The sequence below is a fragment of the Oncorhynchus clarkii genome, chromosome 17, assembly GCF_045791955.1.
Source record: "Oncorhynchus clarkii lewisi isolate Uvic-CL-2024 chromosome 17, UVic_Ocla_1.0, whole genome shotgun sequence".
NCBI classification, from domain to species: Eukaryota; Metazoa; Chordata; class Actinopteri; order Salmoniformes; family Salmonidae; genus Oncorhynchus; species Oncorhynchus clarkii.
This window is the reverse complement of record NC_092163.1, coordinates 6,597,247-6,665,487: the sequence shown is the minus strand read 5'-3', so window position 1 is coordinate 6,665,487 and position 68,241 is coordinate 6,597,247. Positions and strand designations below refer to the sequence as shown.

At 41.2% G+C, this 68,241-nt stretch overlaps 1 protein-coding gene across 3 annotated transcripts; it reads right to left on the bottom strand.

The window, feature by feature from the left end:
* Window positions 1-17,744: 17,744 nt before the first annotated feature.
* Window positions 17,745-64,265, bottom strand: LOC139370090 (zinc finger protein ZFP2-like). Of its 3 annotated transcripts, none has more exons than XM_071109406.1 (4): window positions 63,818-64,265; window positions 63,277-63,374; window positions 26,344-26,491; window positions 17,745-19,721 (listed from the first exon to the last, which is right to left on the bottom strand). In XM_071109406.1, exons 1-4 carry the CDS (start codon window positions 64,032-64,034, stop codon window positions 18,535-18,537), a joined length of 1,650 nt encoding a protein of 549 aa, XP_070965507.1. In that variant the 5' UTR covers window positions 64,035-64,265; the 3' UTR covers window positions 17,745-18,534. The 3 variants fall into 3 exon arrangements, with proteins under 3 accessions (XP_070965507.1, XP_070965506.1, XP_070965508.1); XM_071109405.1 differs by lacking the exons at window positions 63,277-63,374; window positions 63,818-64,265 and adding exons at window positions 26,649-26,746; window positions 27,200-27,647; XM_071109407.1 differs by lacking the exons at window positions 17,745-19,721; window positions 26,344-26,491 and adding exons at window positions 54,612-56,334; window positions 62,972-63,119.
* Window positions 64,266-68,241: the final 3,976 nt, after the last annotated feature.

Sequence of the window (68,241 nt, the reverse complement as noted above, 5' to 3'; positions counted from 1 at the left end):
TCATCAGACCAGGTAAATTACTTGTACTATACTCTGTTTGTATTGACTACTTTGATCTCAAGGCGCGAGCAAACTATTGACTGGTATATCTTAAAGAATTGTGTTGTACACTGGAATCTCACACCTTATAAAAAGAATAAGTGAACAAGTTTGTGTACGAGAGGACTTCACCACCTCAACAGCGCGAGGCGTGGAGAACTCTTGATAGCGACAACGTTCCATCTTTGGTGCGTCAGTAACAATCGCAGTTCGGCAAGATTGGAAAAGCCCAGAAATAGTTAAAGCCTCGTAGTAGCCAAGAGTCGATAAAAAGGAATCAATATCTAAACAGTAGGCAGTAAAAACCATAGGACATTCAGACTACATAAGAAGATTATAGTCGTATAAACAGCAAAGGCTGCACAAATATTACTACTCTTATAGAGACCAGGGGAAGGACCAGGGGAAGGACCAGGGGAATAGAGCTTCAAGGTAAATATTACTACTCTTATAGAGACCAGGGGAATAGAGCTTCAAGGTAAATATTCCTACTCTTATAGAGACCAGTGGAAGGACCAAGGGAATAGAGCTTCAAGGTGAATATTACTACTCTTATAGAGACCAGGGGAAGGACCAGGGGAATAGAGCTTCAAGGTAAATATTACTACTCTTATAGAGACCAGTGGAAGGACCAAGGGAATAGAGCTTCAAGGTAAATATTACTACTCTTATAGAGACCAGGGGAATAGAGCTTCAAGGTAAATATTACTACTCTTATAGAGACCAGGGGAAGGACCAGGGGAATAGAGCTTCAAGGTAAATATTACTACTCTTATAGAGACCAGTGGAAGGACCAAGGGAATAGAGCTTCAAGGTAAATATTACTACTCTTATAGAGACCAGGGGAATAGAGCTTCAAGGTAAATATTACTACTCTTATAGAGACCAGTGGAAGGACCAAGGGAATAGAGCTTCAAGGTGAATATTACTACTCTTATAGAGACCAGTGGAAGGACCAAGGGAATAGAGCTTCAAGGTAAATATTACTACTCTTATAGAGACCAGTGGAAGGACCAGGGGAATAGAGCTTCAAGGTAAATATTACTACTCTTATAGAGACCAGGGGAATAGAGCTTCAAGGTAAATATTACTACTCTTATAGAGACCAGGGGAAGGACCAGGGGAATAGAGCTTCAAGGTAAATATTACTACTCTTATAGAGACCAGGGGAAGGACCAAGGGAATAGAGCTTCAAGGTCAATATTACTACTCTTATAGAGACCAGGGGAAGGACCAAGGGAATAGAGCTTCAAGGTAAATATTACTACTCTTATAGAGACCAAGGGAATAGAGCTTCAAGGTAAATATTACTACTCTTATAGAGAGCAGGGGAATAGAGCTTCAAGGTAAATATTACTACTCTTATAGAGACCAGGGGAATAGAGCTTCAAGGTAAATATTACTACTCTTATAGAGACCAGGGGAATAGAGCTTCAAGGTAAATATTACTACTCTTATAGAGACCAAGGGAATAGAGCTTCAAGGTAAATATTACTACTCTTATAGAGACCAGGGGAAGGACCAGGGGAATAGAGCTTCAAGGTCAATATTACTACTCTTATAGAGACCAGTGGAAGGACCAAGGGAATAGAGCTTCAAGGTAAATATTACTACTCTTATAGAGACCAGGGGAATAGAGCTTCAAGGTAAATATTACTACTCTTATAGAGACCAGGGGAATAGAGCTTCAAGGTAAATATTACTACTCTTATAGAGACCAGGGGAAGGACCAAGGGAATAGAGCTTCAAGGTAAATATTACTACTCTTATAGAGACCAGGGGAAGGACCAGGGGAATAGAGCTTCAAGGTAAATATTACTACTCTTATAGAGACCAGGGGAAGGACCAAGGGAATAGAGCTTCAAGGTAAATATTACTACTCTTATAGAGACCAGGGGAATAGAGCTTCAAGGTAAATATTACTACTCTTATAGAGACCAGGGGAATAGAGCTTCAAGGTAAATATTACTACTCTTATAGAGACCAGGGGAAGGACCAAGGGAATAGAGCTTCAAGGTAAATATTACTACTCTTATAGAGACCAGGGGAAGGACCAGGGGAATAGAGCTTCAAGGTAAATATTACTACTCTTATAGAGACCAGGGGAAGGACCAAGGGAATAGAGCTTCAAGGTAAATATTACTACTCTTATAGAGACCAGGGGAATAGAGCTTCAAGGTAAATATTACTACTCTTATAGAGACCAGGGGAATAGAGCTTCAAGGTAAATATTACTACTCTTATAGAGACCAGGGGAAGGACCAAGGGAATAGAGCTTCAAGGTAAATATATGGGTGTTTGCTTTGCTTAAATAGTCATAAAGAAGTGTGTTAAGCTTTTTACCTTTGCAAATATGACTTGGCATAGCATAGCGCATTGAGGATTGATTGAGCATTATTGATGTATTAGGAAACTGTAGAACCATTGAATTGTAATAATGTGTATAAGACAAAAAACAGACTGACTTAATAAAAGCTTGAAACTTTGACAACTAGGCCAGATTAACGATCTGGAGAGCAAACGCCTTTGACACTCTCACTGAACAGAAAGTGACCCTGGTTATAGGTTAAAGCGATTGCACTAAAGAATATTTCATTGTGTGGACAATAATATATCTTTGGAAAAGTCAAATACATATAGTTTCCCAGTGACTACTAGCTGACGAGCATAATAACTAACAGAAGATGAGTTATTAGGTATTGATATATAAGAGAAGAGAAGACCCAAGGTAAGGGAGTATAGGAAGAGTCTATAAACATAAAGTACTCATCTATCCAAGGCCCCATACCCGACCGGCAAATAAGGGAGTGACAACGTGAACGAAGGTACAAACCCAACTCACGCGAAGGGCCATTACGAATACATAGAAGAGTTGGTAGGGCCGCACGGCAAGGCCCTTGTTACACCGAAGTGACAAAAATCCTAAAGTACTCTGCCCAGCCAGAGGACGGGATAGAGGCCTATGCTGCAGACGACGGGCAAAAGTCAGCACCGTGACACTTCTCCCTGTGTGTATTCTCTCATTAAACTTCCTAACATATTCAAACTCTTTCCACAATGGGAGCAGTGGTAAGGCTTCTCCCCTGTGTGTATTCGGTCACAATCTTTCAGGCTTCCTAACCGGCTAAAACTCTTTCCACAATGGGATCCCTGTTAGTGACCATTTATCCTTTGCCAAGATAATCCATCCACCTGACAGGTGTGGCATATCAAGAAGCTGATTAAACAGCATTATCATTACACAGGTGCACCTTGTGCTGGGGACAATAAAAGGCCACAAAAATGTGCTGTTTTGTCACAACACAACACCACAGATGTCACATAGGGAGCGGGCAATTGGCATGCTGACTGCAGGAATGTCCACTGGAGTGTTTGCCAGGGGATTTAATGTACAGCACCAGTCAAAAGATTGGACACGCATACTCATTCAAGGGTTTTTCTTTATTTTACTCTTTTCTACATTGTAGAATAATAGTGAAGGCATCGTAACTATGTAATAACACGCTAAATCATGTAGTAACTAAAAAAAAGTGTTAAAAAAATCAAAATACATTTTAGATTCTTCAAAATTGCCACCCTTTGCCTTGATGACAGCTTTGCACACTCTTGGCTTTCTCTCAACCAGCTTCACCTGGAATCCTTTTCCAACAGTCTTGTTGGAGTTCCAATACATGCTGATGTTGGCCACTTTTCCTAACCTCGGTCCAATTCATCCCAAACCATCACATTTTGATCGACATCGGGTGATTGTGGAGGCCAGGTCATCTGATGCAGCACTCCATCACTCTCCTTCTTGGTCAAACAGCCCTTACACAGCCTGGAGGTGTGTTGGGTCATTGTCCTGTTGAAAAACAAATGATAGTCCCTGTTACGAATCCCTTTTGGCCCGACAGTCTAGGGGGGATGGTAGTGAGACCCGTAACATAACTCATGTAAATTATAATAGTGACAAAGTAAAAGTGAACGAAATAACCACGACAACTGAAATAATACCGTCAAACTCTGGGTTTATTTGATAAACACACGGTAATGGGGGGAGCAGGAAAAGGGGCTGAGCTGGACCCAAGGAAAGAAACAATAAATATGCAAAAACACCCCTAAGCTAGACTAGCCTACTTTAACAGCAGCTAACTAACTAACCAAAAATACAGTGGGTGGTCCGCCCAGTTCTAACTAGTGTGTTTAACAAAGTTTACCTACGGGTAGTGTATGCCCATGGGCGACTTGTCTTGGTTTCCCCTTTTCCCACCAGCAACAAACACCATAACCAAAACAATACTCACAGGTGATGACAAAGTGCTATGGAGGTGCTCAAACAAAAGAGAGGTTAATTAATACACAGAGAGCGAGTGAAACACAGAGATCTACCAACATGGGATTTACAAAGAGATTGAGCTAGAAATCTATATAGAACAGAGATCTACCAACATGGCATTACAAAGAGATTGAGCTCCTGAGCAAACAAATGATGGGGTTTTTAAACCATGGGGAAGGAACTGTGATAGGGTAGGAAACAGGAGGAGGTGTGTCTGATTGATGATTGATTGTTGACTGATTGGGGAGTGATGATGTTCACCTGTGAGGGGAGACAGAGAGAAAAGAAACACACACAGGATACACACACACACAGGATAATGGTATCCGTAACAGTCCCACTAAGCCCAAAACAGATGGATATCGCTGCAGAATGCTGTGGTAGCCATGCTGGTTAAGTGTGCCATTAACTTGAAATAAAATCACTGACAGTGTCAACAGCAAAGCACCATCACACCTCCTCCTCCATGCTTCACGGTGGGAACCACACGTGGAGATGAACCTACTCTGCATCTCATAAAGTCATGGCAGTTGGAACCAAAAATCTCAAATTTGGACTCAATAGACCAAAGGACAGATATCTACCGGTCTAATGTCCATTGCTCGTGTTTCCTGGCCCAAGCAAGTCTCTTATTCTTAGTGGTGACCCTTTAGAAGTGGTTTCTTGGCAGCAATTCGACCATGAAGGACTGATTCACGCAGTCTCCTCTGAACAGCTGATTTTTAGATGTGTCTCTTACTTGAACTCTGTGAAACATTTATTTGGGCTGCAATTTCTGAGGCTGGTAACTCTAATGAACGTATCCTCTGCAGCAGAAGTAACTCTGGGTCTTCCTTTCCTTTGGCGGTCATCAGAGCGCTTGATGGTTTTGCACATGAAGAAACGGATCGACTTACTTCATGTCTTAAAGTAATGATGGACTGTTGTTTCTCTTTGCTTATTTGAGCTGTTCTTGCCCTAATATTAAATTAATATTTTTAACAAATAGGGCTATCTTCTGTATACCACCCTTACCTTGTCACATTACAACCGATTGGCTCAAACGCATTAAGAACGAAAGAAGGACTACTATCCTACTGCCCCACCATTTATTGGGCATTCTCCTGTCCTACGTCCTTGTGTTCAGAGGCCTACATCTGTCCTATGTCCTACTGTTCAACCGTCTACATCCTTACCTCCTGTGTGGTTTATCTCATGTCTTCTCAGGTTACCTAACTCCTTAAAACTCTTGTCACACTGGGAGCAGTGGTAAGGCTTCACCCCTGTGTGTATTCTCTCGTGTGTTTTCAGGTTACATAACTGGGCAAAACTTTTTCCACACTGGGAGCAGTGGTAAGGCTTCTCCCCTGTGTGTATTCTCTCATGTCTTTTCAGGCCACTTAAGTGGTTACAACCCTTTCCACACTGGGAGCAGTGGTACGGCTTTTCTCCCGTATGCATTGTCTCATGTATTTTCAGGCCCCCTAACCTTGTAAACCTCTTTGCACACTGTGAGCAGTGGTATGGCTTCTCCCATGGGTGTATTCTCTCATGTTGCATCAGGTGTCCTTTCTGGTTAAAACTCCTCCCTGTATGAATTCTCTCATGTTTTTTCAGGTATCCTCTCTGGTTATAGCTCTTTCCACACTGGGAACAGTGGTAAGGCTTCTCCCCTGTGTGTATTCTCTCATGTTGTTTCAGGTATCCTTTGTGGTTAAAATTCTTTCCACACTGGGCACAGTGGTACGGCTTTTCTCCTGTATGTATTCTCTCATGTTGTTTCAGGTCCCGTAACTGTTTAAAACCCTTTCCACAGTGCGAGCAGTGGTGTCGTCTTGTTGGTTTGGACGTCTCTGGCTCTGGTTCCTGGGAGTCTGGTCTTTCTCCTGTCAAAGACAGAGTGTTTATTTAAATAGAGACCTGAATGAAACCTCCACATGATAAAATATCCTTACTACAAGGGTAAATACTAATTAGATCCCTCAATAATCTGAGGCCAGTTTTAACAATCTTGGTGTGATTTTAAAACAAATGTAGCGCTTCCTGGTAATTACTGATATGTTTACACTACTTATTTTATTCATCCTGTTTTACAAGTCAGAACACAAAAAAGAAACAGTTCTCGGACACCCAAGACACAGATGTCGCTGGAATCCACTCGAGCAGGTGGTTCTAAATATATAACTTCCATAGCTGTACGATACAGAATCCGACCTACCAATTTCTTATTTAGACGGTCACAGGTTTTCAAAATGTTGACTATGACTGATGTCATGACATTTTGGGTAAAGTAAAAAATAAGAAGAAATATTTTGGGTAGATGATCCTAAAACTGATAGTAACTATAAATATACTCAGCAAAAAAAGAAACATCCTCTCACTGTCAACTGCGTTTATTTTCAGCAAACTGAACATATGTTCATACAAATATTTACACAAGATTCAACAACAGACAAACTAAACAAGTTTCACAGACATGTGACTAACACAAATGTAATAATGTGTCCCTGAACAAAGGGGGGTTCAAAATCAAAAGTAGCAGTCAGTATCTGGTGTGGCCACCAGCTGCATTAAGTAATGCAGTGCATCTCCTCCTCATGGACTGCACTAGATTTGCCAGTTCTAGCTGTGAGATGTTACACCACTCTTCCACCAAGGCACCTGCAAGTTCCAGGACATTTCTGGGGGGAATGGCTTTAGCCCTCATCCTCCGATCAAACAGGTCCTCAACGTGCTCAATAGAATTGAGATCCGGAATCTTTGCTGGCCATGGCAGAACACTGGTGGCATTCCTGTCTTGCAGGAAATCATGCACAGAACGAGCAGTATGGCTGGTGGCAACAAGCTCACCCCTGGTGAGACAAAACCGCGACTCGTCAGTGAAGAGTACTTTTTAAAATATTTATGTCAGATCACCACCAAATCCAAAAAACACAGCCATTTTTCCCAGCCAAAGATAATCACAAAAGCAGAATTAGAGATAAAATTAATCGCTAACCTTTGATAATCTTCATCAGATGACAGATGACATATGACATCATGTTACACAATACATTTATGTTTTGTTCAATAATATGCATATTTATATCTACAAATCTCGGTTTACATTGACGCCATGTTCAGAAATGCCTCCAAAATATCCAGCGTAATTACAGAGAGACACGCCAGATAACAGAAACACTCATCATAAACTTTGACGAAAGACACATGTTTTACATATAATTAAAGATACACTGGTTCTTAATGCAACCGCTGTGTCAGATTTTAAACGTTACGAAAAAAAAGCATACCATTTAATAATCTGAGACGATGCTCAGAAGTAAATATATTTCTCCGCCATGTTGGAGTCAACAGAAATACGAAATTACATGATAAATATTCCCTTATCTTTGATGATCTTTCATCAGAATGCAGTGCAAGGAATCCTAGTTCCACAATGAATCGTTGTTTTGTTCGATAATATCCATTACTACTGTCCAATTAGCTACTTTTGCTAGCACGTTTAGTTCACATGTTCAAAAGCTGTTGCTGGTCCAGGCGAACTCGGACAAAAACTTCAAAAAGTTATATTCCAGGTCGAATAAACTGGTCAAACTAAGTAGAGAATCAATCTTCAGGATGTTATTATCATATATATCCAATAACGTTCCAACCGGAGCATTATTTTAGTCTACAGAGTAATGGAACACAAGGCGATATAATGACTGGCATTCTGCCAGACCAGGGACTTAAATAGCTGCCATCCGGTCCCACATTACACTAGAGGCTTCATTCCACGTTCTACTGACTGTTGACATCCAGTGGAAGGCGTAGGAAGTGCAAACAGATCCATATCTTATTTGAATAGGCGATGAGTTGAAAATCAACCAGCCCCAGAATTTCCACTTCCTGTTTGGAAGCTTGCCTGCCCTGTGAGTTCTGTTATACTCACAGACATAATTCAAACAGTTTTAGAAACTTCAGAGTGTTTTCTATCAAATAGTAATAATAATATGCATATATTAGCATCTGGGACAGAGTAGGAGGCAGTTCACTATGGGCACGCTATTCATCCAATGTGAAAATGCTGCCCACTATCCCTAAAAGGTCCAGAGAGCCCATAAAAGTTATCGAGATCTTCAATGAGACATTTCAGGGATCTAGCTTGCAGACTTAACATAAAACTTGAGTCATCGGAAAACATCTTTGTTATTAAGCCTTGGATTTCTAATCCTCTAATGGTGTTATTGGATCTGATTTTAATAGCGAGCAATTCGATGGCCATAACGAATGGATATGGTGACAGCGGACACCCTTGTTTACCTCCTCTTGACAATTCAAAACTCTGAGAAGTAGCAGCTATTTACTCATTTACACCTGGGGTTGCGAAACATTATTTTTTACCCATTTTATAAGAGAATGATCCCCTCCCCCAAAAATCCTGGCATTTATAAATACAATCCAGTCTTACTTTATCAAAGGCATTTTCAAAATTTGCAAAAAATACCAGCCCTGGCTTCTTCAATGTTTCATGTTTTCTATTTTTCTAGTAGTTTATCTCCAATGTATCGTCCATGTTAAAAACCTGTCTGATCAGGATGAACAATACCTGGTCAAACCTTTTAAATTCTGAGTACTATGCATTTCGCTAGTATTTTTTGCATCACAACGTTGAAGTTTAAGGGGCCTTCAGTTTTTTTTTATAGATAGATTGGATCTTTATATTTGCCATGTGGGTCTTGTTTTAATAATAGTGAAATCAGACCTTCCAGCTGAGTACCTGACAGACTACCATTTCTATAGGAGGAGTTAAAACAAACTAATAATGGAGCTTTCAGTAAATCAAAAAGGCTTGATATACATCTACCGGTACATCTACCGGTACATCTACCTGTACATCTACCGGTACATCTACCGGTACATCTACCGGTACATCTACCGGTATGCCATCAAGCCCTGTGGTTTTTCCAGACTGAAAGGATTTAATAGCCTCAAAAAGGTATTCCTCTGTAATTTGGCCTTCGCACGATTCTTCTTTTTTGTTGAAAGGATTCCTCATCATTCAGAGGGTGAGGATGAGACAGAATAGAGAACATTTGCTTGAAATATTTAGCGTCGTCTTTTAAAATATAATTTGGAGAATCATAAATGACTAAGACTTTTAGTAAAGAGTTTCGCAGGTTATTTTAGGTTCCGGTGTTGAAGATTCAGGAAGAAGTTGGTGCATTTTCATCCATATTCCACCCAGTTGGCTTTCATTTTTGTAATATTTTACATTAGTTCTGGAATAAGTTCCTCTAGTTCTTTTCCCTCTCATTTTGTATCTCTGTAGTTTTATAGCATCTACCTGTACTATTAGTTAATGTATCTCTGTAGTTTTTATAGCTGTCTACCTGTACTATTAGTTCATGTATCTCTGTAGTTTTATAGCTGTCTACCTGTACTATTAGTTACTGTATCTCTGTAGTTTTTATAGCTGTCTATCTGTACTATTAGTTACTGTATCTCTGTAGTTTTATAGCATCTACCTGTACTATTAGTTCATGTATCTCTGTAGTTTTATAGCATCTACCTGTACTATTAGTTCATGTATCTCTGTAGTTTTTATAGCATCTACCTGTACTATTAGTTCATGTATCTCTGTAGTTTTATAGCATCTACCTGTACTATTAGTTACTGTATCTCTGTAGTTCAACCCCTCCCATCTGTCTCTAAACACCATCTAGTCCCTTCAGCTCCATTCAACCCCTCCCATCTCTTAACACCATCCAGTCCCACCCTTCAGCTCCATTCAACCCCTCCCATCTCTTAACACCATCCAGTCCCTTCAGCTCCATTCAACCCCTCCCATCTGTCTCTAAACACCATCCAGTCCCACCCTTCAGCTCCATTCAACCCCTCCCATCTCTTAACACCATCCAGTCCCTTCAGCTCCATTCAACCCCTCCCATCTGTCTCTAAACACCATCCAGTCCCACCCTTCAGCTCCATTCAACCCCTCCCATCTCTTAACACCATCCAGTCCCTTCAGCTCCATTCAACCCCTCCCATCTCTTAACACCATCCAGTCCCTTCAGCTCCATTCAACCCCTCCCATATCTTAACACCATCCAGTCCCTTCAGCTCCATTCAACCCCTCCCATCTGTCTCTAAACACCATCCAGTCTCACCCTTCAGCTCCATTCAACCCCTCCCATCTGTCTCTAAACACCATCCAGTCTCACCCTTCAGCTCCATTCAACCCCTCCCATCTCCTAACACCATCCAGTCCCTTCAGCTCCATTCAACCCCTCCCATCTGTCTCTTAACACCATCCAGTCCCTTAAGCTCCATTCAACCCCTCCCATCTCTTAACACCATCCAGTCTCACCCTTCAGCTCCACTCAACCCCTCCCATCTCTAAACACCATCCAGTCCCTTCAGCTCCATTCAACCCCTCCCATCTGTCTCTAAACACCATCCAGTCCCTTCAGCTCCATTCAACCCCTCCCATCTCTTAACACCATCCAGTCCCACCCTTCAGCTCCATTCAACCCCTCCCATCTGTCTCTAAACACCATCCAGTCCCTTCAGTTCCATTCAACCCCTCCCATCTCTTAACACCATCCAGTCCCTTCAGCTCCATTCAACCCCTCCCATCTCTTAACACCATCCAGTCCCACCCTTCAGCTCCATTCAACCCCTCCCATCTGTCTCTTAACATCCATATGGGATTTATATTTGCCATATATATTTTAACTGTGCTGTGATGCTTCACAAAAGTACTAAACTTTCCGATTCTCATAGTTTCTACAGATTGTAAATGAAAGATAAACATTTTTGTTTAAATAATGATAATATTATTGATTGAAAAGGACTTTTCAAATCACCCAGTATTGCCGTCTGCAGCGTTAGTTCTGGGTAAATGTTGCAATTCTTCAGCCATTCCTGGACCTGTGACCAAAAACGAGCTACATATGGACAGTACCAAAATAAATGATCTAATGACTGCCTTCTCGCAGCAAAATCTGCAGAGCTGGGAAGATTGTATCCCCATATATAACATTATATTGGTTGCAAGAATTTTGTATAATAATTGAAGCTTTGAATCCGCCGTCATTTTGTGTGTCAATTCATAAACCATGTGCCATGGAATCAGTACAATGAAAATCTCTTGCCAACTATTTTGACATTTATTTGGCACAGCTGTCAGTTGTTTGGTCCTTAAATGGAACTGGTAAACATTTCTATTTATCACAATTTGATCCTTAATGCAGGGCCGACAAGTTCCTGTTCTACAGTCTAGTAAAGACAGGGGGGTTGACTGGGACAGGCAATGTAACATCCAGAATGTTTTTAGGAAAAGGGTTTTGTAAAACATGCACCTTACATCAGATCATCTTGAAACTTTCTCTCTAAAGCGAACTTTCATCAAGGTTTTATATGGTCTATTGGTTTCTCTCTAAAGCGAACTTTCATCAAGGTTGTATATGGTCTATTGGTTTCTCTCTAAAGCTAACTTTCATCAAGGTTTTATATGGTCTATTGGTTTCTCTCTAAAGCTAACTTTCATCAAGGTTTTATATGGTCTATTGGTTTCTCTCTAAAGCGAACTTTCATCAAGGTTTTATATGGTCTATTGGTTTCTCTCTAAAGCTAACTATCATCAAGGTTTTATATGGTCTATTGGTTTCTCTCTAAAGCTAACTTTCATCAAGGTTGTATATGGTCTATTAGTTTCTCTCTAAAGCTAACTTTCATCAAGGTTGTATATGGTCTATTGGTTTCTCTCTAAAGCTAACTTTCATCAAGGTTGTATATGGTCTATTGGTTTCTCTCTAAAACAACTTACATCAAGGTTTTACATGTCAACTAACAGAACTGTCTACTGTGGTGGAAATATACAAGTCTATCTTCCTGTCAACAAACATAACTCTGCTGGTTGTCCAGGTAACAGATACCAGTCTATCTTCCTGTAAACAAACAGAACTCTGCTGGTTATCCTGGTAACAGATACCGGTGGGCAGATCTATTGTATTTGTTCAAACTAAACTACAGCACTTACTTTGATGAGTCAAATCTGATCCTTTCTTCTCTTCTCCTCCTCTCACAGTTCCGCTCAGCCCTGTTGTTTTCCTGCAGTCCACCAGCAGCACAGACAACCTCTTCATACCCAGCAGTAAGGTGCTACCGGGAGAGGCACGACGCGGGGACTCCGGGAGGGAGGAAGGGCTAGCATTGTCCTAGTAACCATAAAGAGGGGACACAGACACATGTCATTATGTGCTTTACAGAAACCCAGCCCAGACCCAGATAGAGCAAGCTGTATGCTAGACCAGACCAAGCTGTACCATCTGGTGTTCTGATCTGGAGAGACTCTTCTCTGCCTCGTCAGCATCAGGATGTTGTTGAGGCTCCCCAGAGGATCCAGGATCGTCATGTCTCTCTCCTGTGTGAATGACAACATCAAACAGACAGTCAACCTATGATCTTCTATTGCGATCATAGGGTCTTACCAGAGCCATTAATATGTCTAAAAAGGGCCTAAATTTATGCCTTTAAAAAAAATACTGTTTGTGATGCAAGTGTAAAAGGGTCGTTCCATGAAATGGTTGGCTTTTACATCCCTTTGATATTTTAAGTAGAAATTATGCACCAGAATTGGATTGTAGAATCCTGTTATACAAGATGAAGTGAGCTTTAATATAGACCACATGGAGAATAAAATACATCTAATTTAAAAAATATATATGTACCAATGGCAGTACTGAACAACATATTCAAGTGTAGAACTTCAGTAGAATCCCCCATTTAAAACCACATTAGTTCAACAATTGCATCGTTTGTGCCCCTGTTTTTAAGACAGTACTCACGGATGGTAATCGGATATTCTGACTCCTCCTCCTTTTTCACTCCTAAAACATCTTCCTCCTCTTTTATTGAGATATCCTCCTCTTCCTCTTTTACTCCAAAAGGTTCTTCCGCTTCTTTCGCTACATTCTCCTCCTTCAATGTTACGGCATCTTCCTCATTTTTGATTCTGAAAGGTTCTTCCTCTTCTTTCACTATATTCTCTTTCTTCAATGTTACGGGATCTTCAACCTTTTTGATTCTGAAAGCTTCTACCTCCTCATTTTCCACTCTGACAACCTCTTTCCCATCTTCCTCTTTCCCTGTAATATCATCCTCTTGTTTCAATGTGATAGCCTCCTTGTCCATTCTGAAAGCTTCTTCCTCTCCTTTCACCAGATCTTTCTCCGTCTAGTTTCGTGACCTCATGCTCCGGGCGATTAGCCTTGTGCAGTATCAAGTTAACACATTCGCTAATTTAAGAAGCAAACTACGTTTAAATTAACAAGTAGATGCGTAAACAGAATTGTGTTCCAAACACTAAGATTAATATACACAAGATTAGACTAAAGAGCTTAAACGCTGCGGATCTATGTTCGCTAGCAAACCACCGCATTGGTTGAAACGGAAGCCTTTTGTCTCTGTTGAAGAAGCCTCCTGTTCCGTCCACTAGATTATACGTCACGCAAGAAGCATCACCTGAAAAACTCACATCGCCATCTGCTGACTGGAGTGGGCAACACAGATCGGAACAAAAATAAAGCAATGTCAAAAGAAGTCATTTAAAAACAACCAGATGTTATGTTCTCTTACTTCTTACAGCCAATACTTTCCTCCAGGGCTGACCTGCCCATTAGGCAGGATTAGGTGACAGATTGACAAGGATATTCCGAGCTAAATGGACCAAGGCTCACCACTAACAACACCTCACATTATTCTGCCCAAAAACAATTTTAAAAAACTTCTCACTCAGCGGCATGTGGGCTATTTAGGTGAGTGGTGGTGTTTCCACATGAAGCAGTGCCCACTTTGCAAAAGGCAACATGGACAGATATGTCTCTACCTGTGTAGAGCACATGCCCCTTTACCCTTCCAGTCTCTAAAGTGCCCTTTTGGGTGGTGGTATAATTTGTATTCATTTTTTCTCATCAGTTATTCTGAACCCACTGCCTGCAAGTCGTTGTTAAATTCAGCTCAGTGATTTGTATTTTCCTTCAACTTTCTGAAGAGGAAACAGCCAGGAAATGCCCCTGTCTGAGTGCATTTGTCTACCACTATGTGTAGCTGTTAGCGATGATGCTAATGATCCACTATGTGTAGCTGTTAGCGATGATGCTAATGATCCACTATGTGTAGCTGTTAGCGATGATGCTAATGACAACCATCTTTTGGTTGATGGAAAAGATTCCCAAAAAACCTTGTCAATTAAATGTTAACTACAAAGTAGTCTGTTCCTACCTGGCAGAATGATATCATGACTATTTGCATTAATCCAGTTGTGATTTGTTCAGCAGACTCTGCAATCACATGTGTGCTACAGAGACACTACAAACCAAGCAAGGCTCTTGCTGGTGCCGCTTGAATTAAAGGGTATCTACACACAAAAATGAAAATGTTTTAGATTTTTCTCAGACTTCAAAAGTGGTCTCCTTTTGTTGTTTTTCTATTAACAATGTCATTTTGAGAGCGAAAAACGGAAAAACGGGGACAAATCAGAAACCTGGAAAAACTAAATGTAGAAAACCGAATTTGACTAAATATATTAAATATTCTATTGATTTTCTCTCATTATGTCACACCAGACTTCGCTTTGGCTCCCCCTCCTGCCCAGCTCAGGCATTCAGTGTTGCCGGCCTTCTAGCTGCTGCCGAACCTACTGCTGTCAAACACCCTTCACTCATCAACTCCGAACTTGTCTCGTCATCATTACACACACCTGGTTCCAATCCCCACTCTATCACTGTATAGATAGATACTCCCTCTGTCATTTGTCTTTAATCGGTCATTGTAAATGTTACTTGTCTTCCTGAGAGGAATCGCTCCTACTATTTCCTGAGTACTTTATGTAGTTCGCCCTGTGCCTTTTTGATAATCAAGATGTATTTTGAGCACAACAGCATTGGGGTTTCGTCCCGCTCTTATCTATGGTGCTGAAATAAATTCAGTAGTTCCAAACCTGCAACTGCATCCTGCCTACTCCTCTCTACACCAGTAACACATTATCTAGGAGAGTGTAGAGCAGTGTTAACCAATCCTGGTCCTCCACTACCCCCAACAGTAACACATTATCTAGGAGAGTGTAGAGCAGTGTTAACCAATCCTGGTCCTCCACTACCCCCAACAGTAACACATTATCTAGGAGAGTGTAGTGCAGTGTTAACCAATCCTGGTCCTCCACTACCCCCAACAGTAACACATTATCTAGGAGAGTGTAGAGCAGTGTTAACCAATCCTGGTCCTCCACTACCCCCAACAGTAACACATTATCTAGGAGAGTGTAGAGCAGTGTTAACCAATCCTGGTCCTCCACTACCCCCAACAGTAACACATTATCTAGGAGAGTGTAGAGCAGTGTTAACCAATCCTGGTCCTCCACTACCCCCAACAGTAACACATTATCTAGGAGAGTGTAGAGCAGTGTTAACCAATCCTGGTCCTCCACTACCCCCAACAGTAACACATTATCTAGGAGAGTGTAGAGCAGTGTTAACCAATCCTGGTCCTCCACTACCCCCAACAGTAACACATTATCTAGGAGAGTGTAGAGCAGTGTTAACCAATCCTGGTCCTCCACTACCCCCAACAGTAACACATTCTCTAGGAGAGTGTAGAGCAGTGTTAACCAATCCTGGTCCTCCACTACCCCCAACAGTAACACATTATCTAGGAGAGTGTAGAGCAGTGTTAACCAATCCTGGTCCTCCACTACCCCCAACAGTAACACATTATCTAGGAGAGTGTAGAGCAGTGTTAACCAATCCTGGTCCTCCACTACCCCCAACAGTAACACATTATCTAGGAGAGTGTAGAGCAGTGTTAACCAATCCTGGTCCTCCACTACCCCCAACAGTAACACATTATCTAGGAGAGTGTAGAGCAGTGTTAACCAATCCTGGTCCTCCACTACCCCCAACAGTTGTGGTGTCAAAGGTCTCTCTTTATGTAGTGTTGTGGTGTCTTAGGTCTCTCTTTATGTAGTGTTGTGGTGTCTTAGGTCTCGCTTTATGTAGTGTTGTGGTGTCTTAGGTCTCTCTTTATGTAGTGTTGTGGTGTCTTAGGTCTCTCTTGTTGTGTGTTTTGTCCTATATTTGTATTTTTTAACACCAGCCCGCCCCTGCAGGAGACCTTTAGTCTACTGGTAGACAGTCATTACAAATAAGAGTTTGTTCTTAACTGACATGCATAGTTAAATAAAGGTTACATTTTAAAAAATCAGTCAGCTAGCTGCTACAGTCCAATATGAATGTTCAATACACACAATAGGTTGGTTATGGAGGTGATGTACCACATTCAAAGTCCTTCAATAAGACCTAAGATGCTAAGATGCAAATATAATATATTTGTGTAAATTATACATAGTTGTGTTCTGTGGTTGTCACTGAGTTGGCTGATATCCCATTTCATGGGGTCACTCCATAGTTAAAGCTGAACAGTGACTATAGAACGTCTACACGCCTTTTAACTTTTGTTCTTGTGCAGACAACAGATGGTGTTTATGGTGGAGAGGACTGTGGACTCAGTGGAGGACATCCCAGCCACTAAATGGCTACTGATCAACCTATAATGTGGAAGTATTGAACATTCATATTGGACAGCCTTACCTATAGAGTAGCACCACCACCCATCAGCCCATTCTCTTCTTGATGTCAAAGCTGCAGTGTATTGTTGCTGTAGGAGTTTATGATTAATAATCCTATTTCAAGACACACTAAGATGTCACCATACTATTCATTTAAAGCCCCTCTGTCAGATATAAATCATCAGAGTGGGAAACCAACTGACATGGAAACAATGGAACAAATGTATCACTATCAGAGGGGTGTATTATGACATCATATAGAACTACTCAGACATTCCAAATATCACTTGATTATCAGAGGGGTGAATTATGACATCATATAGAACTACTCAGACATTCCAAATATCACTTGATTATCAGAGGGGTGAATTATGACATCAGATAGAACTACTTGTTATTATTTATATAATAACCATCATATCTTAGTTAACTTGGAGTCACATGATGATATGTTGTCAGGTCCTCCCACTATGACTTGGGAACCTATGTAGTTTATTAGGCTACAGATGAAATAAGTTATGAACTTCACAGGGTGGTGAAACTACATGTGATGAGCTTGATGCTCCTTTCCAATACATTTTGAGGTTCTTATTCTGGTGACATGATGATCGATGCTTGGTTGCCATTTGACAAATAAAATAATAATCTCATAATTTGGGTAACAACGTTTATTCAACCAGTGGGAGGCTTGTAAATGCCCCCAGGAAAGTGGAAAGAGGAACTCTTCATTGAGACAATAATAAACAGCAATCCATGGGCGAGTTGTGGTGGATATTATAAACTAAGGATCTGCTGGAGTCCAAGTCAAACCAAGATTCTTTATTTCTGAGCTCAGAGAGAATAACAGAGTTACACAGCGCAGTGTAGACAGTCTGAATTCCTGAAGCATTGAGTGATTAGCAAATATCTTTATAGTTTCCTGTTCCTGGGCGGGACTTTATTCATACAAGGACACAGGTGCAAATTGGTTTGCAACACAGGATGATAGTCCCAAAAACAGGAGCTTATAATAGGACAGTTTCACAAGGTTAGTCACATACTCAGTTATGTGGACACACAAACAATTAACATTTTCCATTACAGAGTCTGAACATTTTCATTTCATTAAATCATCAGTGGGCCAACAATGCAAATGTCAACAATGGAACAAATGCATCACATCCAAATATCACTTGATTATCTGTAGTGCTGGAGGAATGACACACCCAGATAAACACACAGAGTTTAAAAGAAGGAACCTGATCTTCTTTATATTCAAACTGACAGACTCCATATTCACTTCATGTTTTCTAATAAAAACAAACAAATATATGTTTGAGTATCCCCTGTACCATTTAATTTCATATGGTAAAGACAGGTAAACACATTGTCAGTCAACAATATAAGACAACGGGAGCACTGTGTATGTTCTCTGATGAATTTTAAGTCAATGTGATGTGAAATATCAACATACACGCTAAGAGAAGTCATTTCTCTCTCCTGTGTGGAATCTCTAATGACGTTTAAGTGACTTATGAGTAATGTGTTTTCCCACAGTCTGAGCTTTTATAACCCTTCTCCTCTGTGTGCAGTCTAATGTGTTCTTTCAGGCTTCCTAAATGGGCAAATGGTTTGCACCCTGGGAGGAGTGGTAAGGCTTCTCTCCTGTGTGTATTCTCTCATGTTGTTTCAGCATCCCCGACCGGGTGAAACACTTTCCACATTGGGAGCAGTGGTAAGGCTTCTCTCCTGTGTGTATTCTCTCGTGTCGTTTCAGCATCCCCGACCGGGTGAAACACTTTCCACATTGGGAGCAGTGGTAAGGCTTTTCTCCTGTGTGTATTCTCTCATGTAGTTTCAGGTCCCCCAAACGGACGAAACACTTTCCACATTGGGAGCAGTGGTAAGGCTTCTCTCCTGTGTGTATTTTCTCGTGTTGTTTCAGGTGTCCTCTCAGGGTGAAACACTTTCCACATTGGGAGCAGTGGTACGGCTTCTCTCCTGTGTGTATTCTCTCATGTTCCTTCAGCATCCCCGAATGGTTGAAACACTTTCCACATTGGGAGCAGTGGTAAGGCTTCTCTCCTGTGTGTATTCTCTCATGCCGTTTCAGCACCTCCGAACTGATGAAACACTTTCCACATTGGGAGCAGTGGTAAGGCTTCTCTCCTGTGTGTATTCTCTCATGCCGTTTCAGCTTGCCTGAATGGTTGAAACACTTTCCACATTGGGAGCAGTGGTAAGGCTTCTCTCCTGTGTGTATTCTCTCATGTTCTTTCAGCATCCCTGAATAGTTGAAACACTTTCCACATTGGGAGCAGTGGTAAGGCTTCTCTCCTGTGTGTATTCTCTCATGTTCTTTCAGCATCCCCGACCGGGCGTAACACTTTCCACATTGGGAGCAGTGGTAAGGCTTCTCTCCTGTGTGTATTCTCTCGTGTTGTTTCAACACCCCCGAACTGGCGAAACAATTTCCACACTGGGAGCAGTGGTAAGGCTTCTCTCCTGTGTGTATTCTCTCATGCCGTTTCAGCTTCCCTGAATGGTTGAAACACTTTCCACACTGGGAGCAGTGAAAAGGCTTCTCTCCTGTGTGTATTCTCTCATGTTGTTTCAGGTCTCCTCTCTGGTTGAAACACTTTCCACATTGGGAGCAGTGGTAAGGCTTCTCTCCTGTGTGTATTCTCTCATGAGCTTTCAGTTGTGCTTTCTGGTTACAACTCTTTCCACAGTGGGAGCACTGGTGTCGTCTTGCTGGTTTGGACGTCCCTGGCTCTGGTTCCTCTGAGTCTGGTCTTTCTCCTGCCAAAGATAGTGTTATTTTTAAATAGAGACCCGAATGAAACCACATGATAAAACAACCTTGCATCCTAAATCAGATCTCTCAATAACCTGAGGCCAGTTTTAACAATCTTAGTGTGATTTTAAAACAAATGTAGAGCTTCCTGGTAATTACTGCTATGTTTACATTACATATTTTATTCATCCTGTTTTACAAGTCAGAACACAAAAACCTGGACAGTTCTAGGACACTGAAGACACAGACGTCGCTGGATTCCAATTGAACAGGTGGTTCTAAATATATAACATTCATAGCTGTATGATACATAATGTGACCTACACACTTCCTTAAACATAAAATAACTAAAGAAGTAATTTTGTGTGGAAGTCAAACTTGTTTTTACGTCGCAGATACAAAGCACATCAGTAACATCTCCCCGTTGTTGAAAGGGTTCGACACATTGCTGTTTAATTGGACCAATTTCTTATTTAGACATTCACAGATTTTCAACATTTTGATTATCGCTGATGTCATATTTTGGGTAAAGTAAAAAATAAGGTGAAATATTTGGGTAAATGTTCCTAAAACTGATAGTAACTACAATAAACAAAAATATAAACGCAACATGTAAAGTGTTGGATGTTTCATGAGCTGAAAAAAAAGATTGCAGAATTTTTTACATCCCTGTTAGTCAACATTTATTCTTTGCCAAGATAATCCATCCACCTGACAGGTGTGGCATATCAAGAAGCTGATTGAACAGCGTGATTGTTACACAGGTGCACCCTGTGCTGGGGGTAATACAAGGCTACTCGAAAATGTGCAGTTTGGTCACACAACAATGCCACAGATCTCTGAGGGAGCGGGCAATTGGCATGCTGACTGCAGGAATGTCCACTGGAGCTGTTACGGAATTGAATGTACAGTACCAGTCAAAAGGTTGGACTCACCTACTCATTCAAGGGGTTTTCTTCATTTTTACTATTTTCTACATAGTAAAATAATGGAGAAGACATCAAAATTATTAAAAAACACATGGAATCATGTAGTAACCACAAGTGTTAGAATAAAGTATATATTTTATTCTTCAAAAGTTGCCACCCTTGCTTTCTCTCAACCAGCTTCACCTGGAATCCTTTTCCAACAGTCTTGTAGGAGTTCCCATATATGCTGAGAACTTGTAAGCTGCTTTTCCTTCACTCTGCGATCCAACTAATCCCAAACCATCTCGATTTGGGTGAGGTCGAGGCCAGGTCATCTGATGCAGCACTCCATCTTGGTCAAATAGCTCTTACACAACCTGGAGGTGTGTTGGGTCATTGTCCTGTTGAAAAACAAATGACAGTGGGACTAATCCCAAACCAGATGGGATGGCATATAGCTGCAGAATGCTGTGGTAGTCATGCTGGTTAAGTGTGACTTGAATAATTAAATCACTGACATTGTCAATAGCAAAGCATCCGCACACCATCACATCTCCTCCTCCATGCTTCACGGTGGGAACCACACATGCGGAGATAATCTGTTCATCTACTCCTCGTCTCAAAAAGACATGACGCTCGGAACCAAATACTCAAATTTGGACTCATCAGAGGACAGATATCCACCACTAATGTCCATTGCTCATGTTTCTTCGCCCAAGTAAGTCTCTTCTTCTTATCGGTGTCCTTTAGTAGTGGTTTCCTTGCAGCAATTCGACCATGAAGGCCTGATTCACGCAGTCTCCTCTGAATCGATGATGTTGAGATGTGTCTGTTACTTGAACTTTGTGAAGCATTTATTTGGGCTGCAATTTCTAAGGCTGGTAACTCTAATGAACTTATGCATCAGAAGTAACTCTGGGTCTTCCATTCTTGTGGTGGTCTTTAAAGTAATGATGGACTGTTGCTTCTCTTTGCTTATTTGAGCTGTTCTTGACATAATATGGACTTCGTCTTTTACCCAATAGGGCTATCTTCTGTATACCCCCCTACCTTGTCACAACACAACTGATTGGCTCAAATACATTAAAACCTGTTATAGCACATTAACTCTTGAAACTAGGGGGCACTATTTTCATTTTTGGAAAAATAACGTTCAAACGGGCTATTTCTCAGGACCAGGTGCTAGAATATGCATATAATTGACAGCTTAGGATAGAAAACACAAACGTTTCCAACACTGTAAAAATATTGTCTGTGAATATAACAGAACTGATATTGGAGGCGAAAGCCTGAGAAAAATCCAATCAGGAAGTGACTCTCATTTTGAAACCTCTGCGTTCCTATGCATCCCTATTGACCATTGAAAGGGATATCAACCAGATTCCTTTTTCTATAGCTTCCCTAATGTGTCTACAGTCACTAGACATAGTTTCAGGTTTTTATTTTGAAAAATGAGCGTGAACGACAACATTGTGTCAGTGGTCAGGTGGTGGCTCTCAGATTGATTTGTGCGTAATAGACAAAGGCGGCCATTGTGCCTCTCGCTCCTCGTGAAAAGCCAATTGTCCTGGTTGATATATTATCAAATAAATATTTGAAAAACACCTTGAGGATTGATTATAAAAAAGGTTTGCCATGTTTCTGGCGGTATTATGGATCTAATTTGGAGTTTTTTTCTCAACAAAACGTGAAGAATAAACAGAGGTATTTTGGCTATAAAAAATCATCTTTATGGAACAAAATTAACATTTGCTGTCTCACTGGGAGTCTCGTGGGTGAAAACATCCGAAGCTCATCAAAGGTAAACGATTGAATTTGATTGCTTTTCTGATTTTCGTGACCAAGCTCCCTGCTGCTAGCTGGACATAATACTATGCTAGGCTATCGATAAACTTACACAAATGCTTGTCTTGCTTTGGCTGTAAAGCATAATTTCAAAATCTGAGATGACAGGGTGATTAACAAAAGGCTAAGCTGTGTTTCACTATATTTCACTTGTGATTTCATGAATATGAATATTTTCTAGTAAGATTTTTTGTCCGTTGCGTTATGCTAATTAGTGTAGTTGATGACAATTCTCCCGGATCCGGGAGGAGTAGTTCCAAAAGGTTAAAACACATTAAAACCTGCTAGCGGAACGTTGACAACATCCGGTGAAATTGCAGAGTCCAAAGTATTTTTTAATTTATTAGAAATATTTAACTTTCATGCATTCACAAGTGCAAAGCTTAACTTCTTGTTAATCTAGCCACCGTGTCGGATTTCAAAAAGGCTTTACGGCAGAAGCGAACCATGCGATTATCTGAGGACAGCACCCCATCAAACAAACACATGACAATCATATTTAAACCCGCCAGGCACGACACAAACCTCAGAAATAACGATATAATTCGTGCCTTACCTTTGAAGAGCTTCTTCTTTTGGCACTCCAATATGTCCCATAAACATCACAAATGGTCCTTTTGTTCGATTAATTCCGTTGTTATATCTCCAAAATGTCCATTTATTTGGCGCGTTTGATTTAAATAAAAACACTGGTTTCAACTCGCCCAGCATGACTACAAAATATCTAATACGATACCTGTAAATGCTGTCCAAACATTTGAAACAACTTTCCTAATCCAACCTGGAGTGCGCATCAAAACATTAGAGAGCACGAGGCTGGACCCTCGTTCTGAATAGCCGAACTTCTTCATTTCTCTAAAGAAAAACATCAACCAATTTCTAAAGACTTTTGACATCTAGTGGAAGCAATAGGAACTGCAACCAAGTGCCACACAAAACCATTTGAAAACAGAGTCACCTCAACAACAAAAAATTCCTCCTGGATGGTTTGTCCTCGGGGTTTCACCTGCCAAATAAGTTATGATATACACACAGACATTATTTTAACAGTTTTAGAAACTTTAGAGTGTTTTCTATCCAAACCTACCAATTATATGCATATCCTAGCTTCTCGGCAGGTAGTTTACTTTGGGAACGCTTTTCATCCAGACGTGAAAATACTGCCCCCTATCCCAAACAGGTTATAAGGAAAGAAATTCCACAACTCAACTTCTAAAAAAGGCACACATGTTAATTGAAATGAATTCCCGGTGACTACAGTGATGATGATGCTACATGATGCTACAGTCCTCCTTTAAGACTCCATAATGGTTCATCATTAGATGCTACAGTCCTCCTTTAAGACTCCATAATGCTTCATCATTAGATGCTACAGTCCTCTAAGTCTCCACCATGTTTAGAATGTGTCTGGAAGCATCACTCTATCTATTCTACTCTCATCCTTTCGGATGTAATAATATTTAATAATAATAATAACAATGTTATAATATGTAATAACTAAGTTTAATAACTAGGGTTAATACATGCCTGGCGCACCAACAAAATCTTCATATTTACCCCCCACCGCTACAGAATTAGCGTAGTAGGCCATGTAACTTAAGGTGATCAGAAATATTTAGGACTAACTTATTCCTTGCCACCCATTCTCAAACTAACTGCAGCTCTATGTTAAATGTTGCAGTCATTTCAGTCGCTGTAGTAGCTGACGTGTACAGTGTTGAGTCATCCGCATACATAGACACACTGGCTTTACTTAAATGTCACTGGCATGTTGTTGGTAAAGATTGAAAAAAGAAGGTGCCAAACAGCTGCCCTGGGGAATTCCTGATTCTACCTTGATTTTGTTGTACAGGCTTCCATTAAAGAACACTGTGTTCTGTTAGACAGGTGTTGGGGAATAATCAGAATTGGTTGGTAACATAGATGTTTTATATTCATCATATGTTTGTAAGTTACTTCTCATCAGAATGTTATTTTTGTATAATACTGTGGCGGGGTTGCAGTATCTGTTCTATGTCAAGACTAAGTTGTTTGGGCCGGAGAGAGGGGAGAGGTCAAGCGTGTATCTCTTGGCTCCACAATGTCTGTGTGCCAGTCAGTGTGTCTCTGTGATCTTGTCAAGATAGGATGGATTTGATATATGCCTGGAGGATTGGTTTATGGTTCTGAGTTTGAGAAAATAACATGTTTTAGGAGACAAAGCTGAACGATGAATTATGCCGATAATGCTGTGTTATCCTATGCTGTCTCACTAGGGAACACACTTTCTAGTGGGCTTAAATTGAAGATAATGCGAATAGAACTGGCTATATCGGCCACTATTATCCTCAATCATTTTCCATCCACGTTGTCAGACACCATGCCATTGTTGATTGTTTTACCCAAAATGTAATTGAAGGTGTTCCAAAGCTTTTTACAATCATTCTTCATGTCATTTATCTTTGTTTCATAGTGTAGTTTCTTCTTTTTATTCAGTTTAGTCACATGATTTCTCAATTTGCAATAGGTTTGCCAATCAGTTATTCAGCCAGACCTATATGCCATCTCTTTTGCCTCCCTCTTCATCATACCATTTTTAAATTCCTCATCAATCCACGTGGATTTAACAGTTTTTAGTCATTTTCTTAATGGGTGCTTGCTTATTAGTAACTGGGATAAGCAATTTCATAAACGTGTCAAGGGCAGCGTCTGGTTGCTCGTCATTACACACCACGGACCAACAAATATTGTTTTCATTGTTGGAATCGGCCAAACTTTGAACATGGAGACATTAAAGAAGTGATAGGAAGTGAAAGAGACTGGCTGTTATGTCAGAAGTTAATGGTTCTCTGAAGAAAGACAGGTGGCTTTGGAATGTGTTGGGTGGACGAGAGGAGAGCAAAGTGTGAAACAGGGGAGGCAGACGAACATCTGTGGATTAGATGAAGGAGAGGTTGAGGTCAGGACAGATTCTCATCAGGGAGATAAAGGTCTGGTATCCTGTTACCCTCTAAACTCTCTTCCTGTGGAACCATAAGATGTAAGGATTGGAGAGAAGGAGGAGTGTCTTAAGTGGGATATATATCTGGATGGAACAAATGTTGGGTTGTCTGAATTACAGATGTACAGAACCTTTGGGAATAATTAAACTTGGTTAAAGCTTCTCTAGTGTCCGTGAGTTAATTACTGTGAAAATAAACAACCTAATAACATCAACAACATAGGAATCACCACAAACAATTGTATGACCTCTTATATAGAACATTAGGCCCAGCCTTTTGGAACTTTGGTTGTCCTAGATATGACTACTATATTGTGATCACAACAGCCGATGAATTTGGATACTGCTTTCAAACACATTTCTGCAGCAATAGTAAAGATATGATCAAAATATGTTGATTCAATTTCTGGACTGTTTGTAACTACCCTGGTAGGTTGATTGATAACCTGAACCAGGTTGCAGGCACTGGTTACAGTTCGAAGCTTTCTCTTGAGTAGGCAGCCTGATCACAGCTTTCCTCCAGTATTAGTTTATTAATTAACAGTGTCTTGAGTTTAGTTTGCCTGTTCTACAGTCTAGTAAAGATAGGGGGGTTGACTGGGACAGGCAATGTAACATCCATAATGTTTTGAGAAAAAGTTTTTGTAAAACAAGCACCTTACATTGGATCATCTTGAAACTTTCTCTCCAAAGCTGACTTTAATCAAGGTTTTATATGGTCTACTGATTTCTCTCTTTTCATTGGCAGAATCCTTTTTCAGTGTTATGATATTCATAACATCCATATCCATCAGTCTATCTTCCTGACAACGAACAGAACTCTGCTGGTTGTCGTGGTAACAGATACCAATGAATATATCTATTTATTTGTTCAAACTAAACTACAGCACTTACTTTGAGTCAAATCTGATCCTTTCCTCTCTTCTCCTCCTCCCACAGTTCCACTCAGCCCCATTGTTTTCCTGCAGTCCACCAGCAGCAAGGTGCTAACAGGAGAGGCATGACACGGGGACTCCGAGAGGGTGGAAGGGCTAGCGTTGTCCTGGTAACCATAAAGAGGGGACACAGACGCACATCATTATGGATGCTGATGTCACTGTTGTCATGAAGTGCTCTACAGAAACCCAGCCCAGACCCCAATAGAGAAAGCTGTATGCTAGACCAGACCAAGCTGTATGCTAGACCAGACCAAGCTGTACCATCTGGTGTTCTGATCTGGAAAGACTCTTCTCTTCCTCGTCAGCATCAGGATGTTGTTGAGGCTCCCCAGAGGATCCACGATAGTCATGTGTCTCTCCTGTGTGAATGAGAACATCAAACAGATGGTAAACTTATGACCATCTATTGCAATCATAGAGTCTTACAAGAGGCATGCATATGTCTAAAATGGCCACTTTCATCATGATTTCCTAAAATATTGTTTGTGATGCAAATGTAAAAGGGTCGTTCCACAAAATGGGTGGCTTTTGCATCCCTTTGTTATTTTAAGTAGAAAATATGCACCAATATTGAATTTTAACAGCCTGTTATATTAGATGAGGGGAACTTTAATGTAGACCACATGGAAAATTCAATACATCTAATTGAAAAGTCCCTAAAATATATGAACCAATGGCAGATTGACCCTTTAACAATTCCTACAGTACTGAACAACATATTCAAGTGTAGAACTTCAGTAGAATGCCACTTTCAAACCCCACATTAGTTCAACAACGGCATAGTTTGTGTCCCTGTTTAAGACAGTACTCACTGGTGTTAATCTGATATTCTGTCTCTTCCTCTTTCACCCCCAAAACGTCTTCCTCCTTCACCTTTATTGAGATAGCATCATCTTCCTCTCTAAACGGTTCTTTCTCTTCTTTCACTATAACAGCCTCCTCTTCCTCCTTTTTCATTCTGAAAGATTCTTTCTCCATACAGCAGACCCCCTCTTCATTAGCAAGGGAGGAGTAGTTTAGTGAGCTCATGGTCAGGGATGTTAGCTAGCTAGCTAGCATTAGCGTCTAGCCTAGTGCTAGGCTCAGTATCAATCTTTAACACGTTTGCAAATTGAACCAGTTGATACGTTAACCGAAAATCGTTTAAAACACTGAGATTAGATAATGTACATTAAGATGGTCTAAAGCGTCAATCTTTCACTTTTATGTTGGCTAGCAAGCTACCGACGTGGTTGAAAGAGTTTGCGCCTTGTTGTTCCTGAAGAAGCGTCCGTCCAGTCCATTATACGTCACGAAAGAAGAGTCAACTGAAAGACGCTCATCGCCATCTGCTGACTGGAGTGGGTAACGCAGTTTGGAAACAATAGTTACTACACTTTTTGTATTGGAAAGAACGTCATAATTATTTAATAATAAACTGATATATTTTCTCTTCCAAATAATACGTTCCGGTACACAGACGTAGAAGCTTAATATGAATATGTAGATGATGAATAAATACTTCTATGAATAGGTAGTGTGTTAATACACATTTCCTCTGTTCATTTTTCACAATCGTTTTAATCTACATGTGACCATACTCCCTTAAAGCCACGCTCTATAAGATACAAATCATCCTGTAAACAGGTAGGGGCGAGGAGAGGGACGGAAGCTATACTGTTACACTGGCAATACTAGAGTGCCTATAAGAACATCCAATAGTCAAAGGTATATGAAATACAAATGGTATAGAGAGAAATAGTTCTATAAATACTATATTAACTACAACCTAAAACCTCTTACCTGGGAATATTTAAGTCTCATGTTAAAAGGAACCACCAGCTTTCATATGTTCTCATGTTCTGAGCAAGGAACTCAAACGTTAGCTTTTTTACATGGCACATATTGCCATTTATTTACTTCTCCTACACTTTGTTTTTGCATTATTTTAACCAGTACAGAGTTAATGTGGAGACTATATACAGGGGGTACCAGTACAGAGTCAATGTGGAGGCTATATACAGGAGGTACCAGTACAGAGTCAATGTGGAGGCTATATACAGGGGGTACCAGTACAGAGTCAATGTGGAGACTATATACAGGGGGTACCAGTACAGAGTCAATGTGGAGACTATATACAGGAGGTACCAGTACAGAGTCAATGTGGAGACTATATACAGGGGGTACCAGTACAGAGTCAATGTGGAGACTATATACAGGGGGTACCAGTACAGAGTCAATGTGGAGGCTATATACAGGAGGTACCAGTACAGAGTCAATGTGGAGGCTATATACAGGGGGTACCAGTACAGAGTCAATGTGGAGACTATATACAGGGGGTACCAGTACAGAGTCAATGTGGAGGCTATATACAGGAGGTACCAGTACAGAGTCAATGTGGAGGCTATATACAGGGGGTACCAGTACAGAGTCAATGTGGAGACTATATACAGGGGGTACCAGTACAGAGTCAATGTGGAGACTATATACAGGGGGTACCAGTACAGAGTCAATGTGGAGACTATATACAGGAGGTACCAGTACAGAGTCAATGTGGAGACTATATACAGGGGGTACCAGTACAGAGTCAATGTGGAGGCTATATACAGGAGGTACCAGTACAGAGTCAATGTGGAGGCTATATACAGGGGGTACCAGTACAGAGTCAATGTGGAGGCTATATACAGGAGGTACCAGTACAGAGTCAATGTGGAGGCTATATACAGGAGGTACCAGTACAGAGTCAATGTGGAGGCTATATACAGGAGGTACCAGTACAGAGTCAATGTGGAGGCTATATACAGGAGGTACCAGTACAGAGTCAATGTGGAGGCTATATACAGGAGGTACCAGTACAGAGTCAATGTGGAGGCTATATACAGGAGGTACCAGTACAGAGTCAATGTGGAGGCTATATACAGGAGGTACCAGTACAGAGTCAATGTGGAGGCTATATACAGGGGGTACCAGTACAGAGTCAATGTGGAGGCTATATACAGGAGGTACCAGTACCGAGTCAATGTGGAGGCTATATATAGGAGGTACCAGTACAGAGTCAATGTGGAGGCTATATACAGGAGGTACCAGTACAGAGTCAATGTGGAGGCTATATACAGGGGGTACCAGTACAGAGTCAATGTGGAGGCTATATACAGGAGGTACCAGTACAGAGTCAATGTGGAGGCTATATACAGGGGGTACCAGTACAGAGTCAATGTGGAGGCTATATACAGGAGGTACCAGTACAGAGTCAATGTGGAGGCTATATACAGGGGGTACCAGTACAGAGTCAATGTGGAGGCTATATACAGGAGGTACCAGTACAGAGTCAATGTGGAGGCTATATACAGGGGGTACCAGTACCGAGTCAATGTGGAGGCTATATACAGGAGGTACCAGTATAGAGTCAATGTGGAGGCTATATACAGGGGGTACCGGTACAGAGTCAATGTGGAGACTATATACAGGAGGTACCAGTACAGAGTCAATGTGGAGGCTATATACAGGAGGTACCAGTACAGAGTCAATGTGGAGGCTATATACAGGAGGTACCAGTACAGAGTCAATGTGGAGGCTATATACAGGAGGTACCAGTACAGAGTCAATGTGGAGGCTATATACAGGAGGTACCAGTACAGAGTCAATGTGGAGGCTATATACAGGGGGTACCAGTACAGAGTCAATGTGGAGGCTATATACAGGAGGTACCAGTACCGAGTCAATGTGGAGGCTATATATAGGAGGTACCAGTACAGAGTCAATGTGGAGGCTATATACAGGAGGTACCAGTACAGAGTCAATGTGGAGGCTATATACAGGGGGTACCAGTACAGAGTCAATGTGGAGGCTATATACAGGAGGTACCAGTACAGAGTCAATGTGGAGGCTATATACAGGGGGTACCAGTACAGAGTCAATGTGGAGGCTATATACAGGAGGTACCAGTACAGAGTCAATGTGGAGGCTATATACAGGGGGTACCAGTACAGAGTCAATGTGGAGGCTATATACAGGAGGTACCAGTACAGAGTCAATGTGGAGGCTATATACAGGGGGTACCAGTACCGAGTCAATGTGGAGGCTATATACAGGAGGTACCAGTATAGAGTCAATGTGGAGGCTATATACAGGGGGTACCGGTACAGAGTCAATGTGGAGACTATATACAGGAGGTACCAGTACAGAGTCAATGTGGAGGCTATATACAGGAGGTACCAGTACAGAGTCAATGTGGAGGCTATATACAGGAGGTACCAGTACAGAGTCAATGTGGAGACTATATACAGGAGGTACCAGTACAGAGTCAATGTGGAGGCTGTATACAGGAGGTACCAGTACAGAGTCAATGTGGAGGCTATATACAGGAGGTACCAGTACAGAGTCAATGTGGAGGCTATATACAGGGGGTACCAGTACAGAGTCAATGTGGAGGCTGTATACAGGGGGTACCAGTACAGAGTCAATGTGGAGGCTATATACAGGAGGTACCAGTACAGAGTCAATGTGGAGGCTATATACAGGGGGTACCAGTACAGAGTCAATGTGGAGGCTATATACAGGGGGTACCAGTACAGAGTCAATGTGGAGGCTATATACAGGAGGTACCAGTACAGAGTCAATGTGGAGGCTATATACAGGGGTTACCAGTACAGAGTCAATGTGGAGGCTATATACAGGAGGTACCAGTACAGAGTCAATGTGGAGGCTATATATAGGGGGTACCAGTACAGAGTCAATGTGAAGGCTATATACAGGAGGTACCAGTACAGAGTCAATGTGGAGGCTATATACAGGAGGTACCGGTACAGAGTCAATGTGGAGGCTATATACAGGAGGTACCAGTACAGAGTCAATGTGGAGGCTATATACAGGGGGTACCGGTACAGAGTCAATGTGGAGGCTATATACAAGAGGTACCAGTACAGAGTCAATGTGGAGGCTATATACAGGGGGTACCAGTACAGAGTCAATGTGGAGGCTGTATACAGGGGGTACCAGTACAGAGTCAATGTGGAGGCTATATACAGGAGGTACCAGTACAGAGTCAATGTGGAGGCTATATACAGGGGGTACCAGTACAGAGTCAATGTGGAGGCTATATACAGGAGGTACCAGTACAGAGCCAATGTGGAGGCTATATACAGGGGGTACCAGTACAGAGTCAATGTGGAGACTATATACAGGGGGTACCAGTACAGAGTCAATGTGGAGACTATATACAGGAGGTACCAGTACAGAGTCAATGTGGAGGCTATATACAGGAGGTACCAGTACAGAGTCAATGTGGAGGCTATATACAGGGGGTACCAGTACAGAGTCAATGTGGAGACTATATACAGGGGGTACCAGTACAGAGTCAATGTGGAGACTATATACAGGGGGTACCAGTACAGAGTCAATGTGGAGACTATATACAGGAGGTACCAGTACAGAGTCAATGTGGAGACTATATACAGGGGGTACCAGTACAGAGTCAATGTGGAGACTATATACAGGGGGTACCAGTACAGAGTCAATGTGGAGGCTATATACAGGAGGTACCAGTACAGAGTCAATGTGGAGGCTATATACAGGGGGTACCAGTACAGAGTCAATGTGGAGACTATATACAGGGGGTACCAGTACAGAGTCAATGTGGAGGCTATATACAGGAGGTACCAGTACAGAGTCAATGTGGAGGCTATATACAGGGGGTACCAGTACAGAGTCAATGTGGAGACTATATACAGGGGGTACCAGTACAGAGTCAATGTGGAGACTATATACAGGGGGTACCAGTACAGAGTCAATGTGGAGACTATATACAGGAGGTACCAGTACAGAGTCAATGTGGAGACTATATACAGGGGGTACCAGTACAGAGTCAATGTGGAGGCTATATACAGGAGGTACCAGTACAGAGTCAATGTGGAGGCTATATACAGGGGGTACCAGTACAGAGTCAATGTGGAGGCTATATACAGGAGGTACCAGTACAGAGTCAATGTGGAGGCTATATACAGGAGGTACCAGTACAGAGTCAATGTGGAGGCTATATACAGGAGGTACCAGTACAGAGTCAATGTGGAGGCTATATACAGGAGGTACCAGTACAGAGTCAATGTGGAGGCTATATACAGGAGGTACCAGTACAGAGTCAATGTGGAGGCTATATACAGGAGGTACCAGTACAGAGTCAATGTGGAGGCTATATACAGGAGGTACCAGTACAGAGTCAATGTGGAGGCTATATACAGGGGGTACCAGTACAGAGTCAATGTGGAGGCTATATACAGGAGGTACCAGTACCGAGTCAATGTGGAGGCTATATATAGGAGGTACCAGTACAGAGTCAATGTGGAGGCTATATACAGGAGGTACCAGTACAGAGTCAATGTGGAGGCTATATACAGGGGGTACCAGTACAGAGTCAATGTGGAGGCTATATACAGGAGGTACCAGTACAGAGTCAATGTGGAGGCTATATACAGGGGGTACCAGTACAGAGTCAATGTGGAGGCTATATACAGGAGGTACCAGTACAGAGTCAATGTGGAGGCTATATACAGGGGGTACCAGTACAGAGTCAATGTGGAGGCTATATACAGGAGGTACCAGTACAGAGTCAATGTGGAGGCTATATACAGGGGGTACCAGTACCGAGTCAATGTGGAGGCTATATACAGGAGGTACCAGTATAGAGTCAATGTGGAGGCTATATACAGGGGGTACCGGTACAGAGTCAATGTGGAGACTATATACAGGAGGTACCAGTACAGAGTCAATGTGGAGGCTATATACAGGAGGTACCAGTACAGAGTCAATGTGGAGGCTATATACAGGAGGTACCAGTACAGAGTCAATGTGGAGGCTATATACAGGAGGTACCAGTACAGAGTCAATGTGGAGGCTATATACAGGAGGTACCAGTACAGAGTCAATGTGGAGGCTATATACAGGGGGTACCAGTACAGAGTCAATGTGGAGGCTATATACAGGAGGTACCAGTACCGAGTCAATGTGGAGGCTATATATAGGAGGTACCAGTACAGAGTCAATGTGGAGGCTATATACAGGAGGTACCAGTACAGAGTCAATGTGGAGGCTATATACAGGGGGTACCAGTACAGAGTCAATGTGGAGGCTATATACAGGAGGTACCAGTACAGAGTCAATGTGGAGGCTATATACAGGGGGTACCAGTACAGAGTCAATGTGGAGGCTATATATACAGGAGGTACCAGTACAGAGTCAATGTGGAGGCTATATACAGGGGGTACCAGTACAGAGTCAATGTGGAGGCTATATACAGGAGGTACCAGTACAGAGTCAATGTGGAGGCTATATACAGGGGGTACCAGTACCGAGTCAATGTGGAGGCTATATACAGGAGGTACCAGTATAGAGTCAATGTGGAGGCTATATACAGGGGGTACCGGTACAGAGTCAATGTGGAGACTATATACAGGAGGTACCAGTACAGAGTCAATGTGGAGGCTATATACAGGAGGTACCAGTACAGAGTCAATGTGGAGGCTATATACAGGAGGTACCAGTACAGAGTCAATGTGGAGACTATATACAGGAGGTACCAGTACAGAGTCAATGTGGAGGCTGTATACAGGAGGTACCAGTACAGAGTCAATGTGGAGGCTATATACAGGAGGTACCAGTACAGAGTCAATGTGGAGGCTATATACAGGGGGTACCAGTACAGGGTCAATGTGAAGGCTATATACAGGAGGTACCAGTACAGAGTCAATGTGGAGGCTATATACAGGAGGTACCAGTACAGAGTCAATGTGAAGGCTATATACAGGAGGTACCAGTACAGAGTCAATGTGGAGGCTATATATAGGGGGTACCAGTACAGGGTCAATGTGAAGGCTATATACAGGAGGTACCAGTACAGGGTCAATGTGAAGGCTATATACAGGGGGTACCAGTACAGGGTCAATGTGGAGGCTATATATAGGGGGTACCAGTACAGGGTCAATGTGGAGGCTATATATAGGGGGTACCAGTACAGGGTCAATGTGAAGGCTATATATAGGGGGTACCAGTACAGGGTCAATGTGAAGGCTTGCTCGTGTTTCTTGGCCCAAGCAAGTCTCTTCTTCTTTTTGGTGTGCTTGAGTAGTGGTTTCTTTGCAGCAATTCGACCATGAAGGCCTGATTCACACAGTCTCCTCTGAACAGTTGATATTGAGATGTGTCTGTTAGTTCAACTCTGTGAAGCATTTATTTGGGCAGCAATTTCTGAGGCTGGTAACTCTAATGAACTTATCCTCTGCAGCAGAAGTAACTCTGGGTCTCAATAAAATGCAAATTAATTACTTAAAAATCATTAAATGTGATTTTATGGATTTTTGTTTTAGATTCCGTCTCTCACGGTTGAAGTGTATCTATGATAAAAATTACAGACCTCTACATGCTTTGTAAGTAGGAAAACCTGCAAAATCGGCAGTGTATCAAATACTTGTTCTCCCCACTGTATATTATAAAGTATGAAAAGGCTTGTTCGTTCACATGTCATGAATTCACTATGACATGATATTTGTATACGTTTTTTTAGACTTTTATTACGTAATAGATCATATGGGTTGAAAAGTGTTTTATTAGAAAAGTATGAAAATCAAATTAAATATTATTATTCACGTGCCGAATACAACCGGTGTAGACCTTAGTGAAATGCTGACTTACAAGCCCTTCACCAACAATGCAGTTAAGAAAAATACTTGTTAAGTAAAACAATTGTTATGTTTAAAAAGAATGATGAAATAAAAGTAACAAATAATTAAAGAGCAGCAGTAAAATAACAATAGCGAGGAAATGTGGAGGCTATTTACAGGGGGTACCGGTACAGAGTCAATGTGGTGGCTATATACAGGGGTTACCAGTACAGAGTCAATGTGGAGGCTATTTACAGGGGGTACCGGTACAGAGTCAATGTGGAGGCTATTTACAGGAGATACCAGTACAGAGTCAATGTGGAGGCTATTTACAGGGGGTACCGGTACAGAGTCAATGTGGAGGCTATTTACAGGGGGTACCAGTACAGAGTCAATGTGGAGGCTATTTACAGGGGGTACCGGTACAGAGTCAATGTGGAGGCTATATATAGGAGGTACCAGTACAGTGTCAATGTGGAGGCTATATACAGGAGGTACCGGTACAGAGTCAATGTGCCGGGGCACCGGTTAGTCAAGGTAAATGAGGCAACGAAGACACAGCGAAGACAATGGGCTACTGATGGCAGCCCATTCTTGCATAATCAATGCTTGGAGTTTGTCAGAATTTGTGGGTTTTTGTTGGTCCACCCGCCTCTTGAGGATTGAACTGATGATTGATTGATTGATGGTTGGGAGAAGTTGCTCTCGGAGGATGTATTGGTACCATTCTTTATTCATGGCTGTGTTCTGAGGAACATTTTTGAGTGAGCCCACTCCCTTGGCTGAGAAGCAACCCCACACTTGAATGGTCTCAGGATGCTTTACTGTTGGCATGACACAGGGTTGATGGTAGCGCTCACCTTGTCTTCTCCAGACAAGCTTTTTTCCGGATGCCCCAAACAATCGTAAATGGGATTCATGAGAGAAAATGACTTTACCCCAGTCCTCAGCAGTCCAATCCCTGTACCTTTTGCAAAACATCAGTCTGTCCCTGATATTTTTCCTGGAGAGAAGGGGCTTCTTTGCTGCCCTTCTTGACAACAGGCCATCCTCCAAAAGTATTCGCCTCACTGTGCGTGCAGATGCTCTCACACCTGCCTGCTGCCCTCACACCTGCCTGCTGCCATTCCTGAGCAAGCTCTGTACTGATGGTGCCCCGATCCCGCAGCTGAATCAACTTTAGGATCCTGGCGCTTGCTGGACTTTCTTGGGCGCCCTGAAGCCTTCTTCACAACAATTGAACCGCTCTCCTTGAAGTTCTTGATGATCCGATAAATGGTTGATTTAGGTGCAATCTTACTGGCATGTGAAACCCTTTTTGTGCAAATCAATGATGACGGCACGTGTTTCCTTGCAGGTAACCATCGTTGACAGAGGAAGAACAATGATTCCAAGCACCACCCTCCTTTTGAAGCTTCCAGTCTGTTATTCTGGAATAATTTGTTCTTAACTAGTTAAATAAAGGTAAAAAATAAAATACAAAATACAAAATTTGAACTCAATCAGCATGACAGAGTGATCTTCATAAGATTCTGGAGTATCTTCAAATTGCCGTCATACAAACGGAGGCAGCAGACTTTGTGAACATTAATATTTGTATCAATCTCAAAAAGTTTGGCCACGACTGTACATAGGTATTCCTTTTGTCCAGATGTGAAAGGGCAGTGTTGAGTGCAATAGAGATTGCATCATTTGTGGATCTGTTGGGGCGGTATGCAAATTAGAGTGGGTCCAGGGTTTCTTGGATAATGGTGGGGTGTGAGCCAAGACCAGCCTTTCAAAGCAATTGATGGCTACAGACGTGAGTCTCTGATCTGATGAAACCAAGATTAAACTCTTTGGCCTGAATACCAAGTGTCAGGTCTGGAAGAAACCTGGCACCATCCCTACGGTGAAGCGTGGTGGTTGCAGCATCATGGTTATCACCATTATTTTTATTTCTACTTTGCACATTCTCCCATTGCAAATCTACCATTCCAGTGTTTTACTTGCTATATTGTATCTACTTTGCCACCATGGCCTTTTTGCCTTTACCTCCCTTATCTCACCTCATTTGCTCACATCGTATATAGACTTGTTTATACTGTATTATTGACTGTATGTTTGTTTTACTCCATGTGTAACTCCGTGTCGTTGTATGTGTTGAACTGCTTTGCTTTATCTTGGCCAGGTCGCAATTGTAAATGAGAACTTGTTCTCAACTTGCCTACCTGGTTAAATAAAGGTGAAATAAAATAAATAAATAAAATGGTGTGGGGATGTTTTTCAGCGGCAGGAACTGGGAGACTAGTCAGGATCGAGGGAAAGATGAACAGAGCAAAGTACAGAGAGATAATTGATGAAAACCTGCTCAAGAGCACTCAGGACCTCAGACTGGGGCAAAGGTTCACCTTCCAACAGGACAACGACCCTAAGCACACAGCGAAGACAACATAGAAGTGGCTTTGGGACAGGTCTGATTGTCCTTGAGTGGCCCAGCCAGAGCCCGGATTTGAACCCGACCGAACAACTCTGAAGAAATCCTCAAAATAGCTGCACAGCGACGCTCTCCATCCACCCTGACAGATCTTGAGAGGATCTGCAGAGAAGAATGGGAGAAACTCCACAAATACAGGTGTGCCAAAATTGTAGTGTCATACCCAAGGCAGCTTGAGGCTACAATCACTGCCAAAGGTGCTTCAACAAAGCACTGAGTAAAGGTTCTGAATACTTATTTAAATGTGACATTTCAGTTTTAATTTTAAAATGCATTTGCATACATTTCTAATCCTGTTTTTGCTTCGTCATTATAGGGTGTTGTTGTGCAGATTCATGAGGAAAACCTCCCAATTGAATCCATTTTAGAATATTCCTGTAAATTCAGGAAGTAAACTGAAAATTCCCAATTCTCTTCTATGGTTTTCAATGAGGAAAATGTGGAATTTGGTTTACTTTCTGAATTGACTGGAAATGAAATGGATTTGACTCCAACCCTGGTTTTACTACAAATCTGTCAACGTCATCATTTAGTCAATCGATGTTATGATGCATAACGCTCACAGATGTGATTGTTCTCATTCAGAGTAAATTATTCTAATTGAATAAAACAGAATTAAACAAATCAAATGTATTATGTACCTGAATAACTTCAACAACCTGGTTGATTCTCTGGTTGATTCTCTGCTCAACAACACTGACTGTGAATCAATCTGGTTGATTCTCTGGTTGATTCTCAGCTCAACAACACTGACTGTGAATCAATCTGGTTGATTCTCTGGTTGATTCTCTGGTTGATTCTCTGCTCAACAACACTGACTGTGAATCAATCTGGTTGATTCTCTGCTCAACAACACTGACTGTGAATCAATCTAGTTGATTCTCTGGTTGATTCTCTGCTCAACAACACTGACTGTGAATCAATCTGGTTGATTCTCTGCTCAACAACACTGACTGTGAATCAATCTGGTTGATTCTCTGCTCAACAACACTGACTGTGAATCAATCTAGTTGATTCTCTGGTTGATTCTCAGCTCAACAACACTGACTGTGAATCAATCTAGTTGATTCTCTGCTCAACAACACTGACTGTGAATCAATCTGGTTGATTCTCTGCTCAACAACACTGACTGTGAATCAATCTGGTTGATTCTCTGCTCAACAACACTGATGGCGTCAAACTTTGCTGTTTGTCCAGGCTGTCACTTCTGTCATCAGCTACTAACACCAGATCTGCACCTTTGTCCTTGTCCCTGGATGACGTCTTCCTGCTCCCTCTTCCATCGTGAGAACACTGCTGACTCAACATGGTTTTCTGAGAGACTGGATGAATGCATCCTGCTCCCTCTTCCATAGTGGGAACACTGCTAGCTCAACATGGGCTTCCTGGTTATGAAAGAAAGTGTGGTGGTCAATGGTAGCCACTCTCATTGTTTGAAGCAGTTGTGGTCTTTGTTGGCATGTATCCAGACCCCAGAATGGTAGTAGAAAGGAGCCTGTTCCCTGCATGCTTCCTCACAATCATTGGCTGGATCGACCACTCCCCCACCTGACCACAGGACCAGTATTGCTGACTGATCTTCATTCCTACAGCCTTCATCTCCGTCCCTGGAGTCTCTTCACTGACTGATCTTCATTCCTACAGCCTTCATCACCATCCCTGGAGTCTCTTCACTGTCTGATCTTCATTCCTACAGCCTTCATCTCCATCCCTGGAGTCTCTTCACTGTCTGATCTTCATTCCTACAGCCTTCATCACCATCCCTGGAGTCTCTTCACTGTCTGATCTTCATTCCTACAGCCTTCATCTCCGTCCCTGGAGTCTCTTCACCGAGTAAGTATAGATAGTATAAGAAACCTCTCCCATTCTACTTGTCTATTATCTTTGTTTAGAAATAGTCATTTGTGTGACCTACTGATTTTCCCTACAATTCATTTTAAGGATTTAGAAATATAGAAATGGTAGAACGAGGAATGTCAGAGTCTGGAATATAAATATATACAGTTGGTTTACAATGTATATGATGGTGTGTCTAGACATTATGGACCGTATATGAATATAAAAGGTGTGTACAGCAGTAGTTATATAGGATGAGCCTTGACTAGAATACAGGGTGGAGTACTGGGTGGTAGACGGCTAGTAACAGTGACTAAGTTCAGGGCAGGATACTGGGCAGAGGCCGGCTAGAGGGGACTATTTGAACATTCATATTGAACAGCCTTACCTATAGAGTAGCACCACCCATCAGACCATTCTCATGTTGATGTCAAAGCTGCAGTGTATTGTTGCTATAGGAGTTTATGATGAATAATCCTATTTATTTCAAGCCCCACTAAGATGTCATCGTACTATTCATTTAAAGCCCCTCTGTCAGATATAAATCATCAGAGTGGGAAACCAACTGACATGGAAACAATGGAGCAAATGTATCACTATCAGAGGGGTGTATTATGACATCAGATAGAACTACTCAGACATTCCAAATATCACTTGATTATCAGAGGGGTGAATTATGACATCATATAGAACTACTCAGACATTCCAAATCAGGCTTCATCCACATCATGAAGGTGGATATTGATCCAACCATTTCAAAAGTAATGACCGGGCTGATGGAAACAGGATATGCCTGTACACTTTTATAAATGGTGACATTTTGTTACTTCGTTTGACAATTTGTTTGTCTTTTTGTGTCAGTAAAAATGTTTAAGCAAGAAATGGCAGTGGAAACTCTTTGATGCGCAAATATTTATATAACAACCATCACATCTTAGTTAACTTGGAGTCACGTGATGATATCTTGTGTGGTCCTCCCACTACGATTCGGGAACCCATGTAGTTTATTAGGCTACAGATGAAATAAGTTATGAACTTCACAGGGTGGTGAAACTAACTAACTCTCTTATGACGTTGAAGTGATTGTGATGAGTAATATGTTTTCCCACAGTCTGAGTATTTTGTAAGCCTTCTCATGTATTCTTTCAGGCTTCCTAAATGGGCAAACGCTTTGCACACTGGGAGCAGTGGTAAAGCTTCTCCCCTGTGTGCAGTCTCATGTGTTTTAATTTTTAAAAATGTTTAATTTTACCTCCCTTTTTCTCCCCAATATCGTGGTATCTAATTGTTAGTAGCTACAATCTTGTCTCATCGCTACAACTCCCGTACGGGCTCGGGAAAGACGAAGGTCAAAGTCATGCGTCCTCCGATACACAACCCAACCAAATCGCAGTGTTAAGCAGTGTTAAGGCTTCTCCCCTGTGTGTATTTTCCCCTGTTGGTTCAGGTGTCCTTTCTGGTTAAAACTCTTTCCAGGACCTCAACTCTTTTCTATTTTTACCAATGACCATACAGTTTTTAAATTCCTGATCAATCCATGGAGCCTTAACAGTTCTAACAGTCAGTTTCTTAACAGGTACATGTTTATCAATAATTGGAAGAAACAATTTAATATGGTAAAAACAGGTAAACACATTGTCAGTGTACAATATAAGACAACGGGAGCACTGTGTGTGTTCTCTGATGAATTTTAAGTCAATGTGATGTGAAATATCAATATACACGCTAAGAGAAGTCATTCTCTCTCCTGTGTGGATTCTCTAAAGACGTTTAAGTGACTGTTATGAGTAATATGTTTTCTCACAGTCTGGCCTTTTCTAAGCATTCTCCTCTGTGTGCAGTCTCATGTGTTGGGCAAAAGCTTTGCACCCTGGGAGGAGTGGAAAGGCTTCTCCCCTGTGTGTATTCTCTCGTGTCGTTTCAGCCCCCCTGACCGGTTGAAACACTTTCCACACTGGGAGCAGTGGTAAGGCTTCTCACCTGTGTGTATTCTCTGATGATGTTTCAGGTACCCTAAATTGTTAAAACTCTTTCCACACTGGGAGCAGTGATAAGGCTTCTCTCCTATGTGTATTCTCTCATGTCGTTTCAGGTTCCCTAAATTGTTAAAACTCTTTCCACACTGGGAGCAGTGGTAAGGCTTCTCTCCTGTGTGTATTCTCTCGTAGCTCCCCTCAGACGAAACACTTTCCACAGTGGGAGCAGTGGTAAGGCTTCTCTCCTGTGTGTATTCTCTCGTGTTGGTTCAGGCATGCTTTCCGGTTGAAACTCTTTCCACACTGGGAGCAGTGGTAAGGCTTCTCTCCTGTGTGTATTCTCTCATGTTGTTTCAGATCCCCTGGACAGACGAAACAACTTCCACATTGGGAGCAGTGGTAAGGCTTCTCTCCTGTGTGTATTCTCTCGTGTTGGTTCAGGTATGTTTTCCGGTTGAAACTCTTCCCGCAATGGGAGCAGTGGTAAGGCTTCTTTCCTGTGTGTATTCTCTCATGCTGTTTCAGCGTCCCTGAATGGTTGAAACTCTTTCCACACTGGGAGCAGCGGTAAGGCTTCTCTCTTGTGTGTATTCTCTCATGTTGTTTCAGCTCCCCCAAACGGACGAAACTCTTCCCGCACTGGGAGCAGTGGTAAGGTTTCTCCCCTGTGTGTATTATCTCGTGTTGTTTCAGGTGTGCTTTATGGTTAAAACTCTTTCCACAGTGGGAGCACTGGTGTCGTCTTGCTGGTTTGGACGTCCCTGGCTCTGGTTCCTCTGAGTCTGGTCTTTCTCCTGCCAAATACAGTGTTATTTTTACATTACTTATTTTATTCATCCTGTTTTACAAGTCAGAACACAAAAACCTAGACAGTTCTAGGACACTGAAGACAGAGACGTCGCTGGATTCAAATTGAACAGGTGGTTCTAAATATATAACATTCATAGCTGTATGATACATAATGTGACCTACACACTTCCTTAAACATAAAATAACTAAAGAAGTAATTTTGTGTGGAAGTCAAACTTGTTTTTACGTCGCAGATACAAAGCACATCAGTAACATCTCCCCGTTGTTGAAAGGGTTCGACACATTGCTGTTTAATTGGACCAATTTCTTATTTAGACATTCACAGATTTTCAACATTTTGATTATCGCTGATGTCATATTTTGGGTAAAGTAAAAAATAAGGTGAAGTATTTGGGTAAATGTTCCTAAAACTGATAGTAACTACAATAAACAAAAATATAAACGCAACATGTAAAGTGTTGGATGTTTCATGAGATGAAAAAAAAGATTGCAGAATTTTTTACATCCCTGTTAGTCAACATTTATTCTTTGCCAAGATAATCCATCCACCTAACAGGTGTGGCATATCAAGAAGCTGATTGAACAGCGTGATTGTTACACAGGTGCACCCTGTGCTGGGGGTAATAAAAGGCTACTCGAAAATGTGCAGTTTGGTCACACAACAATGCCACAGATCTCTGAGGGAGCGGGCAATTGGCATGCTGACTGCAGGAATGTCCACTGGAGCTGTTACGGAATTGAATGTACAGTACCAGTCAAAAGGTTGGACTCACCTACTCATTCAAGGGTTTTTCTTAATTTTTACTATTTTCTACATTGTAGAATAATAAAGACATCAAAATGATTAAAAAACACATGGAATCATGTAGTAACCACAAGTGTTAAATCAAAATATATATTTTATTCTTCAAAAGTTGCCACCCTTGCTTTCTCTCAACCAGCTTCACCTGGAATCCTTTTCCAACAGTCTTGTAGGAGTTCCATATATGCTGAGAACTTGTAGGCTGCTTTTCCTTCACTCTGCGATCCAACTAATCCCAAACCATCTCGATTTGGGTGAGGTCGAGGCCAGGTCATCTGATGCAGCACTCCATCTTGGTCAAATAGCTCTTACACAGCCTGGAGGTGTGTTGGGTCATTGTCCTGTTGAAACACAATTGACAGTGGGACTAAGCCCAAACCAGATGGGATGGCTGCAGAATGCTGTGGTAGTCATGCTGGTTAAGTGTGACTTGAATAAATAAATCACTGACATTGTCAATAGCAAAGCACCTGCACACCATCACGTCTCCTCCTCCATGCTTCACGGTGGGAACCACACATGCAGAGATAATCTGTTCATCTACTCCTCGTCTCACAAAGACATGACGCTCGGAACCAAAAATCTCACATTTGGACTCATCAGACCCAAGGACAGATATCCACCGGTCTAATGTCCATTGCTCATGTTTCTTGGCCCAAGCAAGTCTCTTCTTCTTATTGGTGTCCTTTAGTAGTGGTTTCCTTGCAGAAATTCGACCATGAAGGCCTGATTCACGCAGTCTCCTCTGAACCGATGATGTTGAGATGTGTCCCTTGCTTGAACTTTGTGAAGCATTTATTTGGGCTGCAATTTCTAAGTCTGGTAACTCTAATGAACTTATGCACCAGAAGTAACTCTGGGTCTTCCATTATTGTGGTGGTCCTTAACCTCTTGAACCTATAGGGGCGCTGTGTCATTATTGGATAAAAAGACGTGCCCGTTTTAAGCGCAATATTTTGTCACGAAAAGATGCTCGACTATGCATGGAATTGACAGCCTTGGAAAGACACAACTCTGACGTCTCCAAAACTGCAAAGATATTATCTGTGCGTGCCCCAGAACTAATGCAACAGGCGAAACCAAGATGATGTTTCATACAGGAAATGCCCCGGATTCTGAAGGCGCTGTGTTCCAATGTCTCCTTATATGGCTGTGAATGCGCCAGGAATGAGCCTGCGCTTTCTGTATATTCCCCGAGGTGTCTGCAGCATTGTGACGTGTTTGTAGGCATATCATTGGAAGATTGACCATAAGAAACTACATTTACCTGGTGTCCCGCCCGGTGTCCTGTGTGCGTAATCAGTAAGTCCATGCGCGTTCCATTTCTTCAGAATTGAAAGTAAACTGCCACGATGGATTTTATTGTCGATAGATATGTGAAAAACACCTTGAGGATTGATTCTAAACATCGTTTGCCATGTTTCTGTCGATATTATGGAGTTAATTTGGAAAAAAAGCGTTTAAATGACTTTTTTTTCTTTTTTCTTTTTTCTTACCCAAACGTGATGAACAAAACGGAGTGATTAGTCGACACAAATAATATTTTTTGTAAAAACGGAACATTTGCTATCTAACAGAGTCTCCTCATTGGAAACATCTGAAGTTCTTCAAAGGTAAATTATTTTATTTGAATGCTTTTATGTTTTTTTGTGGAAAATGTTGCGTGCTGAATGCCAGGCTTAATGCAATGCTAGGCTATCAATACTCTTACACAAATGCTTGTTTAGCTATGGTTCAAAAGCATATTTTGAAAATCTGAGATGACAGTGTTGTTAACAAAAGGCTAAGCTTGAGAGCAAATAGATTCATTTCATTAGCCATTTTCATGAATAGTTAATGTTGTGTTATGCTAATGAGCTTGCTGATAGATTTACACAATCCTGGATACAGGGGTTTTTTCGTAGCTAAACGTGACGCAGAAAACGGAGCGATTTGTCCTAAACAAATAATCTTTCAGGAAAAACTGAACATTTGCTATCTGAGAGTCTCCTCATTGAAAACATCTGAAGTTCTTCAAAGGTAAATGATTTTATTTGAATGCTTTTCTGTTTTTTTGTGTAAATGTTGCCAGCTGAATGCTAATGCTAAATGCTACGCTAAATGCTACGTTAGCCATCAGTACTGTTACACAAATGCTTGTTTTGCAATGGTTGAGAAGCATATTTTGAAAATCTGAGATGACAGTGTTGTTAACAAAAGGCTAAGCTTGAGAGCTAGCATATTTATTTCATTTCATTTGCGATTTTCATGAATAGTTAACGTTGCGTTATGGTAATGAGCTTGAGTCTGTATTCACGATCCCGGATCCGGGATGGGGAGATCAGAAAGGTTAAAGTAATGATGGACAGTTGCTTCTCTTTGCATATTTGAGCTGTTCTTGACATAATATGGACTTCGTCTTTAACCCAATAGGGCTATCTTCTGTATACCCCCCTACCTTGTCACAACACAACTGATTGGCTCAAACACATTAAAACCGGTTATGGCACATTAACTCTTGAAACTAGGGGGCACCTTTAAGACTCCATAATGTTTCATCATTAGATGCTACAGTCCTCCTTTAAGACTCCATAATGTTTCATCATTAGATGCTACAGTCCTCCTTTAAGACTCCATAATGTTTCATCATTAGATGCTACAGTCCTCCTTTCAGACTCCATAATGTTTCATCATTAGATGCTACAGTCCTCCTTTAAGACTCCATAATGTTTCATCATTAGATGCTACAGTCCTCCTTTAAGACTCCATAATGTTTCATCATTAGATGCTACAGTCCTCCTTTAAGACTCCATAATGTTTCATCAATAGATGCTACAGTCCTCCTTTAAGACTCCATAATGTTTCATCATTAGATGCTACAGTCCTCCTTTAAGACTCCATAATGTTTCATCATTAGATGCTACAGGCCTCCTTTAAGACTCCATAATGTTTCATCATTAGATGCTACAGTCCTCTAAGACTCCATAATGTTTCATCATTAGATGCTACAGTCCTCCTTTAAGACTCCATAATGTTTCATCATTAGATGCTACAGTCCTCCTTTAAGACTCCATAATGTTTCATCATTAGCTGTTACAGTCCTCCTTTACGTCTCCATCATGTTTAGAATGTGTCTGGAAGCGCTACTCTATCTATTCTACTCTCATCCTTTCAGTTTTAATAATATTTAATAATAATAATAATAATAATGTTATAATAGGTAATAACTAACTTTAATAACTAGGGTTAATACCTGCCTGGCGCACCAACAAAATCTTCATATTTACCCCCCTCTAACAATACCGCTACAGAATTAGCGTAGTAGGCCATGTAACTTAAGGTAATCAGAAATATGTATTCCTTGCCACCCATTCTGAAACTAACTGCAGCTCTATGTTAAGTGTTGCAGTCATTTCAGTCGCTGTAGTAGCTGACGTGTATAGTGTTGAGTCATCCGCATACATAGACACACGGGCTTTACTCAAATGTCACTGGCATGTTGTTGGTAAAGATTGAAAAAAGTGAGTGCAAAACAGCTGCCCTGGGGAATTCCTGATTCTACCTTGATTTTGTTGTACAGGCTTCCATTAAAGAACACTCTTTGTGTTCCGTTAGACAGGTAGCTCTGGGGCGGCAGGTAGCCTAGTGGTTAGAGCGGTAGGCCAGTAACCGAAAGATTGCTGGATCGAATCCCCGAGTTGACAAGGTAAAACTCTGTCGTTCTGCCCCTGAACAAGGCAGTCCTAGGCCATCATTGAAAAAAATAATTTGTTCTTAACTGACTTGCCTAGTTAAATAAAGGTTACATTTTCAAAGAAAAACTCTTTATCCACAATATAGCAGGGGGTGTAAAGCCATTTTTATCATCAATTTCTCTCAGCCAGTCAGTCATTTGTAAGTGCTGTGCTTGTTGAATGAACTTCCCTATAAGCTAAAAGTCTATATTTGTTTAATGTAAAATAGCAGTGTATCTGGTCAAATACCATTTTTTAGGGTTGGTAACAGGCTGATTGGTCGGCTATTTAAGCCAGTAAAGGCAGCTTTACTATTCTTGGGTAGTGGAATGACTTTAGCTTCCCTCCAGGCCTGAGGGTACACACTTTCTAGTAGACTTAAATTAAAGACAAGGCAAATAGGAATGGCAATATCGGCCGCTATTATCCTCAATTTTCCATCCACATTGTCAGACACCAGTGACTTGTCATTGTTGATTTTATTTGCGCAAAATTTCATTGAAGATGCTCCAAAGATTTTTACTATCATTCTTCATGTAATTTATCTTTGTTTCATTGTGTACTTTCTTCTTTTTATTCAGTTTAGTCAAATGATGTCTCAATTTGCAATAGGTTTGCCAATCAGTTATTCAGCCAGACCTATATGCCATCTCTTTTGCCTCCCTCTTCATCATACCATTTTTTAATTCCTCATCAATTCATGTGGATTCAACCGTTTTTGCAGTCATTTTCTTAATGGGCGCTGCTTATTAGTAACTGGGATAAGCAGTTTCAAATGTGTCAAGGGCAGTGTCTGGTTGCCCATCATTACACACCACGGACCAACAAATATTATTTACATCAACAACATAGGAATCACTACAAAAAAATGTATGACCTCTTATACACAATATTAGTCCCAGCCTTTGGAACGGTGGTTTTCCTAGACATGGCTCCTATATTGTTATCACTACATCTGGTGGATCTGGATACTGCTTTAAAACCCATTTCTGCAGCATTAGTAAAGATATGATCAAACCATGTTGATGATTTCATTCCTCTACTGTTTGTCACTACCCTGGTAGGTTGATTGATAACCTGAACCAGGTTGCCGGCACTGGTTACAGTTCGAAGCTTTTGCTTGAGTGGGCAGCCTGATCACAGCTTTTCTTCAGTACTAGTTAATTAATGACCAAAGTCTTGAGTTTAGTTTGCCTGTTCTACAGTCTTTTAAAGATAGCCGCGTTGACTGGGACAGGCAATGTAACATCCATAATGTTTTAAGGAAAAGTTTTTGTAAAACAAGCACCTTACATTGGATCATCTTGAAACGTTCTCTCTAAAGCTAACTTTCATCAATATGGTCTATTGGTTCCTCTCTAAAGCTAACTTTCATCAAGGTTTTATATGGTCTATTGGTTTCTCTCTAAAGCTAACTTTCATCAAGGTTTTATATGGTCAATTGGTTTCTCTCTTTTCATTGGCAGAATCCTTTTTCAGTGTTATGATATTCATTACATCCATATACACTACTCTAACTTCCTGTCAACTAACAGAACTCTGCTGGTTATCCTGGTAACAGATACCAGTGGGCAGATCTATTGTATTTGTTCAAACTAAACTACAGCACTTACTTTGATGTGTCAAATCTGATCCTTTCTTCTCTTCTCCTCCTCTCACAGTTCCACTCAGCCCTGTTGTTTTCCTGCAGTCCACCAGCAGCACAGACAACCTCTTCATACCCAGCAGTAAGGTGCTACCGGGAGAGGCACGATACAGGGACTCCGGGAGGGAGGAAGGGCAAGTGTTGTCCTGCTAACCATAAAGAGGGGACACAGACGCACATCATTATGGATGCTGATGTCACTGTTGTCATAAAGTGCTTTACAGAAACCCAGCCCACAAGCGAGAGAAAGCTGTTTGCTCGTCCAGACCAAGCTGTACCATCTGGTGTTCTGATCTGGAGAGACTCTTCTCTGCCTCGTCAGCATCAGGATGTTGTTGAGGCTCCCCAGAGGATCCACCATAGTCATGTCTCTCTCCTGTGTTAATGAGAACATCAAAATGAGTAGTAAACTCCCTTTGATATTTTAAGTAGAACATATGCTTCAATATTGAATTTTAAAAGCCTGTTATACTAGATGAGGGGAACTTTAATATAGACAACATGGAGAATTCAATACATCTAATTGAAAAGTCCCTAAAATATATGAACCAATGGCAGATCGACCCTTTAACAATTCCTACAGTACTGAACAACATATTCAAGTGTAGAACTTCAGTAGAATGCCACTTTAAAACCACACATTAGTTCAACAACGGCATAGTTTGTGTCCCTGTTGAAGACAGTACTCACTGGTGTTAATCTGATATTCTGTCTCTTCCTCTTTCACTCCAAAAACGTCTTCCTCCTTCACCTTTATTGAGATATCATCCTGTTCCTCTCTAAACGGTTCTTTCTCTTCTATCACTATAACAGCCTCCTCTTCCTCCTTTTTCATTCTGAAATGTTCTTCCACTATAACAGCATCTTCTTCCTTCACTATAACAGTCTCCTCTTCCTCCTTTTTCATTCTGAAATGTTCTTCCACTATAACAGCATCTTCTTCCTTCACTATAACAGCCTCATCTTCCTCCTTTTTCATTCTAAAAGCTTCTTTCTCTTCTTTCACTGTAACCTCATCCTCTTCTTCAATGTTCAGCGCCAGAACTTCTTTCTCCAAACAGCAGACCTCCTCTTCTTTAGCAGGGGATGAGTACTTTAATGAGCTCATGGTCAGGGATGTTAGCTAGCTAGTTAGCATTAGCGACTAGCCTAGTGCTAGGCTCAGCATCAATCTTTAACAAGTTTGCAAATTAGGTTACAATTAACCAGTTAATACGTCAACAGAACTGTGTTTAAAACACTGAGATTAGATAATGTACATTAACATGGTCTAAAGCGTCAATCTTTCACTTTTATGTTGGCTAGCAAGCTACCGACGTGGTTGGAAGAGTTGGCGCCTTGTTGTTCCTGAAGAAGGGTCCCGGCCAGTCCATTATACGTCACGGAAGAATCATCACCTGAAAGACGCTCATCGCCATCTGCTGACTGGAGTGGGTAACGCAGTTTGGAAACAATAGTTACAACACTTTTTGTATTGGAAAGAACGTCATAATTATTTAACAATAAGCTGATATATTTTCTCTTTCAAATAATACGTTCCTGTACACAGACGTAGAAGCTCAATATGAATATGTAGATGATTAATAAATACTTCTATGAATAGGTAGTGTGTTGATATACATTTTCTCTGTTAATTTTTCACATTCTTTTTTATCTACATGTGACCATACTATTCCCTTAAAGCCACGCTCTATAAGATACAAATCATCCTGTAAACAACAGAACAAATGCATCACATGCAAATAGCACTTGATTATCTGTAGTGCTTTACACTGGGTAGACAAAACATTAAGAACAGCTGCTCCTTCCATGACTTAGAAAGACTAGGTGAATCCAGGCTAAAGCTATGATCCCTTACTGATGTCACTAGTTAAATCCACTTCAATCCGTGTAGATGAAGGGGGAGACAGGTTAACAGACAGTGACACATTCAATACTGCCTTGCACACTCTCGCCTGCATCTAGCTGAAATAGAGATATCACTGGACAAATTCAGGTATGTTTATCCCCGTTTTGTTCCATTTAAACGTTTGTCAACAGAATCGGCGGAATGAATACACCCCTGATCATGCAAAAACACAGTTCACTTTCATTACAGACACGTTGTATTCCTTCTTGCATCTATGTGCTCTCCTCTTATCACCTTCTCCCTTTGTTTCTGTACTTCAATGCACAACACATCAGCTGTATGTCACCAGGCGAAAAAACCTTTCCAAGCCAAACCATTTCATAACTGCTACACACAGCTTACATTGTTGTCACCATATTAGCTAAAGTAACATCATAGTCAACAGAGCTAATAGAACTAACTCGTTAGTAAACCTGCTACAATCATGCAGTAACGTTACAGTGTACAGTCAGTAAGCAGTTTAGCACTTACCTTGGCGGGTCCCAGTGGCAATAAATTAGTAAAACCAAAAGCTTCCCTTGACTTGGAAAAGTTCCAGTGTTGTGTTGGATAGTCATAGCCAGCTAGCTAACATAGCATCCCTCTGTTTGAGCCAAGTGTTTGAGTAGACTAAACTAGATAGCTGCATTTGCTAGCTAAGTAAGTGAAAATGAAAGTGGAAAATAAATGACGAAATATCTCTCTCTCGCTTCTCCTTCATTTTGGAATAAAATAATTTGTTCAAAACTGTTCAACTATTGTATTTTTATCTCTTTTAGTCAACTACTCACCACATGTTATGCACTGCAGTGCTAGCTAGCTGTAGCTTATGCTTTCAGTACTAGATACATTCTTTGATCCTTTCATTGGTTGGACATCATGTCAGTTCATGCTGCAAGAGCTCTGATAGGTTGGAGGACGTCCTCCGGAAGTTGTCATAATTACTGTGTAAGTCTATGGAAGGGCTTGAGAACCATGAGCCTCCTAGGTTTTGTATTGAAGTCAATGTACCCAGAGGAGGATGGAGGATGCAAAATAATATGTTTTAATAAATTATTTGGTGACGTGATTATATTTAGTATGGTTTTATCTAAAAAGGACCACTTTTAAATATTTTACCATTTTAATTTTTCTGAAAATAACTGAGGACGATGGTCCTCCCCTTCCTCCTCTGAGGAGACCCCACTGCACCCAAAGGACACCCAGCCAATTTGACACATTTGTGGGAAGCATTGGAGTCAACATGGGCCAGCATCCCTGTGGAATGCTTTCGACACCTTGTAGAGTCCATGCCCCGACGAATTGAGGCTGTTCTGAGTGGATATATATATATTTGCCATTTAGCAGACACTTTTATCCAAAGGGATTTGCAGTCATGTGTGCAAACACATTACATATGGGTGTTCCCAGGAATCAAACCCACTACCCTGGTTTAACAAGCACTATACTTCACCAACTGAGCTACGGAACCACAAGGAATGATCAAGGAATGACACAGATAAACACACACAGCCTGAGTTTCAGAAATATAATTGAATCAAAGACCGTAACATTGAAACTGACATACTTCATATTTAGTTACAATCAAATATTATTTGTCACATGCGCTGAATACAACAGGTGTAGATCTTAACGTGAAATGCTTACTGACAAGCCCTTAACCAACAACGTAGATAAGAAAAATAAGGGTTAAGAAAATATTCCCTAAATAAAAAGTTTTAAAAAGTAGCTCAGTACCGAGGGGTAGCTCAGGCCTGAGTGGGCCCTTTGTTAGGGTTACTAGGCCAAGGTCGGCGGCGAGGGTCGCCACTCAAATGACGCTAGGAAAGCGGACTAAGACTATGGTAGAGTGGCGTCCACGTCCCGCCACAGTGGACAGACGCCCACCCAGACCCTCTCCTATGGGTTTAGGTGTGCAGCCGGGAGTCCGCACCTTTGGGGGGGGGGGGGGGGGGGGTATTGTCACGCCCTGTCCTTAGTTATCTTTGTTTTCTTTATTATTTTGGTTAGGCCAGGGTGTGACATGGGTGATTTATGTGTTTCGTCTTGTCTAGGGGTTTATTTGATTTATGGGGTTGTGTTCATGTTAGGTGTCTAGGTAAGTCTATGGTTGCCTAGATTGGTTCTCAATCAGAGGATATATATAGAGGAGGTACCAGTACAGAGTCAATGTGGAGACAATATACAGGGGGTACCAGTACCGAGTCAATGTGGAGACTATATACAGGGGGTACCAGTACAGAGTCAATGTGGAGGCTATATACAGGAGGTACCAGTACAGAGTCAATGTGGAGACTATATACAGGGGGTACCAGTACAGAGTCAATGTGGAGGCTATATACAGGAGGTACCAGTACAGAGTCAATATACAGGAGGTACCAGTACAGAGTCAATGTGGAGACTATATACGGGGGGTACCAGTACAGAGTCAATGTGGAGACAATATACAGGGGGTACCAGTACCGAGTCAATGTGGAGACTATATACAGGAGGTACCAGTTCCGAGTCAATGTGGAGACTATATACAGGGGGTACCAGTACAGAGTCAATGTGGAGGCTATATACAGGAGGTACCAGTACCGAGTCAATGTGGAGACTATATACAGGGGGTACCAGTACAGAGTCAATGTGGAGGCTATATACAGGAGGTACCAGTACCGAGTCAATGTGGAGGATGTTTACATACGCTTAGGTTGGAGTCATTAAAACTCGGTTTTAAACCACTCCACAAATGTCTTGTTGACAAACTATAGTATATGCAAGTATAAACACCATGGGACCACACAGCCGTCATACCGCTCAGGAAGGAGACTTGTTCTGTCTCCTAGAGATCAACATACGTTGGTGCGAAAAGTGCAAACCAGTCCCAGAACAACAGCAAAGGACCTTGTGAAGATGCTGGAGGAAACAGGTACAAAAATATCTATATCCATTGTAAAATGAGTCCTATTTCAACATAACCTGAAAGGCCGCTCAGCAAGGAAGAAGCCACTGAAGAAGGGCCTTGGCTAGGGATGTATCCTTGTTTTGAATCCCAGCCACCATAGGAGGCCTTTTGCCTTTTGGTTGGCCGCCGTTGTAAATAAGAATTTGTTCTTAACTGACTTGCCAAGTTAAATAAAGGTTCAATAATAAATAAATAAAATAAAAATAAAGTACAGAGAGATAATTGATGAAAACCTGCTCCAGAGCACGCAGGACCTCAGACTGGGGCAAAGGTTCACCTTCCAACAGGACAACAACCCTAAGAACACAGACAAAGGACAACGCAGAAGTGGCTTCGGGACAAGTCTCTGAATGTCCTTGTGTGGCCCAGCCAGAGCCTGGACTTGAACCCGATCGAACATCTCTGGAGAGACCTGAAAATAGCTGTGCAGCGACGCTCCCCATCCAACCTGACAGAGGTTGAGAGGATCTGCAGAGAAGAATGGGAAAAAATACAGGTGTGCCAAGCTTGTTCCTGTTAAGACACCTGGCCAGCTGAGTGCAGGTGGGCTCTCCTGTCAACATGAGGCTCCTGTTGCAGCCCTCAAGGGCACATTGACAGATTTTCCACCTAGTCCTCTCTGGGATTCAAACAAGGGATCTTTCAGTTACTGGCCCAACACTGTTAACCGCTAGGCTACCTGCAGCAGGAGCCCCATGTTGACAGGAGAGCCCACCTGCATTCAGCTGGTCAGGGGTAGTGGTGCCCTGTAAGTAACAAATGTATCACTATCATACATTCCAAATATCACTTGATTATCAGAGGGGTGAATTATGACATCAGATAGAACTACTCATACATTCCAAATATCACTTGATTATCAGAGGGGTGAATTATGACATCATATAGAACTACTCAGACATTCCAAATCAGGCTTCATCCATATCATGAAGGTGGATATTGATCCAACCATTTCAAAAGTAATGACTGGGCTGACGGAAACAGGTTATGCCTGAACATTTTTGTAAATGGCGACAGACAGTTAGTTCGTTTGACATGGTGGGTTGTGTCAGTAAAAACGTTTTAGTGAGAAATGGAGGTGGAAACTCCTTTATGTACAAATATTTATATAATAACCATCATGTCTTAGTTAACTTGGAGTCACGTGATGATATGTTGTGTGGTCCTCCCTCTAAAACTTGGAAAACCATGTAGTTTATTAGGCTACAGATGAAATAAGTTATGAACTTCACAGGGTGGTGAAAATACATGTGATGAGCTTGATGCTCAATTCCAATGCATTTTGAGGGTCTTATTCTGGTTGCCATTTGACAAATAAAATAATTGCTCTCATCCATAATAATCTCATCAATCGGGTAACAATGTTTATTCAACCAGTGGGAGCGTTGTAAATGCCCCCAGGAAAGTCGAAAGAGGAACTCTTCATTGAGACAATGATAAACAGCAATCTGTGGGAGAGTTGTGGTGGATATTATAAAATCAGGATCTGCTGGAGTCCAAGTCAAACCAAGATTCTTTATTTCTGAGCTCAGAGAGAATAACAAACAGAGTTACACAGCGCAGTGTAGACAGTCTGAATTCCTGAAGCATTGGGTGATTAGCACATATCTTTATAGTTTCCTGTTCCTGGGCGGGACTTTATTCATACAAGGACACAGGTGCAAATTGGTTTGCAACACAGGATGATACTCCCAAGAACAGGAGCTTATAATACAGTTTCACAAGGTTAGTCACATACTCAGTTATGTCGACACACAAACAATTAACATTTTCCATTACAGAGTCTGAACATTTTCATTTCATTAAATCATCAGTGGGCCAACAATGCAAATGTCAACAATGGAACAAATGCATCACATCCAAATATCACTTGATTATCTGTAGTGCTGGAGGAATGACACACCCAGATAAACACAAAGAGTTTAAAAAAGGAACCTGATCTTCTTTATATTCAAACTGACAGACTCCATATTCACTTCATGTTTTCTAATAAAAACAAACAAATATATGTTTGAGTATACCCTGTACCATTTCATTTCATATGGTAAAGACAGGTAAACACATTGTCAGTCAACAATATAAGACAACGGGAGCACTATGTATGTTCTCTGATGAATTTTAAGTCAATGTGATGTGAAATATCAACATACACGCTAAGAGAAGTCATTTCTCTCTCCTGTGTGGATTCTCTAATGATGTTTAAGTGACTTATGAGTAATATGTTTTCCCACAGTCTGAGCTTTTCTAAGTCTTCTCCTTTGTGTGCAGTCTAATGTGTTATTTCAGGCTTCCTAAATGGGCAAATGGTTTGCACCCTGGGAGCAGTGGTAAGGCTTCTCTCCTGTGTGTATTCTCATGTTTTTTCAGGGGTCCTCTCTGGTTGAAACGCTTTCCACAATGGGAGCAGTGGTAAGGCTTCTCTCCTGTGTGTATTCTCTCGTGTTGGTTCAGGCATGCTTTCCGGTTGAAACTCTTTCCAAACTGGGAGCAGTGGTAAGGCTTCTCTCCTGTGTGTATTCTCTCATGCTGTTCCAGCTCCCCCGAACGGATGAAACACTTTCCACAATGGGAGCAGTGGTAAGGCTTCTCTCCAGTGTGTATTCTCTCATGCTGTTCCAGCTTCCCCGAATGGCTGAAACACTTTCCACATTGGGAGCAGTGGTAAGGCTTCTCTCCTGTGTGTATTCTCTCATGTTGTTTCAGGTTCCCTAAATCGTAAAAACTCTTTCCACACTGGGAGCAGTGGTAAGGCTTCTCTCCTGTGTGTATTCTCTCATGCTGTTTCAGCTTCCCTGACTGGTTGAAACACTTTCCACACTGGGAGCAGTGGTAAGGCTTCTCTCCTGTGTGTATTCTCTCGTGTTGTTTCAGCGCCCCCGAGTGGTTGAAACACCTTCCACATTGGGAGCAGTGGTAAGGCTTCTCTCCTGTGTGTATTCTCTCATGTTGTTTCAGCGTCCCCGATTGGTTGAAACACCTTCCACACTGGGAGCAGTGGTAAGGCTTCTCCCCTGTGTGTATTCTCTCATGTTGTTTCAGGTTCCCTAAATTGTAAAAACTCTTTCCACACTGGGAGCAGTGGTAAGGCTTCTCTCCTGTGTGTATTCTCTCGTGTTGTTTCAGGGTTGCTTTTTGGTTGAAACGCTGTCCACACTGGGAGCACTGGTGTCGTCTTGCTGGTTTGGTCATCCCTGGCTCTAGTTCCTCTGAGTCTGGTCTTTCTCCTGCCAAAGATAGTGTTATTTTTAAATAGAGACCCGAATGAAACCACATGATACAACAACCTTGCTCCGAGGGTAAATCCTAAATCAGATCTCTCAATAACCTGAGGCCAGTTTTGTAGAGCTTCCTGGTAATTACTGCTATGTTTACATTACTTATTTTATTCATCCTGTTTTACAAGTCAGAACACAAATACCTAGACAGTTCTAGGACACTGAAGACACAGACGTCACTGGATTCCAATTGAACAGGTGGTTCTAAATATATAACATTCATAGCTGTATGATACAGAATGTGACCTACACACTTCCTTAAACATAAAATAACTAAAGAAGTAATTTTGTGGGGAAGTCAAACTTGTTTTTACGTCGCAGATACAAAGCACATCAGTAACATCTCCCCGTTGTTGAAAGGGTTCGACACATTGCTGTTTAATTGGACCAATTTCTTATTTAGACATTCACAGATTTTCAACATTTTGATTATTGCTGATGTCATATTTTGGGTAAATGTTCCTAAAACTGATAGTAACAACAATAAACAAAAATATAAACGCAACATGTAAAGTGTTGGATGTTTCATGAGCTGAAAAAAAAGATTGCAGAATTTTTTACATCCCTGTTAGTCAACATTTATTCTTTGCCAAGATAATCCATCCACCTGACAGGTGTGGCATATCAAGAAGCTGATTGAACAGCGTGGTTGTTACACAGGTGCACCCTGTGCTGGGGGTAATAAAAGGCTACTCGAAAATGTGCAGTTTGGTCACACAACAATGCCACAGATCTCTGAGGGAGCGGGCAATTGGCATGCTGACTGCAGGAATGTCCACTGGAGCTGTTGTCAGGGAATTGAATGTACAGTACCAGTCAAAAGTTTGGACTCACCTACTCATTCAAGGGTTTTTCTTTATTTTTACTATTTTCTACATAGTAAAATAATGGAGAAGACATCAAAATTATTAAAAAACACATGGAATCATGTAGTAACCACAAGTGTTAAAATAAAGTATATATTTTATTCTTCAAAAGTTGCCACACTTGCTTTCTCTCAACCAGCTTCACCTGGAATCCTTTTCCAACAGTCTTGTAGGAGTTCCCATATATGCTGAGAACTTGTAAGCTGCTTTTCCCTCACTCTGCGATCCAACTAATCCCAAACCATCTCGATTTGGGTGAGGTCGAGGCCAGGTCATCTGATGCAGCACTCCATCTTGGTTAAATAGCTCTTACACAGCCTGGAGGTGTGTTGGGTCATTGTCCTGTTGAAAAACAAATGACAGTGGGACTAAGCCCAAACCAGATGGGATGGCATATAGCTGCAGTTAGGTGTGACTTGAATAAATAAATCACTGACATTGTCAATAGCAAAGCACCCGCACACCATCACATCTCCTCCTCCATGCTTCACGGTGGGAACCACACATGCGGAGATAAATATGTTCATCTACTCCTCGTCTCACAAAGACATGACGCTCGGATCCCAAAATCTCAAATTTGGACTCATCAGACCCAAGGACAGATATCCACCGGTCTAATGTCCATTGCTCGTGTTTCTTGGCCCAAGCAAGTCTCTTCTTATTATTGGTGTCCTTTAGTAGTGGTTTTCTTGCAGCAATTCGACCATGAAGGCCTGATTCACGCAGTCTCCTCTGAACCGATGATGTTGAGATGTGTCTGTTACTTGAACTTTGTGAAGCATTTATTTGGGCTGCAATTTCTAAGGCTGGTAACTCTAATGAACTTATGCATCAGAAGTAACTCTGGGTCTTCCATTCTTGTGGTGGTCCTTAAAGTAATGATGGTCTGTTGTTTCTCTTTGCTTATTTGAGCTGTTCTTGACATAATATGGACTTCATCTTTTACCCAATAGGGCTATCTTCTGTATACCATGTCACAACACAACTGATTGGCTCAAATACATTAAAACCTGTTATAGCACATTAACTCTTGAAACTAGGGGGCACTATTTTCATTTTTGGAAAAATAACGTTCAAACGGGCTATTTCTCAGGACCAGGTGCTAGAATATGCATATAATTGACAGCTTAGGATAGAAAACACAAACATTTCCAACACTGTAAAAATATTGTCTGTGAATATAACAGAACTGATATTGGAAGCGAAAGCCTGAGAAAAATCCAATCAGGAAGTGACTCTCGTTTTTGAAACCTCTGCGTTCCTATGCATCCCTATTGACCATTGAAAGGGATATCAACCAGATTCATTTTTCTATAGCTTCCCTAATGTGTCTACAGTCACTAGACATAGTTTCAGGTTTTTATTTTGAAAAATGAGCGTGAACGACAACATTGCGTCAGTGGTCAGGTGGTGGCTCTCAGATTGATTTGTGCGTAATAGACAAAGGCGGCCATTGTGCCTCTCGCTCCTCGTGAAAAGCCAATTGTCCTGGTTGATATATTATCAAGTAGATATTTGAAAAACACCTTGAGGATTGATTATAAAAAAGGTTTGCCATGTTTCTGTCGGTATTATGGATCTAATTTTGAGTTTTTTTCTCAACAAAACGTGAAGAATAAACAGAGGTATTTTGGCTATAAAAAATCATCTTTATGGAACAAAATTAACATTTGCTGTCTCACTGGGAGTCTCGTGGGTGAAAACATCCGAAGCTCATCAAAGGTAAACGATTGAATTTGATTGCTTTTCTGATTTTCGTGACCAAGCTCCCTGCTGCTAGCTGGACATAATAGTATGCTAGGCTATCGATAAACTTACACAAATGCTTGTCTTGCTTTGGCTGTAAAGCATAATTTCAAAATCTGAGATGACAGGGTGATTAACAAAAGACCTAAGCTGTGTTTCACTATATTTCACTTGTGATTTCATGAATATTTTCTAGTAAGATTTTTTGTCCGTTGCGTTATGCTAATTAGTGTAGTTGATGACAATTCTCCCGGATCCGGGAGGAGTAGTTCCAAAAGGTTAAAACACAATAAAACCTGCTAGCGGAACGTTGACAACATCCTGTGAAATTGCCGAGTGCAAAGTATTTTTTTATTTATTAGAAATATTTAACTTTCATGCATTCACAAGTGCAAAGCTTAACTTCTTGTTAATCTAGCCACCGTGTCATATTTCAAAAAGGCTTTACGGCAAAAGCGAACCATGCGATTATCTGAGGACAGCACCCCATCAAACAAACACATGACAATCATATTTCAACCCGCCAGGCACGACACAAACCTCAGAAATAATGATATAATTCGTGCCTTACCTTTGAAGAGCTTCTTCTTTTGGCACTCCAATATGTCCCATAAACATCACAAATGGTCCTTTTGTTCGATTAATTTCGTTGTTATATCTCCAAAATGTCAATTTATTTGGCGCGTTTGATTTAAAAAAGACACTGGTTCCAACTCGCCCAGCATGACTACAAAATATCTAATACGATACCTATAAATGCTGTCCAAACATTTGAAACAACTTTCCTAATCCAACTTTAGGTATTTTAAAACGTAAATAATCGAGAAAATTTAAGATGGGATAAACTGTGTTCAATACCGGATAAAAACAACGTGAAGCGCGTGACCTGGAGCGCGCATCAAAACATTAGAGAGCACTAGGCTGGACCCTCGTTCTGAATAGCCGAACTTCTTCATTTCTCTAAAGAAAAACATCAACCAATTTCTAAAGACTGTTGACATCTAGTGGAAGCAATAGGAACTGCAACCAAGTGCCACACAAAACCATTTGAAAACAGAGTCACCTCAACAACAAAAAATTCCTCCTGGATGGTTTGTCCTCGGGGTTTCACCTGCCAAATAAGTTATGATATACACACAGACATTATTTTAACAGTTTTAGAAACTTTAGAGTGTTTTCTATCCAAACCTACCAATTATATGCATATCCTAGCTTCTGGGCAGGTAGCAGGTAGTTTACTTTGGGAACGCTTTTCATCCAGACGTGAAAATACTGCTCCCTATCCCAAACAGGTTATAAGGAAAGAAATTCCACAACTCAACTTCTAAAAAAGGCACACATGTTAATTGAAATGAATTCCCGGTGACTACCTCATGATGCTACAGTCCTCCTTTAAGACTCCATAATGGTTCATCATTAGATGCTACAGTCCTCCTTTAAGACTCCATAATGCTTCATCATTAGATGCTACAGTCCTCTAAGTCTCCACCATGTTTAGAATGTGTCTGGAAGCATCACTATCTATTCTACTCTCATCCTTTCAGATTTAATAATATTTAATAATAATAATAACAATGTTATAATAGGTAATAACTAACTTTAATAACTAGAGTTAATACCTGCCTGGCGCACCAACAAAATCTTCATATTTACCCCCCACCGCTACAGAATTAGCGTAGTAGGCCATGTAACTTAAGGTGATCAGAAATATTTAGGACTAACTTATTCCTTGCCACCCATTCTCAAACTAACTGCAGCTCTATGTTAAATGTTGCAGTCATTTCAGTCGTTGCAGTAGCTGACGTGTACAGTGTTGAGTCATCCGCATACATAGACACACTGGCTTTACTTAAATGTCACTGGCATGTTGTTGGTAAAGATTGAAAAAAGAAGGTGCCAAACAGCTGCCCTGGGGAATTCCTGATTCTACCTTGATTTTGTTGTACAGGCTTCCATTAAAGAACACTGTGTTCTGTTAGACAGGTGTTGGGGAATAATCAGAATTGGTTGGTAACATAGGTAAGATGTTTTATATTCATCATATAAGTAAGTTACTTCTCATCAGAATGTTATTTTTGTATAATACTGTGGCGGGGTTGCAGTATCTGTTCTATGTCAAGACTAAGTTGTTTGGGCAGGAGAGAGGGGAGAGGTCAAGCGTGTATCTCTTGGCTCCACAATGTCTGTGTGCCAGTCAGTGTGTCTCTGTGATCTTGACAAGATAGGATGGATTTGATATATGCCTGGAGGATTGGTTTATGGTTCTGAGTTTGAGAAAACTATCATGTTTTAGGAGACAAAGCTGAACGATGAATTATGCCGATAATGCTGTGTTATCCTATGCTGTCTCACTAGGGAACACACTTTCTAGTGGGCTTAAATTGAAGATAATGCGAATAGAACTGGCAATATCGGCCGCTATTATCCTCAATCATTTTCCATCCACGTTGTCAGACACCATGCCATTGTTGATTTTTTGACCCAAAATTCAATTGATGGTGTTCCAAAGCTTTTTACAATCATTCTTCATGTCATTTATCTTTGTTTCATAGTGTAGTTTCTTCTTTTTATTCAGTTTAGTCACATGATTTCTCAATTTGCAATAGGTTTGCCAATCAGTTATTCAGCCAGACCTATATGCCATCTCTTTTGCCTCCCTCTTCATCATACCATTTTTAAATTCCTCATCAATCCACGTGGATTTAACAGTTTTTTGTCATTTTCTTAATGGGTGCTTGCTTATTAGTAACTGGGATAAGCAATTTCATAAATGTGTCAAGGGCAGCGTCTGGTTGCTCGTCATTACACACCACGGACCAACAAATATTGTTTTCATTGTTGGAATCGGCCAAACTTTGAACATGGAGACATTAAAGAAGTGATAGGAAGTGAAAGAGACTGGCTGTTATGTCAGAAGTTAATGGTTCTCTGAAGAAAGACAGGTGGCTTTGGAATGTGTTGGGTGGACGAAAGGAGAGCAAAGTGTGAAACAGGGGAGGCAGACGAACATCTGTGGATTAGATGAAGGAGAGGTTGAGGTCAGGACAGATTCTCATCAGGGAGATAAAGGTCTGGTATCCTGTTACCCTCTAAACTCTCTTCCTGTGGAACCATAAGATGTAAGGATTGGAGAGAAGGAGGAGTGTCTTAAGTGGGATATATATCTGGATGGAACAAATGTTGGGTTGTCTGAATTACAGATGTACAGAACCTTTGGGAATAATTAAACTTGGTTAAAGCTTCTCTAGTGTCCGTGAGTTAATTACTGTGAAAATAAACAACCTAATAACATCAACAACATAGGAATCACCACAAACAATTGTATGACCTCTTATATAGAATATTAGGCCCAGCCTTTTGGAACTTTGGTTGTCCTAGATATGACTACTATATTGTGATCACAACAGCCGATGAATTTGGATACTGCTTTCAAACACATTTCTGCAGCAATAGTAAAGATATGATCAAAATATGTTGATTCAATTTCTGTACTGTTTGTAACTACCCTGGTAGGTTGATTGATAACCTGAACCAGGTTGCAGGCACTGGTTACAGTTCGAAGCTTTCTCTTGAGTAGGCAGCCTGATCACAGCTTTCCTCCAGTATTAGTTTATTAATTAACAGTGTCTTGAGTTTAGTTTGCCTGTTCTACAGTCTAGTAAAGATAGGGGGGTTGACTGGGACAGGCAATGTAACATCCATAATGTTTTGAGAAAAAGTTTTTGTAAAACAAGCACCTTACATTGGATCATCTTGAAACTTTCTCTCCAAAGCTGACTTTAATCAAGGTTCTATATGGTCTACTGATTTCTCTCTTTTCATTGGCAGAATCCTTTTTCAGTGTTATGATATTCATAACATCCATATCCACCAGTCTATCTTCCTGACAACGAACAGAACTCAGCTGGTTGTCGTGGTAACAGATACCAATGAATATATCTATTTATTTGTTCAAACTAAACTACAGCACTTACTTTGAGTCAAATCTGATCCTTTCCTCTCTTCTCCTCCTCCCACAGTTCCACTCAGCCCCATTGTTTTCCTGGAGTCCACCAGCAGCAAGGTGCTAACAGGAGAGGCATGACACGGGGACTCCGAGAGGGTGGAAGGGCTAGCGTTGTCCTGGTAACCATAAAGAGGGGACACAGACGCACATCATTATGGATGCTGATGTCACTGTTGTCATGAAGTGCTCTACAGAAACCCAGCCCAGACCCCAATAGAGAAAGCTGTATGCTAGACCAGACCAAGCTGTATGCTAGACCAGACCAAGCTGTACCATCTGGTGTTCTGATCTGGAGAGACTCTTCTCTTCCTCGTCAGCATCAGGATGTTGTTGAGGCTTCCCAGAGGATCCACGATAGTCATGTGTCTCTCCTGTGTGAATGAGAACATCAAACAGATGGTAAACTTATGACCATCTATTGCAATCATAGAGTCTTACAAGAGGCATGCATATGTCTAAAATGGCCACTTTCATCATGATTTCCTAAAATATTGTTTGTGATGCAAATGTAAAAGGGTCGTTCCACAAAATGGGTGGCCTTTGTTATTTTAAGTAGAAAATATGCACCAATATAGAATTTTAAAAGCCTGTTATACTAGATAAGGGGAACTTCAATATAGGCCACATGGAGAATTCAATACATCTAATTGAAAAGTCCCTAAAATATATGAACCAATGGCAGATTGACCCTTTAACAATTTATATAGTACTGAACAACATATTCAATTGTAGAACTTCAGTAGAATGCCACTTTAAAACCACACATTAGTTCAACAACGGCATAGTTTGTGACCCTGTTGAAGACAGTACTCACTGGTGTTAATCTGATATTCTGTCTCTTCCTCTTTCACTCCCAAAACGTCTTCCTCCTTCACCTTTATTGAGAAAGCATCATCTTCCTCTCTAAACTGTTCTTTCTCTTCTTTCACTATAACAGCCTCCTCTTCCTCCTTTTTCATTCTGAAAGATTCTTTCTCCATACAGCAGACCCCCTCTTCATTAGTAAGGGAGGAGTAGTTTAGTGAGCTCATGGTCAGGGATGTTAGCTAGCTAGCTAGCATTAGCGTCTAGCCTAGTGCTAGGCTCAGTATCAATCTTTAACACGTTTGCAAATTGAACCAGTTGATACGTTAACCGAAAATCGTTTAAAACACTGAGATTAGATAATGTACATTAGCATGGTCTAAAACGTCAATCTTTCAGTTTTATGTTGGCTAGCAAGCTACCGACGTCGTTGAAAGAGTTGGCGCCTTGTTGTTCCTGAAGAAGCGTCCGTCCAGTCCATTATACGTCACGAAAGAAGCATCACCTGAAAGACGCTCGTCGCCATCTGCTGGCTGGAGTGGGTAACGCAGTTTGGAAACAATAGTTACTACACTTTTTGTATTGGAAAGAACGTCATAATCATTTAACAATAAGCTGATGCATTTTCTCTTTCGTCATACAACTACTACTTTCCTGTACACAGACGTAAAAGCGTAATATGAATATGTAGATGATGAATAAATACTTCTATGAATAGGAAGTGTGTTTATACACATTTACTCTGTTAATTTTTCACAATCGTTTTTGTCTAGATGTGACCATACTCTTCCCTTAAAGCCACGCTCTATAAGATACAAATCATCCTGTAAACAACAGAACAAATGCATCACATGCAAATAGCACTTGATTATCTGTAGTGCTTTACACTGGGTAGACAAAACATTAAGAACAGCTGCTCCTTCCATGACTTAGAAAGACTAGGTGAATCCAGGCTAAAGCTATGATCCTTTACTGATGTCACTAGTTAAATCCACTTCAATCCGTGTAGATGAAGGGGGGAGACAGGTTAAATAAGGATTTTTAAGCCTTGAGACATGAGACATGGATTGTGCATGTGTGCCATTTGGAGAGTTAATGGGGAAGACAAAATATTTAAGTTACTTTACACGGGGTATGGTAGTAGGTGCCAGGTGCACCGGTTTGTGTCAAGAACTGCAACGCTGCTGGGTTTTTCAGCTCAACAGTTTCCCATGTGTACCAAGAGTGGTCCACCACCCAAACAGTGGAGGTTAGTGCCGTTTAAGATGAGGCAGGACGATTTGTTTTTTCATGAGCATGGCCTTAATTCTATTACAGCATATTGGATGACTGTCATTCATATTTCACTCACCCTGTTCAATGTAACAGCAATAGGTTTAGGCTACTACATGATACTCTAATTGTCCCTATACCCATCATGAGGTAGCAACCTAGCCTATGAATGAAAGTTTAGAATGTAGGTTCACACAGGTCGAGAGAAAATTTAGCGATTTCAGACAGTGACACATAGACAGACAGTGACACATTCAATACTGCCTTGCACACTCTCGCCTGCATCTAGCTGAAATAGAGATATCACTGGACAAATTCAGGTATGTTTATCCCCGTTTTGTTCCATTTAAACGTTTGTCAACAGAATCGGCGGAATGAATACACCCCTGATCATGCATAAACACAGTTCACTTTCATTACAGACACGTTGTATTCCTTCTTGCATCTATGTGCTCTCCTCTTATCACCTTCTCCCTTTGTTTCTGTACTTCAATGCACAACACATCAGCTGTATGTCACCAGGAGAAAAAACCTTTCCAAGCCAAACCATTTCATAACTGCTACACACAGCTTACATTGTTGTCACCATATTAGCTAAAATAACATCATAGTCAACAGAGCTAATAGAACTAACTCGTGGGTAAACCTGCTACAATCATGCAGTAACGTTACAGTGTACAGTCAGTAAGCAGTTTAGCACTTACCTTGGCGGGTCCCAGTGGCAATAAATTAGTAAAACCAAAAGCTAGCCTTGACTTGGAAGAGTTCCAGTGTTGTGTTGGATAGTCATAGCCAGCTAGCTAACATAGCATCCCTCTGTTTGAGCCAAGTGTTTGAGTAGACTAAACTAGATAGCTGCATTTGCTAGCTAAGTAAGTGAAACTGAAAGTGGAAAATAAATGACGAAATATCTCTCTCTCGCTTCTCCTTCATTTTGGAATAAAATAATTTGTTCAAAACTGTTCAACTATTGTATTTTTATCTCTTTTAGTCAACTACTCACCACATGTTATGCACTGCAGTGGTAGCTAGCTGTAGCTTATGCTTTCAGTACTAGATTCATTCTCTGATCCTTTCATTGGTTGTTCATTGGTAGTTCATGCTGCAAGAGCTCTGATGGGTTGGAGGATGTCCTCCGGAAGTTGTAATAATAACAGTGTAAGTCTATGGAAGCCTTGAGAACCATAATCCTCCAAGGTTTTGTATTGAAGTCAATGTACCTAGAGGAGGATGCAAAATAGTATGTTTTAATAAATTATTTGGTGACGTGATTATATTTAGTATAGTTTTATCTAAAAAGGACCACTTTTAAATATTTTAATATATGGTCCTCCCCTTCCGCCTCTGAGGAGACCCCACTGCACCCAAAGGACACCCAGCCAACTTGACACAATTGTGGGAAGCATTGGAGTCAACATGGGCCAGCATCCCTGTGGAATGCTTTCGACACCTTGTAGAGTCCATGCCCCGACGAATTGAGGCTGTTCTGAGGGGAAAAGGGGAGGGTCCAACTCCATATTAGGAAGGTGTTCCAGATGTTTGGTATAATCAGTGGATACATCTGCAAATTAGCAGACACTTTTATCCAAAGGGATTTGCAGTCATGTGTGCAAACACTTTACATATGGGTGGTCCCAGGAATCAAACCCACTACCCTGGTTTAACAAGCACTATACTCCAACAACTGAGCTACAGGACCACAAGGAATGATCAAGGAATGATGCAGATAAACACACACAGCCTGAGTTTCAGAAATATAATTGAATCAAAGACCGTAACATTGAAACTGCATATTTAGAATACAACAGGTGTAGATCTTAACGTGAAATGCTTACTGACAAGCCCTTAACCAACAACGTAGATAAGAAAAACAAGGGTTGAGAAAATATTCCCAAAATAAAAAGTTCAAAAAAGTAACACAATAAAAAACAATAACGAGGCAAAATACAGGAGGTACCAGTACAGAGTCAATGTGGAGGCTGTATACAGGAGGTACCAGTACAGAGTCAATGTGGAGGCTGTATACAGGGGGTACCAGTACAGAGTCAATGTGGAGGCTGTATACAGGGGGTACCAGTACAGAATCAATGTGGAGGCTATATACAGGGGGTACCAGTACAGAGTCAATGTGGAGGCTATATACAGGAGGTACCAGTACAGAGTCAATGTGGAGGCTATATACAGGAGGTACCAGTACAGAGTCAATGTGGAGGCTATATACAGGGGGTACCAGTACAGAGTCAATGTGGAGGCTATATACAGGAGGTACCAGTACAGAGTCAATGTGGAGGCTATATACAGGAGGTACCAGTACCGAGTCAATGTGGAGGCTATATACAGGAGGTACCAGTACAGAGTCAATGTGGAGGTTATATACAGGGGGTACCAGTACAGAGTCAATGTGGAGGCTATATACAGGGGGTACCAGTACAGAGTCAATGTGGAGGTTATATACAGGGGGTACCAGTACAGAGTCAATGTGGAGGCTATATACAGGAGGTACCAGTACAGAGTCAATGTGGAGGCTATATACAGGAGGTACCAGTACAGAGTTAATGTGGAGGCTATATAGAGGAGGTACCAGTACAGAGTCAATGTGGAGGCTATATACAGGAGGTACCAGTACAGAGTCAATGTGGAGGCTATATACAGGAGGTACCAGTACAGAGTCAATGTGGAGGCTATATACAGGAGGTACCAGTAAAGAGTCAATGTGGAGGCTATATACAGGAGGTACCAGTACAGAGTCAATGTGGAGGCTATATACAGGAGGTACCAGTACAGAGTCAATGTGGAGGTTATATACAGGGGGTACCAGTACAGAGTCAATGTGGAGGTTATATACAGGGGGTACCAGTACAGAGTCAATGTGGAGACTATATACAGGAGGTACCAGTACAGAGTCAATGTGGAGGCTATATACAGGGGGTACCAGTACAGAGTCAATGTGGAGGTTATATACAGGGGGTACCAGTACAGAGTCAATGTGGAGGCTATATACAGGAGGTACCAGTACAGAGTCAATGTGATGGCTATATACAGGAGGTACCAGTACAGAGTTAATGTGGAGGCTATATACAGGAGGTACCAGTACAGAGTCAATGTGGAGGCTATATACAGGAGGTACCGGTACAGAGTTAATGTGGAGGCTATATACAGGAG

What these genes read in the sequence shown, in the direction of transcription:
- LOC139370090 (XM_071109406.1), bottom strand. Translation starts at nt 64,034, where the DNA reads ATGAGCTCACTAAACTACTCCTCCCTTACTAATGAAGAGGGGGTCTGC. An exon ending in AGAATATCAGATTAACACCA is followed by an intron (nt 63,375 to 63,817) that starts GTGAGTACTGTC and finishes TCATTCACACAG; the next exon opens with GAGAGACACATGACTATCGT. An exon ending in CCAGATCAGAACACCAGATG is followed by an intron (nt 26,492 to 63,276) that starts GTACAGCTTGGT and finishes TATGGTTACCAG; the next exon opens with GACAACGCTAGCCCTTCCAC.